Below are 72,089 nucleotides of genomic sequence, written 5' to 3' on the forward strand. Positions count from 1 at the left end.
AAAATCTTTACCACATGCACATCAGATAGAGCATTGATCTCCAGGATATATAAAGATCTCAAAAGACTTACCACCAAAAAAACAAACAACCCAATCAACAAATGGGCTAATGAACCGAACAGACACTTCACAGAAGAAGATATACGATCGATCAATAAATAGATGAAAAAGTGTTCAACTTCTCTAGTAATTAGAGAAGTGCAAATCAAAACTACACTAAGATTTCATCTCACTGCAATCAGAATGGCAATTATCAACAATATAAGCAATAGTAAGTGTTAGATAGATGTGGGGAAAAGGTACACTCATACATTGCTGGTGGGACTTCAAATGGGTGCAACCACTTTGGAAAGCTGTATGGAGATTCCTCAGAAAACTCGGAATGGAACCACCATTTGACCCAGCTATCCCACTCCTTGGTCTATACCCAAAGGACTTAAAATCAGCATACTACAGTGACATAGCCAAATCAATGTTTATAGCAGTACAATTCACAATAGCTAAACTGTGGAACCAACCTAGATGCCCATCAATAGATGAATGGATAAAGAAACTGTAGTATATATACACAGTTGACTATTTTTTTTAAAGAGAGAGTGAGAGAGGAGAGAGAGAGAGAGAGAATTTTTAAATATTTATTTATTTTTTTTAGTTCTCGGCGGACACAACATCTTTGTTGGTACGTGGTGTTGAGGATCGAACCCGGGCCGCACGCATGCCAGGCGAGCGCGCTACCACTTGAGCCACATCCCCAGCCCTACACAGTTGACGATTACTGAGCATCCAAAGAGAATAAAATTATGGCATTTGCAGGTAAATGGATGGAGTTGGAGAATATTATAATCCCAAATAACCAAAGACTGAATGTTCTCTCTGATAAATGGGTGCTGACCCAAAATGGGGGGAGATGTGGAAAAATTGGAGGAACTTTGATTGGGTAAAGGGGAGGGAAAGAAGAGGAGGTACATGGAGGGTAGGAAAGATGGTGGAATGAGATGAACATCATTACCCTAGGTACATGCTTGACTGCACATGCTATGTGACTCTACATTGTATACAATCAGAGAAATTAAAAGTTGTGCTCTGTTTGTGTACAATGAATCAAAATGCATTCTGCTATCATGTATAACTAAATTAGGACAAATAAAAAAATAATAAAAACCCAACTACTTTGTAAAGCTGTAATGTAATAAAAAATTACCATTCGGGCCTGGGGATGTGACTCAAGCGGTAGCGCGCTCGCCTGGCATGCGTGTGGCCCGGGTTTGATCCTCAGCACCACATACAAACAAAGATGTTGTGTCCGCCGAGAACTAAAAAATAAATATTAAAAACTCTCTCTCTATCTCTCTCTCTCTTTAAAAAAAAAAACCATTCGAGGAAGATGTGTCAGAATCATCACTTTGTTTCTGAACTTTCCTATAGACTTATATGATTTGAAGGGCTTGTTTTCATTTTTGGTGATTTCTGGCTTTTGGGGCAAGAAATGGGGAGAAAAGGAAAGGGGTTGAGAAGGAGATGAACTATCTAATTTTCTAACTATCTCTCCCTGATTTATTAGGAATTGTGTTTTTCTCTTTGGGAGCAATATTTGAATTCGCTCATGACTTTTATTTGCCTATTTTCATGCTTCATTGGGCATTAAGAATAGTCCTTTGCTGGACAGGGGTATATAGAGCACTTGCCTCCTGCTTAAGGTGCTGGGTTCCATCCCCAGCACTGCAAAATACAAAACAAAACAGAACACCCTTACTTTCTGTTGTGTGTGAACTATGCTATGGTTTGGATCTGGACTATCCCTCAAAGACCCATGTTGTAAAGCATTGGTCCCCCACATGGCCATATTGGGAGATGGTGGAATTTAAGAGGAGGGGCCTAATGGGAAGTTTTAGGTCACTGGCCTATGACTCTGAAAGGGATGTGGGATGCTTTTCTCTTCCTCACTCTCTGCTTCTAGGTTATGAGGTGAAGCAGCTTTGCCCTGCCACATACTCCCACCATGATGCGGTACTTTTCCACAGGTCCAAAGCAATAGGGTCAATGGATAATGAACGGGGACTTCCAAAACTGTGATCCAAAATAAATCTTTTCTCTTTATAAGTTTATTTATCTCAGGTATTTGTTTACGGTAACAGAAAGCTCACTAACACAGACCAACTCTTGGAAGGCCATATACAGAGATCACATAATTGATTGCAGAGACATTATTTTATTGCAGCTTTTGTCCAGTTTAATAAACTCTTCTCTAGACACAATGGACTTTATGCAATAGAAGATGGCTCATCTCATGCTTGCTGTCATGTTCAAGTTGTTCTTGTTGTTTGAGCCTTTCACATAGAGCATATTTTATTTTATGACTTTAATTATGTAATACAAGACCCTCTTTGTTAAGTATATTTGCCGGTTTGATAACCTTCTTCTTGCTCACTTTCAAAATCCTCATTGTTGGGCTGAGGCTGTAGCTCAGTGGCACAACGCCAGCCTAGCACGGGTGAGGCACTGGATTTGATTCTCAGCACCACATTAAAAAAAAATAATAAATAAAGATAGTGTGTCCATCTACAACTAAAAAAAAAAAAATGTTAAGAGAAAAAATCCTCATTGTCTAATTCAGGGGTAAAAAGAAAAAAAAAAAAAACACTGGAAGCACTTTCAGTTACCTCCTGGATTCCCTGATGGAAACTCTGAAGTCAGGATCAGGAGTTTCGTCTTTGGAGACCTAGTGCCAGATGGTGCTGGGCACATGGAGAGGTGCTTGCCCACACGGCGGCTCAGCCCCACCTTCTGCTGCAAGATGTTTCCCGGGGATGCAGATGATGAGATAAAGATGTCCACGCAGGAAGTTTATCGGGAATGCTCTTGGGATGATCACCTGTGAGGACAAGGGCCACATGAGACATGGGGTTGAGCTTTAATGCCCTTGTACTGATGACATTGTTCTAGGCCGCCCCAGGGATGGGGCACGAGGCTCCATGGGCAGGAAAAGGTGACTCATCTCAACTTACATTTCTTCCAGGTAGGATGAGACCACCTGTCGCCAGGATGGATAGCCAGTGGACTCCCCTTGACAAGGTCCCTGATGGATCATCTCAGAGATGGTGTGTGTCAGGGCTCAGTGTTAGTCATTGTCTGGTGATCACTTGGTGGCCGTCGTTAGAAGGCTGGCGTTCGTAGGCAGAAGCCCACACTGCCAGGCCGGTCACAGGCTGCTCACTGGACACAGTCTGCACTCCCTTTGTGCATAGGTTGTATGTATGTGCCAGCACCAAGGTGGCTGCAGCCAGAGCCAGGGAGAGTCAAGTGGCTGAGGGCTTTGTTCCATGTGGATGTTCGATATCTCTTCCGTGGTTTGTATGCTCTTGTTTGATTCTGTGACCCAGTGATGGTCTCACTTTGTGGCACTCAAGTTCTACCCCTTGCCTCTTCCTTAGACCTCCTCGTCCCAGTCCCCTCACCGTTTCTCTCCAGCAGCCTGCTGAGCCTTTGGCCACTTCCTCAAGACCATGTGTATTCTAACCCCAGGCCTTCTCTTTTTTTACAGGCTGGACGGCAGGTTTGATGCCCTTATCTCTACTGGAGGACATCCCTGAACTGCTCTTGGGGCCACTCTAAGTGGAGCTGTGCTATAGTCACAGTCTATTTTTTTAAAAAATATTCTCACACTGATTTACCAGTCCCTGACACATGGGCCATGCTTGGCCTTGTTCTTCCTTCTGAACTGGTCTCAGGGACTCTCCGCCCCACAACGTGGCCACAGGACTAAGTGGAGCAAGTGGCCCTGATGTAAGGATGGAGAGGTATGATGTTCACGTGATGTGCCTGGGAGCCCCCCTGTTCCCTCTGACACGCCCAGGTCCCTAGGTGCCTCTGTTTTTACAGTGGATTTCTGATGGCTTCCACCTTGACCTGTGGCTTGGTGGGTCCTACAGATCCCACCCATCGTGGTCACATTGGCAGTTCTGTATTGTCACCCGGTTGGATGTCATGACACCATCTCTCTCTACTGGCGCCAGTCTCACAACACCATTGTTACAGAGGGCAGACCCTGCTTCAGAACCTGTCCATCAACTCCTCAACGTCTCGTCACCACAGATACTGCAAATATCCTAGGGTTTCTTGAGTGGTGTGGCTCCAGTGGCAGGGCCTCTGCACCAGAGCACAGGGAAGGGCTGAACTGTGAGGCAGTCACAGCAAAAGCCGTGATCAGTCTACAGAGTTCTGGGGCTGGAGAAGCCCTCAAAAATGTTGTGAACCCCGGTGAGGGGCATCAGCCTGTGGACTCTGGCATCCACAAGTCAGTGCATGGAGATTTCCAGTGGATGCATGTCTCTGTCCTCTAGGATTCTGTTTGGTTGACCCCAGGCAAACAGTCAGTCCTTCTTTTTCTTCTCCAAGTAGTCTTTCTATTTCTCTGACACGACACGGTGTTGGTGTTCTTCCTGCTCTCTGGCTTTTCCTGCCTGGTGAGTGTGGCCCTTTTCTCTGTCTCCTGCCCTCTATACTCTTCTCTGGTTTTCTGTAGACTACTGGAAATAATGTCTGCATCTGGTTCTGGTGTTAGGGTGATGCTGGCTTCACAGAATTACTTAGAAAAGTGTCTCCTATGTTCTGGATGAGATTGTAGATAATTTGTACCATTTTTTCTTAAATGTTCAGCAAAAATTCACCAGTAGACCTATCTGGGCCTGGTGATTTTTTTTGGAAGGTTATTGATTATTGATTTGATTTCTTTCATAACTATTGGCCTAGTCATATTACCTCTTCTCCTTTTATGAATTTTAATTCATTGTCTTCCAAAGAATTGTTTCCACATCATTTAAGTTATCAAATTTTTGGGCACCATAGTTGTTCATAGTATTCCTTTCTTGTTCTTCAGGTATGCATATTGGTAATGATGATCCTGCTCTCATTTCTAATGTACTTAATTTGTGTCTCATTTCTCTCTCTCTCTCTCTCTCTCTCTCTCTCTCTCTCTCTCTCTCTCTCTCTCTTTTTCTTGGTTAGTCTCGTTTATCAATTTTATTTCTCTTTTGAAAAAACCAGTCCCCCCCCCCCCCAGGTTCAGTGGCACGTTCCTGTAATCCCAGCAACTCATGAGGCTGAGGCAGGAGGACTGCAAGTTCTAGACCAGCCTCAGCTATTTAGCTAGACCTTAAGCAACTTAGTAAGATTCTGTCACAAAATAAAAAATAAGAAGGGCTGGGGATGTGGCTCAGTGGTAAAATGCTCCTGGGTTCAATTCCTAGTACAAACAAACAAACAAACAAAAATAAACAACAAGAAAACAACAATAAAAACAACCAAAAAACAGAGTTTGGATTTGTGGACTGTTTCTGTTAATTTCCTGTCCTCAAGTTTATTGATATCTGCCTAATTTTTGTTTTTTCCTTCTGCTTGCATAAGGTTCATGTTGCTCATCTGTCTCTACTCTTGGTCTTACATTTAATGTTTTTAAAAGTTCACCCTCAATCAGAAAGTAAAGCAGAAAGTATATTAAGCTCCATACATGAGTATGGTTTACAACATACATTTTCTAGTGATATCATATTTCTTTGGTCATTCTGCCCATTTAAATTTCGTTTTTTTAAAAATATTTATTTTCTAGTTCTCGGCGGACACAACATCTTTGTTTGTATGTGGTGCTGAGGATCGAACCCGGACCGCACACATGCCAGGCGAGCGCGCTACCGCTTGGGCCACATCCCCAGCCCCATTTAAATTTCTTAAAAGGGGTCCAAAATGTGAAACATGGGTGTTTAACATTTGTTATTTGTTGCGGTTATTTAAGCCCTTAACCTTGTAGAAATAAAGTTTTCCAAAACAGTCACATAAGACCAAATTTTAGTGATATTTGAATGACACTGAGGGGAAAGAGAAGAGAACACAATTCTGAAGACTGAATTAAGGGAGAAGAGTTTAATTGCTCTTCAAGATACACATGATAGTGTGACTCAGTGTCACCTGGTGTCTCTTGACACCTTGAGTTCTGCATAAAAGTCAATGTGTCAACAAAGTTGACAAACTTTGCTGGGTGCACTGGTACGTGTCCAGCATCCCAGCTACTCAGAAGACAGGGGGGAGAATTGCAAGTTCCAGCCCAGCCTCAGCAATTTAGCAAGATCCTGTCTCAAAACATAAAAAGGGCTGGGATGCTGCAGAGTAGCCCTGCAGAGTAACCCCCAGCACCCCACCCCCACAAAAAAAATTTTTGGTTGCTAGACTGACCAAGTTAAAAAAAAAGTGGACTCAAGTTATTAGAATTAGGGACATACTGACCTTAGAGAAGAAAAAGAGATTGTAAAGGAATTTTATGACAATACCTTAGCTAATCTAGACAAATTTCTAGAAAGACACAACCTAATGAACTAACAAAATAGACTCAAAAAGTTTACAGAAAATCTGAATAGACCTGTGATAAGTAACAACTACAACCACAATAACCACCACAAAGTGACCACAAAGTAAACCCAGGCACAGATGGCTTCACTCCTGAATGCCACCAAATATCTAAAGTAGAATTCACTCCAATTCCTCACAAACTACTAAAAAAAAAAAAAAGAGTACAGGAAAGAACACTTCTCAACTCATTTTATGAGCCCATCATCAACTTGACGCTAAAACCACAGACAAAAGACATTCCAAGAAAAGAAGACCATAGACCAATATCTCTTATAAATATGGATGCAAAAATCTCAACAAAACACTAGCAAGCAAAATCCATCCAACTATAAAAAGGATTATATAGCATAGTTTAAATGAAATTTATTTCCTATATGCAAGAGTGTTCAATATACGAGTCAAACGTAATAAACCAAAGTGATGGAATAGAGGACAAAGTCCGCAGATCATCTCAGTGGAAACAGAAAAAAACATTTGACAAAATCCAACATCCTTTCATTAAAACACTCCACGAATTAGGAATAGAACCTGATATGTCATCCATGAAAACCTCATAGGTAGCACCGTGCTTAGACATTTGGTAGTATTCAGGAGTGAAGTCATCTGGCCTGGGTTTACTTTGTGGTTAGTTTGTTTTTGTTGTTACTTATCACAGGTGAAAGATTGAAAGAAAGCTTTACTCCAAAGAACTGGAAAAAGGAAGTGTGTTTGCTCTTACCACTTCTACTTATCATAGTCCTGGAGGCGCTAACCAGAGTAATTAGGCAAGAAAAAGAAATGAGACATTAACATTGGAAAGAAAGAATTACAACTAGCTTCACAGAAGCCATGATCAGGTATATAGAAAGCTGAAGCAATCTGCACACATACCTCCAAAACTATTAGAGCCAATAAATGAGTTGAGCAAAAATTCATTGTGCATAGATGGTTGATTGGTGTTTCTAGTGGAGGAGGAGCAAAGTGAGTGAAGGGATTTGGAAGAGGAGGTGGTAGGAAGGACACAGGGGCACATTGGGCCATTGTAAGATCTTGGGCCTATCCTGTTGCAGATTCTTTGGTACATTTGTTGGACAATCAGTGTAGGCATAAGGTAGAAGATATAGGCATACGCCAGGATTCTAGGTGGAGGTATCAGGCGGAACCAAGGTCAGCTGAACACCATGTTCTGAAATGTGACTCAGGTGCACCATTTTGTTTTCCATGCTGGCTGCCACCAAGTGTAGATGTAAAACCAGTTCATAAGGGACCAGGAGTGACCTGGGGATTGTTTCAATACTTGTCTGACCTCAAAGTCTTGAAACGCTTCCCCAGCCGTCTTTACCCAGACTGCTTGCTGAGAAGTTCCATTTCTTCCAAATAGGGACAAAACACTAAGTGAAGCAAATAATTTTGGGTGTGGGAATAAGGAGAATACAGATAATTGAATGCAGAACAGGGATTGCTACAACTGTTAAATTCTATGGCTGACGGGCATTTAAAACAAATAAAAAGATCTTTTTTTTTTAGTACTATTTTTTTTCCCAAGGAAAAAAAAAATCCATAGTAATTTAATCATGGTCCGAAATCCCAATTTTCACCCAGACTCTCATCAGACAGTAGGCTCATTTACAGAAAATCCATTTATCAAGTATTTGTTAATGGTTTCTAAATATCACTTTATACTTAAAACCAAAACCAAAACTTGCTCTTAGGGACTTGGAGAGGCCCATTCTTGTTATGTTTATGTACATATGAAACAACATATAAATGGATTTGCTCTAAGTGTGACGTCTGTGCCTTTCAGCCCTGCACACATCCAGGTCAATGTTTACTTGCCAACCTCACGAACAGTACTGCAGAGTGTGCTGTGTGAACACGTATGCACGGTCATTTCTGTGACGGAGACCATGTGTGTGAACACTCACACCTCACTGAGACGCAATCTGTACTTCACTGATGACTCATGGTTCTGAGTTAATTTTTCTGTGCTTCTCATCCATTTAAGTCCCTTTAAGGAATTTCCATGTACGTGTGTGTGTGTGTGTGTGTGTGTGTGTGAGAGATCTTCTTTTCCTTACTGCTTTTGTAGGAAATATTAATTTGGATATGAATCCACTGGTTTTATGCTCTCTGAAAGCCATTTCTCTCAGCCTGTCACTTTGTTAAAACATTTTGGTTATATTCTATTCCACCCTTAAGAAGATACTAGTCATCCGCCCACAGGTAAGGGTTTCTCTCTCTTCTTCATGCTCTTACCTTCCCTGGTCTAAGACCACGTAGCTCTGATAGAAATGATGGTGGTGGTGGACGTCTTGTGTTGTTCCCACTCCATCAAGGGAACACTATTAGCTGGTCATGTCGGATGGAGTTGGCCGCCTCCATCAGGCCAGCTCCTGCTGAACGAACTTTATTATTAGCTCTCTAGTAATTTTGATGAGGAACAGGTGGGGCTTTGTGACACTTTGTGACTTGTGCCTGAACCGAATGACCGGTATTTGGTGTGTCCCGTGTTTCACAAGCCACTGAAACATGAATCAGGTGCTGAGGAACTGGTTGGCTTAGTCACCACGTCCTCAGATTTGTGTGGCATCTTCCCAGGGGGGTTCTCTTGTTCTCCCCACACCCTGCTCGCTGTCCTCAGCGTGGAAGAAACTCTAGGTTGGATCTCATCTGCCTGGAGACCCAGATTGTTTTCTCCTAGTCATTTCCATAGCATCCTGGGATGAATGCTTGTTCAGCCTTGGGCTCCATTCCAATCCAGGAGCTGAATTTTTATTAAGTATTTCTTAACGGGCAGGCCCCCTCATGTATTTATGCTGGGGGGTGGGATTGCCATGCTCAGACTACATGGACTGAGGACCAGAGGGTGTCTTTCCAGGGAAACGGCTATGCTGGGCAAGCAAACCAAAGGGGTAAATGACAATGACTTTCATATTAACCATTCAACAGACCACGCGCACGGGGCACGCCCGCTTCCCATCCTTTCCTGCAAAGCACTCTCTTTGTTGGTATTTATACAGGTCCCCAAAAGGGAAGCTTACATGTGTTCACAAACATGTCCATCATTCCCATCCCCACTGCTCCTTAGAGAATGTTCTAGTATTTGCCTAGAGTGCCTGCCCAAGTTCTCTCATAGCTGCTGTTGTCCAGCGGCATTGGATCTGTCCAGCAGTGTGCACAATGGTCTCTCCCTGCTCTGTGAGACGCTCTGAAGCATGGACCTGCCGTCTGCCTTGAGAGCAGGTAGCATCACCTGGCCATGTGACTCACCTCTCTGGATATTAGAAGGCAAGACAGATCTTGAAGACTTTGCTGCCATAGTTTTTGTTCCTTAATACAAGTCATGGGACTACGTGGGCTGTGCGTTCTGTAATCTATATGGTTGGCGGACATAACGGGACAAGTGGAGGGACGTCGTCACTGACGTTGCCCTGGAGTGTACAGATGCCAATACTGACAATTGACGATAGCTTTCCCAGTCTCCAACACTTTGTTTGACAACTGTGTTTTCTTGTTTTTATTAATAAGGGGGAAGGAAAAGGAGGTAATTTGAAGTATTTACAAAAAACAGCATTTTGTATTGTAATAGTCCAGGTTCTTCAGAGAAACAGAACCAAAAGAAAATGTAAACATTTACTAAAAGGATTAAGAAGGCTGAAAAATCCATAGATCTGCGGTTGGCAGGGTGGCAGGACAGCTGATGGTGTAGTTCCTATCTGAGTCTAAGTCTGAAGGCATAAGAGCAATGCCCAGGCTTAAAGATAGGCAGAGAGAAAGGATTCTTAGTCGTTGTTTTATTTTACTGAGACCCTCAGTGGTTTGGATAAGGTCACCTACATTGGGGAGGGTAATCAGCTTTACTTCATTTATAGATTCAAATATTAATCTCATCCAGAAACCACCTCACAGATACATCCAGAAATATGTTTAAGAATCTGGGCACATCCTGCCCAGTCAAATTGACACATGCATGGATTACCCACCTCAGGCATGATTTACATTGTTGTGTGAAAGGCGAGAGGGCCTCCTTCAGCCTTTGTCTCAGGACATGTACTACCTTTTCTTAGTCCTGTATCTCTCTTGATAGCCTCCTCCTCCTTCAGCCTTTAGAGCCACGGACAACCCTCTGGATATCATAACAACTATTCTAGAGCACCAATATATCTAGAGATGAAGGAAACAAACTTGTGCAAGAAACATCCAGAAAAAAAAGGATACAAATTCATTGAAAGATGTAAATGAATAGAGAGAAAGATGTGCACAATTGGGAAGACTTGCTATAAAAAACACCCTTTCTCCCTGATTTATTATAACAGTGCCAATCAAAATATCAATAGGCTTTTGTTAAAGCTTGAGATGCTGATCCTAAAATCCTTACAGAAAATCTGATAGCTGATAGCCATAGAAAACAAATCTAGAGGGCTGGAGATGTGGCTCAAGCGGTAGCATGCTCGCCTGGCATGCGTGCGGCCTGGGTTCGATCCTCAGCACCACATACAAACAAAGACGTTGTGTCCGCCGAAAACTAAAAAACGAATATTAAAAAAAAATCTAGAGAGGAAGTATAAAGAGGGAATTATTTCTACCAGATAGCAAAAAATTTTTTAAATTAACTTAAGTAATCAAGAAACAGGAATAAGTAGGTGACTTAAACAGAGGTAACAAAGCTGAGAAACAGTCATGTGTGTGTGTAAACTTGATAGGAGGCAGGGGTATCTTGGGAAACCAGTGCAGGAGGTTGGATTATTTCCTACAAGATGTTATACAACAGGAGATGAATGGTTTTCTGGAACTAAAGACCCGGTTCCAGATAAATGCAGGCCTATGTGTAAAAGGCGAAACTCTAAAATTTTGACCACCACCAGCACTACCAACACACCACAACATACCACAACACAAAACACAAAAGAGTCTTTGGTTTTATTTTTGTCCTCTTAAAAGAAAATGTTGGAATGTTGGAAGTCCTAAACCTCAACCTCAGATTGTGACTTTTTTTTTTTGAAATAAGGTTTTTACAGAGATAGCAAAGTTAAGATGAAGGCAGTAAGGTGTGTCCCAACCCAATGATTACTGGTGTCCTTACAAAAGGGGGACGTTTGGATACAGATGTATACAAAAGGAAGGCAATGAAAAGACACAGGGAGAAGGTGGCTATGTGAGTCAGGAAATGCCAGGGACTGCAGGGAAACAGCAGAAGCCAGAGGAGGCAGGAAGGATTCTCCTCTAGGGCCATGAGAGGAGTGCAGACTTGCTGACACCATGACTTCAGATTTCTAGACTCTGGAGTATAAGAGATTAAACGTGTTGTTTAAGCCACTATGTTAGTCAGCTTTCTGTTACTGTGATTAAAAACCTGAGGTAAGCAACTTACAAAGAGGAAAGGTTTATTTTGGTTCATGGTTTAATAGATTTTCAGTTCATGGTCTGTTGGTTGCATTGCTTTTGGAACTGTGGCAGCCCAGTATACAATGGTGGGAGCACATGCTGGTGTGAAGCTGCTCTCCTCATGGCAGCCAGAAAGTGAAAGAGAGAGAGGAAGGGGCTAGAATTCCAGTATCCCCTTCAAGGGCATGCTCCCAATGACCTAACTTCTTCCCACTACACTCAACCTCTTAAAGGTTTCCACTTCTGCCAATAGTGTCTAGCTGAGGACCAAGTGTGTTCTACACGGGCCTTTGGGACATTGCAGATCAAACTATAACAGCAACCCAATTGTGGTACTCTGTTTTGGCAGCTCCAGGAAACTCATACGGCAACTATTTTTATGATCTTGGGATACATTAAGATGTCTTAATGTGCAAAAACTCCAAGTTGTAAAGGAAGAGACTGAATGGCAGAAAACCATTCATCTCCTGTTGTATAACATCTCCTCCTGGCATCTTGCAGGAAAGTAAAAAATTTCTTTACACCAAAAATCACCATAAATAAGAGAGAAGCCCAGAAGTTCTGGGATAGAAACACTAACCCATGTTTGATGCTGCTGATGTTTCTGATCCTACAAGATGGGACAAAATAATGGCAAATGGGAGGCAGGCTTCAGTGAGACAGTGGTATAACTCAACCCAAAAGCTGGAAGAAAAATTACAACTCACATAATAGATGCAGGAGATGTACTCAGAGTGTGAAAAATCACAAAACTTGTGAGATAGTCACCCCATGGAATGTAAGAAAGAAGTAAAAATAAATGAGAGGTATATACATCATCATGGGTACATTTAAAAAAATTTAATTGATTTTTAAAAAAATAAATGACAGCATTCTTTTTACATGTACATACCACAGTTTTTCATGTCTGTTTATATATAAAGTATGTTGACACCCAATTTGTGTCTTCATACATGTACTTTGGATAATGATGTCCAAAACATTCCACCATCCTTGCTAATCCCCTGACCCTCCCTGTCCCTCCCACCCCTCTTCCCTATCTAAAATTCATCTATTCCTCCCATGCTCTCCCTCCCTACCCCACTATGAGTCAGCCTCCTTATATCAGAGAAAACATTTGGCATTTCTTTTTTTGGATTGGCTAACTTCACTTAGCATTATCTTCTCTAGCTCCATCCATTTACCTGCAAATGCCATGATTTTATTCTCTTTTATTGCTGAGTAATATTCCATTGTGTATATATGCCACATTTTCTTTATCCATTCATCCACTGAAGGGCATCTAGGTTGGTTCCACAGTTTAACTATTGTGAATTGAGCTGCTATAAACATTGATGTGGCTGTGTCCCTGTAGTATGCTGTTTTTAAGTCCTGTGGGTATAGACCAAGGAGAGGGACAATTGGGTCAAATGGTGGTTCCATTCCCAGTTTTCTAAGGAATCCCCATCCTTCTTTCATCATGGATAAAATTTAAACACAAGATGAAAAATCTAGCTTATAGAAAATGCATAATTGGATATTTGTTTAAAGTTTCAAAAGAAGCAAAGTAGCATAACATTTAGTGTGAGCCCTTATATGCATGTAATAATAACATAAAAGTATGTTTGGAGGACAGAATGAAACTTGGAGGTTTCTTTTGGAGAGGAAGAGGGGCCATCTAGTGTCACCTTGATCTGTAATCTTGTAATAATTAAAATTAAACAAATATGACCAAAGGATGTTTATCTTTCTGGGTTCTTCTTTAGGCTTGAAGTAATTTAATGAACAAGAGGCTGCACTGTTCTGAATGTGCCCTAAGCATGGATGCCATTCGATAACCTGCTGTGCAAGGAAGGAGAATGGTCTGGGACACACTAGGGCCCTGCCCTTGGGACAGCCACTTCAGCCAGGGAGAGGCAGCAGCTGGTAAAGGCAGGGAAGCACTAAACTGCAGATCAGATAGGCAGAAATGGAGCAGGAGTGAGGGGCTGGGTGGGCTCCACTTTAAAGAGGAGGCCTGATAGGCATTGGTGAAGGTGAGGGAGCCGCTGGGCAGACATCTGGGAGAAGGCCCAGAGCCTGTGCAGAGGAGGGCCAGGGAGCGGCAGGTCAAGGTGGTGGAGCAGAGGTCAGAGGTGGTGGCTGCAGGCCTCTGAGGGGCCCATCCTCAGTGGAGCTGTGGCAGGTTCTGAGCTGAGAAGGACCTATGTGGACATACATCTTAACACTGGCCTCTGGCTGCAGCGTTGATGAAAGACTAAGGACAGAAGAACAGGAGACCTGCAGCCCCTGTAGGGCAAAGGGGAGGAGGAATGCTCAGGGGAGTATGGAGACCTCTTCTCCCAGCCCCCCCTAGTGTGGTAGGACTTGCAACCATGACAGACACCTCTTCCTGAGTGTAAAACAGACGCTCCACTTGTGCTTGGTACCTTTCCCTGTTTGCTGTTTTGTTTTGAAGACTAGGGTAGGGTCTCTAGGATGGTCTAAGCTGCATAGGGCTCAGGAACGCCACAAAGAGTTCTGGAAACTTACAGGTGGATTTTTTTTTTTTTCTCATAGACGTGGCAAGATGATTCTTTTCAACATTTTGTGTTAAGAAAAATGTGTACCATACTTGGGTTTGACTTTGGGCTGTGTGTTGTGTCCTTGTCAATGTCCCAGGCTGAAGGGTGAACATGTGATGTGGCCAGGGAGGTCTCCCATAGAGGCTGGCCTCCCTCCCGCACCACCTCTCTTGGGCTGGCTTGGTTATGCATTTGACAGGGCTCAGGCACGGTGTGAATGTTACCTTGAGTGGTCCTCAGATGCTGCGTATTTTAAGGAAAATGCTGGTGTATTCATTTTGGTCTCTTTATTTTTCAACGGAATCACAATTCTAGCGAAAAGTGGAGTGAAACAAGGCTAAATTTGACAAGGAAATTGCAGTGTCTCCTGGACCCCCCCTAATACCTTCTATAAGATTCGATATTGAAAGTAAATGCACATCAAGATTTGCTCAAGTTGTTATCCATAAGTGCTGTCCATGCACAAGCATTTTGAAATATCTATCATCTGCCAAACAAAAAACAGAACAAACCTCTCTCTTGGGAGCTTTTTATGAACTGAAGACCCAGGACAGGACAACATGTACTATATAGTACTGAGAATTTGCAAGCAAGAAGTGAAGTGGTGTGTGGTCTCTAGGGAGGAGAAACTGCATGGAAATTTATTTGGAGACTGGTGGAGACCCCTTCTTCACACTGTGGGTGGTTACACATTTAATGAGCGCAACTTTGCAAAACCACATCTTTTCTTTTCCCCAGTTCAGTCACTAGGAGGAGCATGTGCCTAGCAAGTCCATGTTGTTTTCTAAATCCTCTTGAATTTCTGGAATTATTCTTTTAAGATTTCAGCTGGGTAAGTTCTTAGCTCTGATTCCTATCCTCGGATGACTGTTTCATTTAGCATGCATTTTCATTTGCTGTAGGAATGAAATGGGATTATAATGAAGAAGGTGCTGAAATAAAGAATGGCAGGCAGTATGATTTTGTCTTTTTTTTGGTTCTGAGGTCAGCCTTACTTTACTGATGGAATTAACAGAAAATCAATTAAAATTTGGGTGATATTTACAGATACCTTCAGTGTATCTGTTCCCCACATGGAGATATTTCTGCATCTACTCTTGGGCATGTTTGGAACCGATGGAGAAATGCAGGTGTGTTAGGGAAAGGTTTCAAAATATGATGTGGGTGAAGCATGCCTTATTTTCAGAAATCACTTTCTTAAGTTCTACAATTGTAAATATTTTGGGGGATTATTATTATTTAGATTTTTTTAGTTGTAGATGGACACAATATCTTTGTTTATTAATTTATTTTTATGTGTTGTTGAGGATCAAACCTAGTGCCTCACACATGTGAGGCAAGTGCTCTATGATTGGTTGATCTATAGCCCTAGCCCTGGGGGATTATTTTTTAAGTGAGTTTCATCAAATCTGGACCAGATTTTTCTGTGTGAATGTTACTTTAGTTTATCAAGTTCTTAGAGTTGAAATGTCCTGAGAATGTAGAAGGTAAAAGTGATTTGTTAGGGTGTTGGGATGGTAAACATATTAAAAATTATTTTTATTACTGTTGTATTGTGTATTAGGGCAGTATTAAGAATACTGATGACTTGAGAAATTTTGCTTTTCTTCAATTTTAAAATCAAGTGCTTTTTTTTTTTGGCTGTATCAGGTAATGATGTAAATCATTTCCCTGCGATCTCCCATTCTCCACATCATCGGTAACATTTTTACTTAATACCTAGCAAAAACGTATTTCAGGAATGTCAGTTTCTTTGCATTAGTAACTTGAGACTTTTATAGTAGACACGTTTCTATTACAGCATAATAATTTGTTTTTCATATGAAGTTGTGTCATATTGCAGTTATAATTGATACAGGAGATATAATTTTTGAACAAAGTATTTAAACTTGTTTTTTTTCAAGTTTTACATAACAATGCATTAACTCACAGATATTTATTTATTTGGTACAGGGGATTGAACCCAGGGACTAGCACACGCTAGGGAAGAGCTATACCATTGAGCTACATTCCCAGCACCCCCCCTTTTTTTTTTTCATTTTATTTGAGACAGGGTCTTACTAAGTTGTGCAGGCTGGCCTTGAACTTGAGAGTCTGCTTCAGCCTCACACAGATTTATTGCTTTTTTTTATTGGTTCTTTTTAGTTATACATAGTAGTAGAATCCATTTTAATATAATTATGCAAGCATGGAACATATCTTATACTAACTAGGACTCCATTCTTGTGGATATACTCAGTGGAGGGATCCACCGTGGTGCATTCATTGTATGTGCCTAGGAAAAGGATGTCAGACTCATTCCACTGTTTTTCCTTTTTCTATCCCTCCTCCCTTCTTCCCTTCATTCCCCTTTGTCTAATCTACTGAATTTCTATTCTTCCTCTTCCCACTCAGATTTATTCTTGATACTCATGATATGCTTTTAAAGTACTTTAGCTGTGATTTTTTTTAAAAAATCAAACTATTGTTTTTCAAATTATCATGAATATCATGAATATAGTAGCAGTGTCAGATTCAATAGGACTCCATCAGTGATAGCCTTTTTGGTTTTTTTGGTACTGGGGATTGAACCTGGTGTGCTTTGCCACTGAGTTAGATTCCAAGTCCTTTTTATTTTTTTTATTTTGAGACATTGTCTTGTTACGTTGCTGAGGCTGGTCTCAGACGTGCAGTCCTCTTGCCTCAGTTTCCCAAGTTGCTAGGATCACAGGTGTGTGCCACTATGCCCAGCATCAGTAAGCTTTCTGATTTCAGGAACTTCTTTTATCTGCTGGATGGGAGTGTTTTTTTTTTTTGTTGTTGTTGTTGAATGAATGTTCCTTTGAAGTATTTTATTGTATTTGACAAACTTAGACATTTTAGTTATCCATCTTTTGCAAATATCCAGATTTCCTCAAAGGGTCGTACTGAAGTGTTTCCATTCCTAGTGGGCTCAATATATGTGGAAAGGGCGAGCGTGGAGAATCTTTTGTGTCAGAGGAAGGACTTTTAAAAATATTTTATTCATGAAAGTAATAGCTTTTCTCTATGACGATGGACTCTGAAAGCACAATATGATACTTAATATCATGGAGCAGGGGAGTCCCTGGTGCCCAGCTGGACTAGAGAAGGAAATAGGAAACGTAAAGCGTCCTTTCATGGTGAACTAGAGTGGAGGGGCTTTCTTTCACCCGGGAGGAAAAGAACACGACAACCTAATAGACTCTGTAGAACAACTTCCCCATTCTAACCTGGGTATAAGCAGGGAAGAGGATCATATTTGCAGAGTGCGTCTGGCTGTGCTTTATGTATGAAGAACTCACAGCTTTGTACTGAGCCCTTCTCCTGCCATGCTCTTGACAGAGACAGCAGCTGTCTTGGCTGCGTCATAAGCAGAATGGAATAAAAATGAACCCTAATCTGTCTGAAGATTCTGAAATTGAATGTTAAGTTCTTTAGCGGAAATCATCCATATGTCTGACATGAAAGCACCAATAATATATGTTACGGTTTCTATCTGGAATATTCCTCCCCCAAATTCATGTGTTGAAGATTTAGTCTCCAAAGCAACAATATCTAGAGGTGGGGCTTTGGGGAAATGATTGGGTCATGGATACTCTGACCTCATCAGTGGACTAAGGCATTGATAATTGAGTGGACGACTGGTAGGAGGTAGAAACTTTAGGCAGTGAGGAATGGTTGGAGGAAGCAGGTGCCTGGGGTATACCCTGGGGGTTTATCTTGTCCCTAGCCCCTCTCTCACTTTCTGCTTCAAAATTGCCATGAACTGAACAGCTTTTCTCCTCCATGTCCTTCTGTGAATGATGTTTCTGCCTTTCCTCAGGCCCAAAGCAATGGAGCTGGATGACCACGGACTGCAATCTTTGAAACTGTGAGCCAAAATAAATCTTTCTTCTACTAAGTTGTGTCAGGTATTTTCTTTTCTTCCCATTTTTTTCTTGGTGCATTATAGTTGTACATAAGGATGGGATTTGTTGTTACATGTTTGTACATGCACACAATATAAGACTATAATTTGGCCAATATCACTCCCCAGGAAGTCCCTGCTCCCTCACTGGTCCCTCCCTCCTCCCATCCCCTGGTCCCTTTCCTCTACTAATTTCCCTTTAATTTACATGAGATCCACCCCACCTTTCTTTTCCTTTTTTCCCTCTGTTGCTTCTGCATAGGAGAGAAAAACACAGGACCCTTGACCTTCCGAGTTTCACGTATTTCACTTAACACGATGGTCTCTATTTCCGTCCGTTTTCCTGTAAATGACATAATTTCATTTTTCTTTATGGCTGTGTCAGGTGGTTTCATCACAGCGACAGAAAATGGACTAACAGTAACCACAGAATGAAAAAAGCTGGCAGGCAGTAGTGACAGAACGTGGAGTTTTGATGCTGTTTATTTGTCACCAGGTCATTTTGATTTGACCAGGGGCATTTTAGAGATCACCAACAAGACTCCACATGTCTTGGATGAAATAAAGGGCCTTTTTGTGATTGGCAGGTTAAATGTTTTAAATCACTCATTCCCTTTTAGCGAAATGTCATCTTGAACACAAAGGTCATGTTTTCCTTAAGGAGTCTCTTTTGCCATGAGATAAAACTATGTGCCCCTGGTCCTGACCTCTGCTCTCAAGGCGTCCTTGGCTGCCTCTTTGCTCATCAGAGGATTTGCTCCATAAATATTCCTTCCATCCTGTTATCTCTCATTTCTATGACTTGTGCATTCCATATTCTGATTTTCCTCTCTTGGTCCACTATGATCACCCTGCATATTCACCGTGCATACCAGGAATCCAGAAAAGAGACAACTGTGTTAGAAGAATAAAATATTAAAACGCTGAATTCTCAAAAAGAACTGAAGTTCTCCAAGAGAACTACACTCAGTTCTAGACACTGAGTGTCCCATGAGAGCTCCTAGTCTGAGTTTAGACCACGTGACTGACTGCGGGCACCCCGGGAAGCGCCTACAGAACCCTGGGAGTCTCATTTTACTCTGGTTCTCTGTACCAGACTGAGACTGTGAAGCAATCAGTCATCATAGTAGAGGCTTGTGATTCCGGTATAAATCCCCGATTTTTGTCCCCAGGAAGTGGGATCTTGGCATCTGGGTTCTTGCTAAAGCAAGTCCAAGCCAAACCAAATGGTTTTTAAAGATGCCTTAGGTGTTTACCTAAACCTTGAGGTGCCTGTTTTTGTTGACATATTCTCCTGTGTATGACAAATAGATCCCTTTGGCCCAGGGCTTCCTGGCAGGAAGGTAGCATGCTGTGGCTTCTGCTGATTGACATGGTAGCTGGGAGCTGCAACAATATCCAGCTCCTACGGGATGGAATTATAGAGACATGAAGCCCCTTCTTTTTAAAAGTATTTTTATTAGTGCACTATAATTTGCACATATTAGTGGGATTTGTTGTTATATGTTTATTGCATATACACAATACAGTTTGGTCAATTGTATCCCCTAGCACCTCCCCTTTCCCTCCCTTCCTCTCTCCTCTTAGTCTCCTTCCTCTACTGGTCTTCTTTTGATTTTTATGGCCTTCAATCCCCTGCTGCTTTTTAATTTTTTTTTAACTCTAGCTTCCAAATATGAAGAAAACATATAACCCTTGACATTCTGAACCTGGCTTATTTCACTTATTTCACATAAATGCTCTCAAGTTCCATGCATTTTTCTAAAAATGACATAATTTCATTCTTCTCATTCTTATTTATGCTGAATAAAACTCTTTTGGGTATACATCCCATGTTTTCTTTATTGATTGTCTGTTGATGAGCACCTAGACTGGTTCTGTAATTGGCTACTGTGAATCGTGTTGCTATACACATGGTACACACTTATCATTATAGTACGATGATTTTAATTCTTTAGTATAAATACCAAGGAATGGGATAACTGAGTCATATGGTACTTCCATTCCTAGTCTTTTGAGGAATCTCCATAGGCTGAGGCTCCTGGTAATGCCCTGCAGTTTACAAGCAGTGACCCTGGCAGGAGAGAGGGAGACTTAGGCTAAACCAAACCAACTCCAAAGATCTTTTGCCTGAATGACTTGGGGATCTATTGAGCTCTGGTAATCTGCTCTGAATTGGAGACTTGGAGACACACTCAGACCTGCCCTTTTGGGAGTAGTGGCAATGTGCCCTTCCCAGCTGACCACACCGTGCAAGTTCAGAGTTGCAAAGGGTCTGAAATTTCCAAGCAGAAGGTACCTTAGAAGTACAGGGCACAAGTACAGGACATTTTGCTGTTTTACTGCCTCAGAGACAAAACCTGGCTGAATTAGTGCAATCAAGACAGATCCAGCTGTTCCAGTCACTCTAAGTATCCTCCTATTGTAACTGACCAGTCTTTCATGTTTTTGTGGCCTCCATGAAACATTCTTACATTAAATAAATGCATGTGAAAAGCTCTTGTGTGGTGCTTCTTAAGAGAAATGTATTTCAGTTTTGTTTTATTGGGTTTAATGTTACTGGAGAAATTTGTTGCTCTGCCTGTGAGGGAGCACCTTCAGTTCTCTTAAAGGATGGGTTACAACAAAACCAGATACTTAAAAGTAGATCGAGGATTTTTGTGCAAAAGGCTAATTTTAGTGTTCAGATTTACTCATTTCCAACTTTGTTTTTAGAAAGTTTCAAGGTGGTTTCTGAGAAGGGAGATGTCAGAAAATGCCGTAACTCTAATAAAATCAAAACTTGCTTTAGTGTTCTGTTACAAAAGTCAACGTATAGAGTTTGTGATGCTGTTTTCATTCGACGGTGCTGTTGGGTTTAAACTTGGCTCATGTTCCTAACAGCTCTTGACTCAGGTGTCCCAGGTTCTGTCCATCACCTGGCAGCTGTGCGGACAGGAAGGGCTGGTACGCTTTGCCCATTGTTAGTATCCCTGGTGCCTGACCCAGGGCCAAGGGGAGGACAGCACATGTCTCTCTGTTAGATGAGTCCCACGGGAACTTCATTCTTTCTGTGTGCAGCTGACCTATCAATTTCAGTCATCAGATACCACCTTATTCTTCCATTATTGCCTTTGAGATTCTGCATCTTCTGCTCCTACTGGGACCTGCTGGATTATGACTGAGGCAGCCATGCAGGGGGACACTTGTGTCTCCACTGAGGCCTGCAATAGTGAGGGTTTGGATTCCTTATGAGTAGTGAGGGTCTCTGCCTCATCTGTGTTCTCTGAAATCTGTTGGAACCAAGGGCCTATGGCAGAGAGGCTGGGCATCCAGAGAACAAGGCTTTAATCTGCTAAGGGGTGTGTGCCTGCCTTGAGGGAGTAGTATGTGGGCTGGGCTCAGTTAACGAGCTGTGAGATGTCAGGGTTAGATGTCACCTGAAGACCAGAGAGAGAAGACGCATCCTCCTGGTCAGTCTCCATCTTGAGAGCAGGAATTGACAGAAAGAGAGACTCCTGTCATTTTATCAAATACCTTTTCTCCTCCTGTTTTTGAGTAATGTACAGTAGGCAGTAACCATTCAATGAGTGAAGGAACCTGTCCTCCAAGAATACAGGTATGTCTGGACAGAGATGGGGGTGCTTAACTCTTTCTCATTTGCCTCAGAAAAAAATCCTCTAGTGAAGAACCTATGTATACAAGTATGTTTTGTGGACTTCTCCTTTGATTACCCATTTAATATCTGTTAATAAGATGTTGCTATTTTTCTCAAACATGAATAAAGTACAGAGGAAGCATATTAATATGTTTCTGAAGGTAGCCTTGAAGTAAAACAGGCAGATTTTGAGAAACTCTTGTTTCTGGTAAGTGAAGAATTTTATCTACTTGGACTGGGATCAGAACTATGCTAGTCAGTTTATCATGACTGTCATGGTTTGAATCGGGGAATGTTCCCTGAAAAAAGCTCATGTGTTAGGCAACCGGTAATGTTCAAAAGTGAAATGATTGGATTCTGAGAGCTATAACCTCATCAGTGGATCAATCCATTTGATGATCAATGTTTACAGCAGCACAGTTCACGGTAGTGAAGTTATGGAACCAGTGTGTGTACCCATCAACAGATGATTGGATAAAGAAAATGTGGTATAGGTACATGATAGAGTTTTACTCAGCCATAAGGAAGAATAAAATTATATCATTTGCTGGTAAATGAATGGAACTGGAGAACATCATACTAAGTGAAATAAGCCAGACTCACAGAGTCAAGGGCCAAATGTTTTCTCTTGTATGGAGAAGCTAGAGAGATACAAGGAATTAAAAAAAAAATCTCATGGGAATAGAAGAGAGAACAGTGAAGTTGGAGAAGAAGTTAAGGGAGAGGGAGGAGGGATGGAAAAGGGGAAAAGGAGAAATGAAATTTATCACAATAAATCCGACTTTTATGTTAATCTACAGCATACTGATTAATGAAACAATAAACAAACAGAAGACCAAGAAAGTAGAAGGGGTGGAGGCGGGAGGAAGTGAAAAACCAGCCTCTACCTCAGAGCAAAGCCTGTCCAAGGAAGGGGGCCTGACCTTTGTCCTTGGAAAGACCCACAGAGCACTCCTAGGCATATACCCACCCTGCTGAGTTATCTACAAATAACAGGAGAGATCTGCTGTGCCAGGTGTCCCTGACTCAGTCAGGCTAGGTGGGGACCCATAGCAACCCCCTAGCAACCACCAACCAGCATGAGACAGGGAAAATACCTGGGATGCTAGATGACCCTCCCAGTAGTTTATGGTGGTTGATAACATGTTGGGAAACCATGTAGTTCAGCACGTAATCCCCTCGAGGCTTAAACCAATCAGTTCAAACGAATCCCCCTCTTGTACTAGCCAATCACACTTACTCAACTTGTTCCCACCAGTGAATGTGCTAATCATGTTTTAGAGTTGTTATTTGATTTTCCCTAGGTGTGTGATGATTTGCTAAGAGATGCTATGATGTACGTGAAGTCCCTGTCTTCCCCAAAGAGTGTATAAAACTGCTGCAAACCCTGGGCTCAGGGCCTCTCAGCATCACTAGTTGCCATGTGCGTGCAGAGGACTGAGCTAGCTTGTAATAAACACCTCTTTGCTGCTTACATCGATTTTAGTCTCTGGTGGTCTTCTGGGGGTCCTGAATTCGAGCATAACAGAAGGCAGTGAAAGGGGAAGTACTGGGGATTGAAATGCAACCAATTATGCTATATTCACTGATGGATATTTAAAAATGAACCCCATTACTGTGTAAAACTATAATGTGTCGATAAAAACATCAAAAGTAATTTGAATAGACTACAGGGGTAACTGTAGGAAAGAGGGCATGGCTGAGGAGGTAGATCCCTGGACCATGAGGTGAGCAGCATTGCTCTACCCTGCCTTTCCACCATGATGTTCTATCTCACCTTGGGTCCAGAGCAGTGAAATTGTCTGGTCATGGACTGAGACCTTTGAAATTATGAGTCAAAAATAAACTTTTCCTTTCTTAAAGTTGTTCTTGTTAGGTATTTTGCTTGCAGGGGTGAAAGCTGACTAACACAATTAGTATATCGTAATACCTGAGATAGTTAACTTATAAAGAAAAAATATCTATATTATTGTCTTATACTTTTAGAGGTTCCATTCCTGTGATAAGTTAGACCCATTGCCTTAAGGACTTAGGTGGGTGTGTCAGATGGCAATGGCACAAAGCATGTGGTGGAGCAAACTAGTCCTCATGGTCCAATCACTTCCTAAATGTCCCATCTCTGAAAATTGTGGCACTGGAGACCAAACCATCAACACATGAATCTTTGAGGGTGACATTCCGATCCAAGCTATAACAGAAGGCATTTATGTCTTTTTATCAGAAGCTGAAACACATCAAAGCCTTTTATTACCATTTTATAAACTATGAGTATTTCCCACTGTCATCTCCTGCAAATACTTTTCCAGCCCTCTCTTGTATTAATTTAATCTCCACCTGCCTGAGCTACTTATTGTACTTAGGCATAACAGTAATTCACATTGAAGTTTTTGTGTGCTGGTATTTCTCTTGGAATGTCTAAAATGCTTTGCAGCCCAGGTGACCCAGCTGCAGGTGGCCCCCGCCCCCCGTTGGTGGCCCCAAATCCCCACCCCTCCAGCTCTGCCTTTTACCTTTGCGTGTGTGAACCACCCATACATTTTGTCCAGTCACTTATCTGTGTGAACATTTGGTCCGCTCCCACCTTTTGGCTATTGTGAATAATGCTGCTGTGAACATGTGTGTACATGTATTTCTCTGAATTTCTGTTTTCAGATCTCTCGAATACATCAGAACTGCAATTTTAAAGTAAATTCCTTAAAGGTGGGAATGGTGAATTATGCCCATTTGGATCCCCCATGGATTTAAATTCCAATGCAATATAAGCTCTCAAGAACTTGCTTGGTGCATACTGTTTTTGGACCCCTTTATCTATATTTTCCTCAATCTTATTACTTCACCAGCTCCTTTTTGGAAGGATCCTTTAGTATATCTGGTCACCAGAATTTTCTGTCTTACTGATGTGATACTCTTTATTGATATGCTTTTCTTAAATGCCATACATTTAAAAAAAATCTCTTTTGGGATTGTTTAATCACAGTTAATTTCATTTAAGTTTCCCTGAATGACATTGCTCTGGCCTGAGTGTTGGAAACACACATAGATCCCAATCCTGTTCCAGTTTCAACATCCATGTTCTCCTTTGAAACTAGAATTAGACAGGCAGTCAGCATAGATAGGTAAATGAGTCAGGTCAGATGAAGGAGGCCAATTTTGAGTGAGTCCAGCAAGTTGGAGACTGTCCCCTGAAAGATTGAAATGATAATTCCTTCAGAGCCCCTCCTCCACCCTTATCAAGAACCTGCCCCTGCTCTAACCTGTAGCTAAGGTAACCTGTCCCAGAAATTGCCCCTCCCTGCAGGGAGCTGTAAGGTGGTTAAAGTGTCCTGAGATGCACCATCCTGCCCTTCCCCCTTCAGCCCACTGGTTTCCCACCTTTTGACCATCCCAATGAGCATTCCTGAGCCTAGTTATGTAGGCAGGAAGGAGAGAGATAAGGGGAAGAGGGCAGAAGAACAAAGAAAGCCTAAGACATATAAAAAGGGCAGAGGGGATGTGGCTCAAGTGGTAGCGCGCTCGCCTGGCATGCCTGCGGCCCAGGTTCGATCCTCAGCACCACATACAAACAAAGATGTTGTGTCTGCCGAAAAGTCTGTTACCTGCTTTTAAATAAACCCTGCTTTATATGCTTGCCTCTGTGTGCTTTTCTAATGTTCAAATCAACATTTGAGGAAGCAGGTAACTTTTTTTTTTCTGGTTACTTGACTTATTGATTTTCTAAATAATGTAAAGAAGTGACTCAAAAACCTAATGAACATTTGAACACTGTAGACTTATGCTTCTAGGTCTTAGGGGCTTCTTTGGTGTCCTGTGTGGTTTGCTTTGAGGGTACAGGGCAGGAGTAGAAGCAACTCTTGTAAGCATTTCTTTTTATGTATTTATGGATGAATATTTTAGAAGAAAGCACTAAACTTCTCTGATGGATTAAAATAAACTGGATTTATCTTGTCTCATTTTCTTTTCGCCAGCACCATTATTTTCTCTTAACCAAGAGGTGGAGGAAGGAATGGAAAATTGGTGTGGGCATCTGGCATCTGGATGCTCTTGCACCCCCCCAACCCCTCATTTGAGACTCCAGTTCATGATTGCAAATGAACAGCAATGTCCTGGCCCCAAAGGCACAGAACACTCATTGGCAGAGTTAGCTGGACTCTATCAAGCCCAGAGCTTCAACGGGGGAGCTTTGAAGATTCGAACAGGACATAAAGAGTATTTTACAGCCTGTCTTTCAGAAGCGCTGTGCTGTAATTTTCCACTAGACGAGAAAGAAGGCCAGCAGTTATTTTTCCCAAAGGTCAAAGGGCAAATGGGCCGTTTCGTTTGATTCATCTGGAAAATGCTGCATGACAAGGTACCATGATTCTTGTGCCCACACACAGAAGATAAGGAGAGGTCTGGCAAGGCTTGCCTCTTCAGGTGGGTTCCCTTATGATAACAGGAATTCTCCTGTTGTAGATTCCTGGCACCAGGGACATTAACAGTGTCTAGGGGCCTAGGACCCGAAGTCACAGGTGATTCCAACTGACCTTAGTGTCTAAAGATCCTGGTGTAGGGAGGGGTGTCTGGAGGGTATCAGGAGACTGAGTTTGTAACGAACAGCTGAGGATAGGATCCTCAGCACAGTCTCTGTGCTGGGGAGTGTTGAATGGAGGGTGTCAGTCTCTGTGCTGGGATGTAGCTTGAAAGGGAACATTTTGGGAGGAGAGGAAGAGGACCCATGGAATTGAAGTTTGGGAACCCTCCTTTCCATCCTTTTGGCTTATAAACGATCACTTTCCCACAGAGGAGGAACTAGATGGCTAACTGACAAGAGAGCTCTGGTTCTGGGTGATACCTTTGTTCTCAGCAGTGCAGAAAGGGGCCAAAGTGAGGGGGCCTTGCAGCTGCAGGCCAAGGTGGAAGATGGCAGCCAGAGCGTCCATCTCCACTCCTCCCTCCTGATCCTAACCTGCTTGCCTCTCCTAGTGATGAGCAGCTGTGCTTTGTTAATCTAGTGCTCCCTCCAATTTAGGAGAGGATGGATGCTGTGTGTGGGGTTTGTGGGGGGGGTGGGATGTGCATAAGGGGTCAGTCTTGGAGCATTCCTGGGGAACCATCTTCCATTTTCTTCCGCCTGCTCTAGGGTGGATAAAGTGGTTGCTGTGGACCCTCTCATTTTCCTTTTTAGAAACTGTCGGAGTCCAGCTCCGGGCAGGGGGTCTCGGGAGGAATTGTCGAAAGAGGGTGGAGAAACAACACAGACACCAAAGTGAAGGTGCTGAATCCCAATCTTTACTTGTGAAGTTAATCATATATACTTTTCATTTTGGCAGGCTCACAGTATTTTGTGGTTACAAAACAGGAATCATTATTCAAAGAATAATATTTTTATTACGTAGCTACAATTAGATATGAAGAATGTATCTTGGCTTATAAGCATAAGCAAGCATTTTTACTTTCAGTTCATGTTTTGCTTTTTTTTTTTTTAAAGAGAGAGTGAGAGAGGAGAGAGAGAGAGAGAGAGAGAATTTTTAATATTTATTTTTTAGTTCTCGGCGGACACAACATCTTTGTTGGTATGTGGTGCTGAGGATCGAACCCAGGCCGCACGCATGCCAGGCGAGCGCGCTACCGCTTGAGCCACATCCCCAGCCCTCATGTTTTGCTTTGAGCTGTTTCTGCTTAGTTAGCTTTTAATAATAGTTAGAAATGTCCCAGACTATTGGCCTATACCTTGACTATTGTTTCTTGCCGCGGTTATGGCAAGTGGTTACTTGAAAAGAGAGGCTACTAATTTTAATCAAACAAGAGTAAGAGCACCAAACCATTGTGCACAGGAACAAGAACAAGTTGCCCAGTACCAAGCACTAATCTGTCTTCTTAATATTAATTTTTCTTCTCTAGATTTTAATTTAATTTCTCAAAAACTTCCTTGAGAGCTGGGATTGTGGCTCAGCAGTAGGGTGTTCGTCTAGCTCATGTGAGGCCCTGGGTTGGATCCTCAGCACCACATAAAATTAAATAAATAAAGGTATAAAAAATTAAAACAAAACAAAACAAAAAAACTTCCTTGACTATTTTCCTACAGGGGGTTTCTCATTAAACATTAACAATTTATGTTCCACAGCTGAATCATTGCATTTAGAGCAAACAGATTTATTTTTTAGAAGTAGTTGCATTAATTGGGAAAGTCATGTTTTTTCCTCCTTACTTAATGGTCACATGGGAAGTTGCAACTATACTTATTAAAGGAATACAAAAACCAACCAGCCCATTCCCAGAGACATACTGCGCTCCTCCAGAGGATGGACGCCTTGCAACATCCACCTCAGTAGGGCCTTGCCATTGCCTGAGTCAGGGGAAGGGCACAGCAAGAAACTTTTGTTATTTTGTAAATATGCATCGTATACACACAATTATGCCTGGAACACCAATAAATACGCCCAGGTTAAGCAAATGACTACGTTCCTCTTTGATGACTCTGGGTTTCCTTCTAAGCCATCCCCTCTCCTGTCCCTTCCAAGCAATTAATACCTAAATTTTGTGTTTATCTTTCCCTGGAGTTTCTTTATAGTTTTATCACATACGTATGTTATCATAAATAATACTTAGTTTTTTTTCACTTTGAACTCAGAATATATGAAATCGTATTTTATATATTATTCTGTGATTTCTGGGTTTTATTGATTTTGTGTGTCGCCGAGGTTTATCCATGTTGTTTTATATAATTATATAATATTATATAATTATATAATTCATTCATTTTCACTGCCACTTGGATTTCAATTGAAGGGATATATCATTCTTTTGTTGCTGGACATTTAATTTGTGTCTAGTTTTCTGCTAGTACAAAAGAAGCCACAGTAGCATTCTTTTCTTTTCTTCTTTTTTTTTTTTGTGTGTGTTCACTTAGACAATTAATTTTAATTTTTGTCAGTGAGTAGTGTGATCAATGAGTATTAGGGATTTTAAAGAAATTGGTTATCATTAATTCATGTCTTGCTCCTATCTGCTTAAGTAATGATCGTCGTGATGAACTGAGCCTATCTAAGGCATCTCACTGTGGACATGCATGGTGGCTGTAGCTGAGCATCTAAGTCTCTGAGGGCCCCCTTGGGTACTCAAAGCAGATGATCAAAGATGTATGAGGTGTTTCTCTTCCTCACCAAGCAGACCCTGGAAGCCGGCCTGTTAGTGAGGTGAATTCCTGGGTACCTGCAAACTCCTATGGTAGTTCTTTTAAAAATTTTAAAAAAATTCATTAACTGACTTTTTAAATTAGAAAACTACAGTTATACATAGTAGTTGGGTTCATCCCAATAAACCCATACATGCATGAAATTTCTTTCAGTTTATGATCCCCCTCTTTTCTCTCCCTCATCCCTCCTTTCCCTGGCTCTCTTTCCTCTGTTCTGCTAGACTTCCTTTCACTCATCTATTTATTTTTGATTGGTTCTTTTTACTGATACATAAAGGTGAAATTACCTGTGGTATGTTTATATATGTTCATGATAAGATTTTTAAAGAATTCACTCTGAATTGCCTCCCTTTCTCATCCCTCTGCTGTATTCTTGGTTTCCTTCTTCTACACTACTGATCCTTCCTGTATCCTTTTTTTTTTAATTTCTTTTTTTAGTTGTAGGTGAACACAATACCTTTATTTTATTTTTATGTGCCCTGAGGAGCCTCACACGTGCTAGGTGAGTGCTCTACCCCTGAGCACTTAGCCCCTTACCTTAGCCCCCTTCTTGTATCTTTATGATATTCTATCCTTCACTCCTCTTTTCCTTTATTTGACTCTAACTTCCACTTATAAGAGAAAACATTTGACCTTTGAATTTCTGAGTCTGGCTTATTTCACTTAGTATGATATTCTCCATTTTCATCCATTTACCAAGAAATGCCATAATTTTATTTATTTATTTTTTTATGGCTAAGTAGATCTCCATTGTGTAGGCATATCACAAATTCTTTAAAAATTTTTTTTAGTTATAGATGGACACAACACCTTTATTTTACTTACTTATTATTATTTTTTTTAATGTGGTGCTGAGGATTGAACCCGGTGCCTCGTGTGGGCTAGGCAAACTCTCTACACTGAGCCACAAACCCCAGCCCAATACTATAATTACTTAATCCATTCATCTATTTTTTAAAAAATATTTTTAGTTATAGAGTGACATAATACCCCTATTTATTTATTTTTATGTGGTGCTGAGACTCAAACCCAGTGCCTCAGATGTGCTAGGCAAGCACTCTCCATTAAGCCACAACCCCAGCCCCTCCTTACATCTATTGACAGGCATCTGGGTTGATTCTATAATTCAGCTATTGTGAATTGTGCTGCTATAAACATTGATATGACTATATCATTATAGCTTGCTCATTTTAGTTCTTTTGAAAAAATACCAAGGAGAGATACAGTTGGGTCATGTGGTGGTTCCATCCCTAATTTTTTAGAAGATTCTCCATACTGCTTTCCGGAGTGGTTGGGCTAGTCTACAGGCTAACAATGTGCACGTGTACCTTTTCCCCCCACATCCTCATTGGGATTTATTATGGTTTATATTCTCGGTAATTGCCATTCTGACTGAACTGAGATGAAATTTAGTGTAGTTTTGATTTTTATTTCCCTGATTGCTAGAGATGTTGAACATTTTTCATATATTTGTTGTTCATTTGTTTCTTCTTTTGAGAAATTTCTGTTTAGTTCTTTTGCCCAGTTACTGATTGGGTTGTTTGTTTTTTTGGCATTGGGTTTTTGAGTTCTCTATACGTTCTGGATATTAAACCCTTTCAGAGGAGTCGTTGGCTGAGACGGTCTCCCATTCTTTAGGCTCTCTCTTCATGCTTTTAATCAGTTCCTTTCCTGTGCAGAAGCTTTTCAGTTTGATGGCATCCCACCTATTGATTCTTGGTTTTGTTTCTTGTGCTTTGGGGGTGTTGCTGAGGAAGTCAATGGCTGCATCTATATGATGAAGTGTTTTTTCCTATGTTTTCTTCTAACAGTTGGTAATTTTCTGGTTTAATTCCTAAGTCTTTGATCCATTTTGATTTGAATTTTATGCAGGGTGAGAGATAGGGATCTAGTTTCATTTTTCTATATATAACTATCCAGTTTTCCTAGCACCATTTGTTAAAAAGGCTGTCTTTTCTCTAAAATATATTTTTGGTACCTTTGTCAAGTATCAGATGGCTATAAGTATGTGGATTTGTCTCTGTGTCTTCTATTCTATTTTATTGGTTTTCATGTTGATTTTGATGCCAATACCATGTTGTTTTGTTACCATAGCTCTATAGCATAACTTCAGATCAAGTATTGTGATGCCTCCTGCATCATTTTTCTTGCTTAGTATTGCTTTGGCTATTCTGGTTCTCTTATTCTTCCAAATGAATTTAAGATTTTTTCCCCCTAATTTCATGACTGCCATTGATATTTTGATGGGAATTACATTGACTCTGTATATTGCTTTTGGTAGGATGGCCATTTTTGACCACCTTAATTTTTAGGCAACAGTTTTTAAAGGTACTTATTTAGCTAGGAGTTGAGTTGCTGAGTCACAGCATACAAGTTCAGTTTCTAGATTCTGTCAAATCAACTTGCTGGTATTGATTAACTCTCCACTAGGAGCATATATGACTACCAGATATTCCTTATCCTTCCCAAGAGTTGATATTGTCAGATATTAAAATCTTTGCCATTCTAGTGGGTTTGGTGAAAATGTTTCTCATTGTTGTTGCTAATGAGCTCCACTATGTTTTCACATGTTTCACATGTTCATGTGCCCTATTTTATTTCTCTCCATGAAGTATTTTGTAATCTTTTCCCCAGTTTCTTGTTGGAATTGTTTGTATCTTTTTATTTACTTATATAGTTCTTTTTTTTGATTTTATGCAAAATTTTATTTTGAACAATTTAACAATATATTTTAAAACATCTAAACCAATAATGTTTGGAGAAATCCTTCAAATATGAATCTTTGATAGACTCATATTTTGTCTTTTAAATCTTAAAGTTTTGCCTTTGTTTTTCTTTAATACTTATATGCAGGATGTGTGCTAAAAATCCAATTTCATTTTTTCCATATCCTGGCACCATTTACTGAAGAACCCATTTTTCCCTTGCTAATCTGCAATGCTGACTCAGATGTCCAGGAGGATTCCATTCGTGTGCTGGTCTGGGCCAAACTTGTTCTGTTCTAAGCAATTTGTCTGTTTCTGCACCAATACCACATTGTTCTAATTTCTGTAGCTTTACAATAATTCTTGGTATTTGTGAGGTAATTGCTGACATCTTATGCTTCACAAGTGTCTTGGCTGTTCTTTGCTTTTTTGCTCTTCATATAAATTTTACAATCAGTTTATCAAATATCACAAAAATCTTGTTGGGCCTCAACTGAAATTGCATCTATAAATCCACTGGGAGGGAAACAATGTCTTTGTTGTATTTAGATTATGGTCTATTTCTCTTCTTGTTTAGGTTCTTTTAAAAGTGTTTAAATATAGTTTTATAATTTTTCTCATTAAATGTTATTTATCTTTGGTTAGTAATTCAGTCCTAGTTTTTAAATATTTTTTGAGTCTCTTTTTTTATTTTATTTTAATTTTATTTTTTTTTAAAGAGTGAGGAGAGAGAGAGAGAGAGAGAGAGAGAGAGAGAGAGAGAGAGAGAGAATTTTCAATATTTATTTTCTAGTTCTCAGCGGACACAACATCCTTGTTGGTATGTGGTGCTGAGGGTCGAACCCGGGCCGCACGCATGCCAGGCGAGCGCGCTACCGCTTGAGCCACATCCCCAGCCCCGAGTCTCTTTTTTTAAAGGGTCCATTTTCAAACTGTTTGTTGCTGGTATATAAAGATGCCAAAAATTAAAAATGCAAAAAAAATTATTCTGAAATAATTGTAAGTTCACAGGAAGTTGGGAAGATAGTACAGAGGGCCTGTGTGCCTTTCACTGACTCTCCCATAATGGTTCCATCCTATGTAAATGTCCTATGATATCAAAGTCAGGAAACCAACACTGGTATGTGTATGTATAGTTCTGTTGTATCACTTGGGTGGATCTGGATAAGCAGCACTGCTATCAAAAGGTAGAATTGTTCTATCCCAACAAGACTCTACCTGGAGCTAACCCCTGTTTTGTTCTGTCCACCAGTTGCTTCCTTCCCCATGATCATGAACCTCTGGCCACTAATCTTTTGCCCATTTCTACAACTTTATCATTTTAAGAATTAAATATAATGGAACCATTCAGCATGTGACAGATATTGACTTTCTTCACTCGGCATAAAGCTCTTGAGATTCAGTCAAGTTGTTGTATCAATAGTTTGTTCCTTTCTCCTGCTCAATAGTATTCAGTGTGTCAGAGTTTGTTTAAATATCTACCTATTACAGGACATTTGGATTGTTTTCAATTTTTGGCTTATTATAAATCGGGTTGCTATGAATAACTGCACAAGTTTTTGTGTGGATTTAAGTTTTCACTTCTCTGGGATAAATGCTCAAGAGTACATTGTTGGGTAGTACTGACACTGCTGGTTACCAGTGAGGAGTTCTGCTCCCTCACAAGTTGAAGTTTGAACATTAGAGAAGCAGCCAAGGCAAACATATAAAGCAGGGCTTATTTAAAAAGGGGTAACATAGACTTCTCCCAGGACAGAAAAGGGAGCCATAGCTGGTATCCTGGTATCCTAAGAAGCCAGAGGTTCTGCCTTTTTTATATGTCCTAGGCTTCCTTTGTTCTCCTGCCCTCTTCCCCTAATCTCTCTCTTTCTTGAATACATGACTAGGCCTAGGAAATGCTCCAGGGACGGCCAAGAGGTGGGAAACCAGTGGGCTGAAGGGGGAAGGGCAGGATGGTGCAGCCAAGGACACAACTTTATAGCTCCCTGTAGGGAGGTTACCTTGACATCAGGTTGGAGCAGGGGCAGGTTCTTGATATGTGGAGGAGGGGCTCTGAAGGAATTAACATTTCAGTCCTTCTGGAGACAGTCTCTAACTTCCTGCACTCATTCAAATTGGCCTCCTTGATTTACCTATCTATGCTGATTGCCTGTCTAATTCTGGCTTCAGCATATCTCAGATTTTTTAAGAAATAGCTAAATGTTTATGTATTCTTGCCAGGGTTTGATATTGTCACTATACTTAATTTTAGCTGCTGTAATAGGTGTGTAGTAGATAGCTCATGTTTTCTTAGTTTTCATTTCTCTAATGGCTAATGATATTGAACATCTTGCCATATGCTTATTTGCCCTCCTTTGGTCCCCTTATCAAGTGTCTTTAGCCCATTTTCTATTCAAATTGTTTGATTTTTTTTTTTTTTTACTGTTAAGCCTTGAGAGTTTGTCTCCCAGTTTGAGCTTATCTTCTCATTTTCTTAACAGAATCTTTTGCAGAGCAAAAGTTTTTACTTTTGATAAATTTCAACTTACTGATTTTTCTTTTATGGATCATGCTTTTGGTGTCAGATCTAAGAGCTCTTCCTAATTCCTAAAGATTTTCTCTTGCATTTTTCCTAAAAGCTTTGTAGCATTAAATTTAATGTTTAAATATAAGATCCATTTTGAGTTAATTTTTATATGAAGTGTGAAATTTAGGTTGTGTTAATTTTTCTTATAACATAGATCTCCAATTTTTTTTTGAAATAACTATTCTTTCTTCATTAAATTACTTTTGCGCTTTTGTAAAAATCCTTTAGCTCTATTTGCCTGGGTTTATTTCTAGATTCTCTATTCTGTTCCATTGATCTATATGCTTATCATTCCATGCCACAGTCTGGCTGGGCACAAAATCACGAGCCACTCACAGCTTTGTAGATTCAAACAGCAATTCTTTATTCCCGAACTCACACCGGCCCTCTACAAACACGTTCTGGGGAAATCCATGTTCTGCCAAAAAATTCACGTACTCCACTAGGCTTTTAATCCCAAATACTTTCTGAATCCCACCAGAACCCAATGGGAACTCAAGCATTGGGCGTGCCTGAGGCAGCAGGATACGCCCTATTCCACCCCCACCCAGGGTACACCTTAAACCTGGAACCGCCCTAAACCCAAGGAGCGGGATCGGGATACTCCCTAAAACCTGATCCGCCCTAAACCCGGATCTGCCCTGCTTCTTGAGCAAGGTCACCTTACTCAAGCATACATGCAAAGTCACAGCGAATGTCCAAGGCAAGTCCATTTCCACGAGTCCTTCCTCTAAGCAACATGGGGTACACTGGCAAGGAAATTTCGATGCGTCATTCCTACTTGGCAATGGCTCTCAGCAATTCCACCAATACTTCAAGATCTGAATCAATGTAGATAATTAATGATTTTAATATTTCATTGAGTGATTCTTCCTACTTTCTTCTTCTTTTTAAAAATTGTTTTAGCTTATCCTACTTCCTTTGCCTTTCCATATAAATTTTAGAATAATCTTATCTCTGCAAAGACATCTTACTGCAATATTGAGGGGATTTGGGTTGAATCCTTGTCAATTTGGAGAGAATTAATATTTTTATGAAGTTGAATGTGTTATCTATGAATGTTTCTCCATTTATTTAAATCTTGGATTTCTCTTAAAGCTTTCTGCATAAAAATCCTGGACATATTTTGTTAGATTTTTCCCTATTTAATTTTTTTGAGTGACTATACATAGTGTTATATTTAAAATCTCAGTGCATTGATAGTATATATAATTAATTGTATATACAATTGAATTTTTGTTTCTCTTATATCCTAAAACTTTGATGAACTTACTTTTCAGTTCTACAGTTAAAAAATAAGTTGTTTGGATTTTCTCTGTATACCATCATGTTATGTACAATAGGGAGAGTTTTTCTTTCTTTTTGATTTGTATGTGGTTCATTTCTTTTCTTGGATGGGTCCAGTCTAATCATGGAAATAATTGGAAGATGAAGAAGTGTGGGTCAGAGAGACAAGATAATGGAAGAAGAAGTTGGAGAAATTTGGAGGAGAGCTAAGATGCACAGGAGCTGGTTTTGAATATGTAGAAATGAGGACATGAGCCAAGTCATATGGTAACATCCAGGGGAGAGTGGCTCTAAGCTGACCTCCTAGAAGGGAATGGGGACCTCAGTCCTGTAACCTCAAAAAATGGAATTCTTTCAACTACCTAAATGATCAAGGACATGTATTATCTCCTAGAGCCTGCAGAGGGAAGTTCAGCTCTGATGACACATTGATCTCAGAGTGTGCAACTGTGTCAGACCTCTGACCTACAGAACTGTAATGTAACAAATGTGTGTAGGTCAAGCCACTGAGTTTGTGGTCACCTGTGACAGCAGAGGTAGAAAACTAATGCATGCGCAGTGTTCCTTACTATCTTTTTGGTGTCTTTAGGACCTGTAGTTATACCCACTGATGGTAATGATAATTTATTCCTTTTTATTTGATTTTCTTTTTTGTCTTGCTAGAGGTTTGTCACTTTCTGCTATTATTATTATTATTATTATTAATATTATTATTTAATCTTCTCCTGCTCACTTTCAGTTTATTTTGCTCTTTTTTCCTCTGGGTTTTGAGGGGGAAACACAGATTGTTGATTTGAACTTCTACCTTATTTCTTATCTATCACGCACATTTAGTAATATAAAATTCCCTCTCAGTGCCCTTCTTTAGCTGCTCCCCACCCATTTTGATATATTATGCTTGAATGCTCATTCAATTCAGTGTGCTTTTTAGTTTCCCTTGAGCGTTTTCCTTTGTTCTATGCATTGTTTAGAACTGTGTTGTTTAGTTCCAAGGGTTTGGAGATTTTTGTGTTATCTTTTTGCTATTAATTTCTACTTTGATTCAATTGTACTTGGAAAACAAATTCTTTGTGATTTCCTTTTTCTAAAATTTGTTGAGGTTTGTTTCAGGACCTGGGTCATTGTCCATGGTAGTGTTATCTTCTGCAAGTGCTTCTTTATATACAGAGTTATGAAAAACCGTGCTGTGAATGGATAATCATGAATGAAATGCATTCCACTATTGTCATTTGTCATATATGTAAGAAATAAAAAAAAGAGTATTCTGCTGCTCTTGGACAGTTCTATAAAGGTCAATTCTTTTGCTTGATGGTGTTGTTAAGTTCTTTTGTATCTTTTCTGATTTTCTGTCTAGTTGTGCTGGATGTTGAATTTTCCAGCTATTATTATGGAATTATGTATTGCTCCTTTCAGTTCTACCAGTTTTTGCCTCACATGTTTTGCAACTCTGTTGTTTGGTGCATGCTCATTAAAGACTGCTGCATCTCCTGGATGGAGCTGACCTTTCTATCATAATGTAATGTTCCTCTTTACCTCGGTAATATTCTGTGTCCTAAAGTACACTTTTTCGGATATTAATATAAACACCACTGCTTTATTTTAATTAGTGTTTGCCTGGTATATATTTTATTTCCTTTTACTTTTAACCTATGCTGTAATATTTTAAATGGGTTTCTTATTGATAGTGTATAAGTGGGTTGTGTTTTTAAAATCCATCAGTCAGCCTCTTTTAATTGGCATATTTAGACCACTTACATATAATATGATTAATGGAATGTTAGGGCTTAAGTATGCCACTTACTTGTTTATTCCCACTACTTATGAATTTTTGCTTTTCAGCACCCCTCTGCAGATTATGTATATATCTTTTAGAATTCTATTTTTTATTTACCTATAGTGTTTTTAGATATCTATCTATCTATCTTTCTTTCTTTCTTTCTTGTTTTTAGATATACATGACAGTAGGGTGTATTTTGACATATTATATATACATGGAGAGCAACCCTATCCATTTAGGACCCTGTTCTTGTAGTGGTACATGATATAGAGTGACATTGGTTGTGTATTCATATATGAACACAGGAAAGTTATGTCTGATTCATTCTCCTGTCTTTCATATTCCCACCCCCCTACCCTTCCCTTCATTAGCCTTTGGCTAATCCAGTGAACTTCTATACTTCCCCTGCCTACTATCCCTTATTATGGGTTAGCATCCACATATCAGAGAGAACATTTGACCTTTGTTTTTTTTTTTTGAGACTGGCTTATTTCACTTAGCATGATATTCTCCAGTTCCACCCATTTACCAGCAAATGACATAAATTCATTCTTCTTTATGGCTGAGTAATATTCTTGATCCATTCATCTGTTGAAGGTCACCTAGGTTAGTTCCATAGCTTGGCTATTGTCAGTTGAGCTGCTATAAACATTGACATGGCCACATTACTGTAGTATGCTGATTTTAAGTCCTTTGGGTATAAAACGAGGAGTGGGATAGTTGCGTCAAATTTTGGTTCCATTCCCAGTTTTCTGAGGAATCTCCATACTGCTTTCTAGAGTGGTCACACCAATTTGCAGTCCCACCAGCAATGTATGAGTGTACCTTTCCCCCACATCCTCACCAACATTTATTGTTCCTTGTATTGTTGGTAATTGCCATTCTGACTGGAGTGAGATGGAATCTAGGTGTAGTTCTAATTTGCATTTCTCTAATTGCTAGAGATGTTGAATACTTTTTCATATATTTTGTGACCATCGTGTTTTTTCTTCTATGAAGTACCTGTTCAGTTCTTTGCCCATTTATCATTTATTGATAGAGTTTTTTTTGGGAGGGTGGTATTAAGTTTTTTGAGTTCTTTGTATATTATGGAGATTAATACTCTATTGTGGTGCAGATGGCAGATTTTCTCCCATTCTGTAGGCTCTCTCTTCACATTATTGATCGTTTCCATTGCTGTGAAGAAGCTTTTTAGTTTGATGCCATTCCATTTATTGGTTCTCGATTTTACCTCTTGCACTTTAAGAGTCTTATTGAGGAAGTCTGTTCTTGAGCTGACATGATGGAGAGTTGGGCCTACTTTTTCTTCTTTGGTCTTTGGTCTAATTCCTAGGTCCTTGATCCACTTTGAGTTGAGTTTTGTGCAGTGTGGAGATAGGGGTTTAATTTCAAGCTACTACATGTGGATTTTTTTTTCTTTCTTTTTTTAAATTTTTTTTATTGGTTGTTCAAAACATTACAAAGCTCTTGACATATCATATTTCACACTTTGATTCAAGTGGGTTATGAACTCCCATTTTTACCCCGTTTAAGAGGCTATCTTATTTCCAATGTGTATTTTTGGCATCTTTGTTTAGGTACTTATGTGGGTACGTCTCTGTGTCTTCTATTCCATTCCATTGGTCTTCATGTCTATTTTGGTGCCTATACTATGCTCTTTTTGTTACAATATCTCTGTAGTATAGTTTAAGGTCTGGTAATGTGACATTGTCTCCTGTATTATTTTTTTGTCCAGAAGGATTGTGTTGGCTATTCTGGGCTTATTATTTTTCAAAACAAATTTCATGACTTCTTTTTCTATTTCTATGAAGAAAGAAATTGGAATTTGAATGGAAATGGCATTAAATCTATGTAGCTCTTTTGGTAGTATGGCCATTTTGACAATATTAGTCCTACCTATCCAAGAACTTGGGAGATCTTTCCATTTTCTAATGTCATCCTCAGTTTCTTTCTTTAGTGTTAGATACATCGTTTTTAAAACCATTTTCAGTGATTGTGCTAGTATTACATCACCATTTATGGGTATTAGTATTTTATCAGTTTTAGTGTAGAAGTTTCACCTCCCTTTAATCCTTTACCTTCCTTCATTTATAGAATCTTAAATATTTTGTGTACATTGAGAGTACACTAATCCTATGTTATAATTTTGCTTTAACTGGAAACATAATTTAGAAAACTCAGGAAGAGAAGAAAAGTCTGTTGTCTTTATCCATATTATCCTGTTTCTGTTGCTCTTTCTTTCTTTCTTTCTTTCTTTCTTTCTTTCTTTCTTTCTTTCTTTCTTTCTTTCTGGTGTTTCAAGATTTCTTTTTTTATCATTTCTGTTTAGATACCTTCCTTAACGTTTACTTCCTCTTCCTGTTCCTCTTTCTTCTTCTTCCTCCTCCTCCTCCTCTTCCTGCTTCTCCATCTTCTTTTTTTTTTTAAAGAGAGAGTGAGAGAGGAGAGAGAGAGAGTGAGAGAGAGAGAGAGAGAGAGAATTTTTAATATTTATTTTTTAGTTATCGGTGGACACAACATCTTTGTTGGTATGTGGTGCTGAGGATCGAACCCGGGCCACACGCATGCCAGGCGAGCGCGCTACCGCTTGAGCCACATCCCCAGCCCTTCTCCATCTTCTTGATAGTCTGGTTGTAACAAATTCTCTTAATTTTCCTTTCTTTGTGAGAATTTTCTTATGTTGTTCATTACAGAAGAATTTTCCTGGATATAGAATTCTGAGTTGACAGCTCTTTTCTTTTCTAAAAATGTTTTTATTAGTGCGTTGTACTTATATATAATAGTGGAGTTCATCTTGACATAATCAAACATGCATGGAATATAATTTGCTCCATTTAAGATTTCAGTACTTCCTCTTTCCCTCCCCCCTTCCCTTCTGTTTCCGTTCTACTAATCTTCCTTCTATTTATTTATTGTTTTTTAAAATTGATGCTTTATAGATATATGTGAAGGTGGAATTCACTGAGTCATTAATTCATTTAAATACATAGCACAATTTGGTGTTTAAACATTTGAAGTGTTATGCCACTTTGTATTGGCTCTCATGATTTTTGATGAGCAATATGCAATTTGAATAATTTTTCCCTTATAGGGAAGTTGCTGTTATCATTAGTTGCTTTCAAGATGTTTTTCTTTTCTTTTTTTCAGAACCTCAACTTGGCATGGATTCTTTGCATTTACCCTGTGTGGAGTTTGCTCAGGCCCTTGAATCTATAGGTCTATGTCTTCTGCTAAAATTGGGAAGTTTTCAGTTATTATTTTTACAGATTCATCTCTTTCTTTTCTCCTTCTGGGACTCCGACAACATAAATGCTGGATCTTTTGTGATAGTTCCACAGGTCCTTGGGGCTTTTTTTTTTTAATCTATATTTATCTCTGTTCAAATTGGGTAATTTATACTCTTCTGTGTTCTACTTTAATGATTCTTTCCTTTTGTTTTGATTATTTTGCTTATAATCTTATAAATTGATTTTTATTACTTTAAAAATAAACTTTTAATTTAAAAATAGGTCTAGGTTTACAGAAAAGTTATAGTGGTAATACAGAGAGTCCCTAGTACAGACCTATACTAACATCTTACATTAGTATGTGTGTTTGTCACCATTAAATAACCAATATTAATACATTATTATTATTTAGATTTTTAAGAAAATTCAGTGCTAAGGATCAGGGCCTCATGCAATGCTATGCAAATGCTTTACCACTAAGCTACACCCCTATCCCTGATACATTATTATCAAAGTACATATTTTATACAGATTTCCTTACTTTTTACTTGATGTCTTTTTTTGTTATTGTTCCATGAGACCAAATTAAATTTGTCAAGTTTCTTTGGGTTGTGGCGTTTTCTCTGATTTTCCTTGTTTTTGATGATTTTGATGGTCTTATATATTACATAATGTCCTTTAATTGATATTTTCTTATTACTAGACTGTGGTTATGGGCTTTTTTGGAGAAAGATCACCAAGGTAAAATGTGTGTAATGTTATATGATGTGTCATATAAAGGGTACACAATGTTAATATACTATCATTGTAATGATCATTGTTGGTATTAGTCTTCATCACTTGAATGAGGTAGTATTTGCCACATGTCTCTATTATAAAGTTACTCATTTACCTCTTTTTAAATACTGTTTTTTTTTTTTTGGAAGAAAGTCATTATGTGCAACCCATACTTAAAAAAATGGCTAGTTAAATAAAATGTTTGTAATTCTTCATGAAAGAGTTGTCATTCCTCTCTTTCTTTCTGTCTGTCTTAGTATGGGCTCATGGATATTTATTATATAAATCCAAGAATATGTTATTTCTTGTGTTGTTCAAATTGTTTCAGCTTTGGCCTCTGGGAATTCTTTCAATTGGCTCCATATCCCTTTGATACACCCACACTAGTATGGGTATTTAAAAAAAAACACTTACTTTGTTTTGCTACAATAGACTCCTTTCTTATCCTGCATATTTTTGCTTCAGTTCTAGAGTCAACCTTGTTATCATGGAATCCTGATTTTGTTCATCAGAGAAGGGTATTAAAAACCAAGGTGTGGCCCAAATCTTCATCTCATCAGATTAGGCCATGACTTCCTTAACAAGACTCCTAAAGCACAAGAAATAAAATCAAGAATTAATAAATGGTTTGGACTCAAACTAAAAAGCTTCTTCTCAGCAAAAGAACATCAATGAGGTAAACAGAGAAATCTTGGGAGCAAATTTTTGCCACATACATGTCAGATAGAACACTAATCTACAGGATATAAAAAGAATTCAAAATACTTAACATCAAAAAAACAACCCAATCAATAAATGGGCTAAGGAGCACAGACACTTCTCAGAAGAAGATACATATTCGATCAACAAATATATCAAAAAATGTTCAACATCTTTAGTAATTAGAGAAATGTAAATCAAAACTGCTCTAAGATTTTATCTTATGCCAGTCAGAATGGCATTTGTCAAGAATACAGACAATAGTAAATGTTGGCAAGGATGTGTGTGTGTGGGGAGGCACAATCATACATTGCTCGTGGGACTGCAAATTGGTGCAACCAATCTGGAAAGCAGTATGGAGATTCCTTAGAAAATTTGGAATGGAACCACCATTTGACCCAGCTGTCCTACTCCTAGTTCTATACCCAAAAGACTTAAAATCAGCATACTATAGTAACACAGCCACATCAATGTTTATAGCAGGTCAATTCACAATAGCTAAACTGTGGAAGCAACCTCGATGCCCATCAATAGATGTGGTATATATATATATATATATATATATATATATATATATATATATATACATACACAATGGAATATTACTCAGAATTAAAAGAGAATAAAATTATGACATTTGCAGGTAAATGTATAAAGTTGGAGAATACCATGCCAAACGAAGTAAATCAATCCCCAAAGCCAAAGGCCAAATGTTATCTCTGATAAGAGGATGCTGATCCATAATGGGGGAGCATGGAAAAAATGGAGGAACTTTGATGGGAAAAAGGGAAGGGAGGAGTGAGGAGGGAGCTTGGGGGCAGGAAAGATGGTGGAGTGAGATGGACATCATTACCCTAGGTACATGTATGACTGCTCATGTGGTGTGATGCTACATTGTGTACAACAGAGAAATGGAAAGTTGTGCTGCAATTGTGTATAATGAATAAAAATGGATTCTGCTGTCATGTATACTTAGTTAAAATAAATTAATTAATAACAAAAACAAGTTGTGCTCAATACTGTTGGGGTGCCATGTCTTCTAAGTGCCTCTTAACTGACAGAGAAGGCATATCTATGTGTGTATTAATTTGTGTGTATACACATACCATAACTTTTATGTATATCCCATATATTAAGCTGAGTTTATACTGATGACTCAATGTTTAATCCGTCACCATGTGGAAAATTCTAGCCTTGCTTGACCGAAGACGCAAACTATAGCACATCCTGAACCCTGTCTGGTAATCTCTCATTCCAACAGTGAGACACTTGGCTTCCCTCTGTCTGTCATCCATTTATTTAATAGTTCAATTGTTTATCCATGGGGCCCTTTAAATAAACTCTTATTTTATACCCCATGGAGAATAGCTTTATCAACTAGAATGCAGTGTTTATGTGCAATTCATTTAACTTTTAGTCTCACAGATTTAGTTCATTTACAAAGGAACTTAGGTCAGTTTCTTCTCTACCCCACCTTCTACTCAATGTAGTTGGATTATTTTATACATGTGAAGTACAGTTGGATTTCCCGGGATGGGGGAAGAGAGAGACCTTGAGGTATTTTTCTCCTGGTGTTTCATTTGTCAGGCTGTGGTTTAGAGATGGTTGTGTTCCTCTACCTGTAAAGACCTCAGAAATCTGGTGATTACCCCTTTTCCTTGTCCTTCAGGCCCAGAGGTAATGCCATTAGGTATTAAAAATGTTATCATTTTTCTTCATGTTACCATTTTATTAAACTCCTTGGTAGTGTTGATGTTTTTTGAGTTGCTGCTGCTTCTGCGTCTGAGGGAACCGTAGACGGAAGGATGGTGTGCGAAAAATGTGAAAAGAAACTTGGTACTGTTATCACTCCAGATACATGGAAAGATGGTGCAAGGAATACCACAGAAAGTGGTGGAAGAAAGGTGAATGAAAATAAAGCTTTGGCTTCAAAAAAATCAAGATTTAATCCATATGGAAAGAATGAATTCTCCACTTGCAGAATTTGTAAAAGTTCTGCGCACCAACCGGATTCTCATTACTGCCAGGGCTGTGCCTAAAAAGATATCATCTGTGCAATGTGTGGAAAAAAGGTTTTGGATACCAAAAACTACAAGCAGATATCTGTGTAGATGTATTGATGAAGTTACTGGCTTTTTGTGATTTTTCTTTCTGCTTTGAATTTTCAAGGCATAAATAGGTGTTCAACTTAAAAAATAACCTATTTCAGGACAAATGATTAAGTTTTAGCCAGGAAAATTGATCAGTATTTATTCTTTTGCTCTCAAAAAGTTCTAAACAGCAACAATGTAACTAATATTTTCCTTTAAGTGGTTATTTTTCTTATGAGCATTTTTTGAGCTAAAGTGGCAAATTAAATGAAAAGGTATTTCTGAGTTCTGTATGCACTTTTTAACTTAACATTGTTTTATCTTATCCCCTCCATCTATTTTTATTTATAGATATTGCAAAAAGTGAGGAGATTATTGATACTTTGCCTTGAACTTGGCATCCAGAATGAGAATTTCTTACCTCATTCCCTTACTGGTGGCATAGTTCTTAAGAGTAAGCAGTCCCTTAATGAATTGAAGTTTCAGAGGATATTTAAATGTTTGAGGTCATTATTGCTGAATGGTTTCTTAGTAATTAATTCAGACCCAAATCAAAGACAAGTTGGATTTGTGATTTTTTTAAAAAAAATTGTTTTTGAATTGTTTTTGCCAGTTCCTTTCATATGTGAACAAAAATATAAGGAGTACCTGTGTGTCCATATGAATACACTGGTTTTCAGAAAAACATATTACACATATTAATTGCTTGAATTCAAATTGATGTGAAAGCTGTGAGAATGGTGTTCATGCATGTTGATGTGTATTGAAAATGAATCCCCCCCTCCTTCGGAAAAGCTCTTTGAAGCAGATAACAAACTTTTTTTTTTTTAACCTCCTTCCCACCCCTCAAAGAAATAAATAGAACAAAGCAAAAAACAAACAAACAACTCTTTAAGTACCCTTCCTGTTAGTTAGCTTTCCCTTATTGTAACAAAATACATAAGATAATTCAACTTAGAAAGAGGAAAAGGTTATTTCGGCTCACGGTTTTAAAGATTTCAGTTTATAGTTGCTTGGCCCTGTTGCCTTGGGCCTTGGTGGCGTAGTACATCATGTCAGGAGCAAGTGGCAGAGGAGAGCTGTTCAACTCATGGCACTTGCAAAGAAAGAGACGGAAGGAGAGAGAGGGAAAGAAGAGGAAAGAGAGAGAAAGGGGTCAGCATTCCCATATCGTCTTCAAGAGCCTGCCCCCAGTGACCTGACTTCCTCCCTCCAGACCTCTTAAAGGTCCTGCTACCTCCCAAGAGCACCACAAACTGGGGACCATGCCTTCGACATGGGCCTTTGAAGGACATTGAGGATGCCAACTACAGCACATCCTGAACCCTGTCTGGTCCCTGGGCCATAGTTACAGGGTGGATGAAGTAAGTGAGAAGGAGAAGATCAAGCTCTTACCACCCCCAAGAAGGGCATCGGGGCACAGTCTCCTCACAATGAGAAGGGCCAGGGGCATGGTCTATTGTACCTGTTGAGGACATTTGCTGTAGCAACCACATATTTGCAAACAAATGTTTGAATTTGCAATCATTATCATGATGTGTTGAGTCCCGAAAAAGGGCTGCTATCCCAAATTCTCAGGAAGAGGAACTGCCAATTTGGAAACTTAATGACACCCTACGGGCCACCTACAGTGAAGCATGCATTCAGTGTTTACAGCTGTGGTAAGCAGAATTTCTGAAATGGCCCCCAAAGATGTCCCTCTCTATTTCCTAGAACCTGTGAGTATGAGGAAAGATTCTCTCTTGCTTGTCTCATGTTCTGAGGCACAGCTGTTTTTTTTTTTTTTTCCTATAAGGAGATCTTCCTGGATTGTGTGGGCAGGTGTTCCCAGGACTCTTAAAAGCAGCAAGCTTTCTGTGGCAGCTGGAAGAAGAGATCAGAGAGATTTCAAACACAAGGGTTCTTCCTTGCACCATTGCTGGATACAGTAAGCTGAGAAATTTGTCATTTCATTGCATCTATTTGACAGATCTGGTGACCAGCAAATCTATACAAAGAGGTTTAGGGTAAATTGGGGTATGGAAGCTATTCCTTTTACTGGAAGCTGCTTGAAGGAAACAATGGCTGCTGTCTTTTTTGGATTAGGGACTCTCTTCTGTGAAAGGCATGACACCATGTGTTACCTGTGGCCACCATGGTCCGTATTGGAGCTATGCCATGGTACCATGCCACTTGGCAGCAGTGCTGTAGTTACTCTTTGTAGGACTTGTCCTTATCTCAGGACTTCTTGTTTTTATTTAAAATGATTCCATCGGTGTTTGCCAGAGCAGCCCACAGACCACTGGCTGAAAGGTCCAAGGGCTTGACCATTGCCAAGTCTGTGAAATAGAAGATGTAGGTTAAGCCTAGATCCACATTTTCATAAACTCTCATTAGTGAAAGTTATGTACCATGAGTTATGAAAGCAACTTGCCTAGAAATATTCCACTGAGGAAGTCTTAAGGAGTATTCTGTGTTGGTACAATCTGTAGCACCACACCTTTGTTCACTAGCGGAACTGAGTGGAAGTCACACTGTTAGAAATGGTAGCTTTTCTTGAATTCTGAATTGGATAGACACTAGTCTCCCTATGAGTTCTGGTGTCAGATGAACTCTGAGCTACTTTAACCAGCTAATTAAAGTTCCTTTACCTCATGTAGGATGAGCCAGTTCATCTCCATATTGGAAGAGTCTAAACTAAACCTCAGTCAATTGTCTTATACTGGTGACAATGGAGAATGAGGGATTCGTGTCAGTGTACAAAATAACTCAGAAGTGCATGGTCTATAGACAGAGGGTGGGTGGTTAGGTTAGAATCTGGAACTTAGAATTTTTAACTTCTTTGGCTCAATAGCAATTTGTGCATGTGGCCTTATTTTGACAATCTGTGCTTGAAATGCGTTTGCTTCTTTTGAATCACTTATCCAAATTCCTGTGCATTGGTTGATGGATGGAAGGTCTTTTAAAGACAATATAATTTAAAAAATGGCCTACACACACACATGGAGACCTCAGACTGCATGGACCATGCATTTGAGGAATTGAAAAATCACAATACAAAATAAACAGAAGTATAACTTTATTGACTATATGAATGAGGACTGAAGTAAAGTTATATGCATACTCATTGAAAGAACATTTGATCTATTCACTGTGAGAAGGAATCTTTGCCAAGTGGCAGCCATGCATCAAGGACAATTACAAAACAGAAATGAGCCACAGCATGGTTTGAGCTACTCAAAGCAATTTGTAGTAATAAAGTGTTTTCTTTCCTTTAAAAAAAAAAGTGATGAAAGCTATTTCACCTCTGGAATACTAATCTCTCCCAATTTTCTTAACTACTAATTGAAAGAAAAGCTTTTTCTTTTGAAAATTTTCCTTTTTTTTTAATTTTAAGAATTGAACAACTTGCAAATGTCAGTGAAAGAATAAAAAGATTTTTGCAGATACGCTGCTTTGGAAGAAAAATTGATGGAGATGCAGTCATTTCCCAGGGGCTTTTCTGGGGGCCCTGTCCATGCCAGAGGTTACTCACTTGTCCAGAGTGAAAGGCAATCTGGTTGGGTTATCTCCCTCAGCGGCCTTTCATAGTGGAGAAGACAGAGACTTGAGCTGCAGGGAAGTTGACAGAGACTAGAAACCAGTGTTGGACTCTCAGTAAGGTTTGGAAGTATATTTGCATTTCCTTAACTTTTCTATTGACCAATTTTGTGATGTGGCTCAAAGGCTACTTGTTATTTGGATACAGGGAGAAGGGTTCCTGGGAATATGTGGAATTGAGGAGGAGAGTATGTCCTTAGTAATAGGGAAAAGATGAACTATCCAATAATACATGCCTTTGGGAAAATTGGCTCCCCATTCAGGGAAAAGTTAGAGTGCTGCCATTGCCCAAACACAAAAGTAAATTCTTGATGAAATACATGCCTAAAATAGAAAGCCAAAAAACTTGATAAAGTACTAAAAGAAAATATAGGGGAATTCTTTTCTTGAGTTGAGGGTGATGAGAAATTTACTAAGCACAAATTTAAAAACCAGAGAGGAAATGATCAACAGATTGACCACCAAACAGAAACCACATAAAAACCCAAATCACTTGTGATTAGCAAATGAGACCATAAACAAAGTTCAAACACAAACCGTAGACCAGGAGGCCCTTCTATATATGAAAGGAAAAATCGTAGTCATAATAGTTAAAGAGTCCACACAAACTAGTGAGAAAAGAAGACAAACAGCCGTAGGAGGATCAGAGTCAAGTCTGGGACAGAGTAGAAGGACAAGAAAAACAATGAAGACTGGTAAATACTGAAAACCCGCTAAACTCAACTCACTAAAACCTAAAGAAACGTAAACTCAACATCAGTGAGATGCCCCATAATATTTGTTTGAGGGGCCAAAGCTCAGAAGACAGAGATTGTATCTGGGGTGGGTGGGGCACAGAGAAAGGAGCACTCAAGCCCCATTGGCACCGTTAGTGCAGCTACTTTGGTGACACTTGGGCAACGACTGTCAAAATCTGACAAGATCTGGAAAAATTAGAGATAAACATTTTTAACCCACTGATTCCATTTTTGGAGCTTAGCTTACATGAATATTTGCATATGGATACAAGATGAATAAACAATATCATGTACCTTGCACAGTGAAAATTGGAAATGACCTTAATACCGTTCAACAACTTTTGGTCCATACATATGTCTTGTGAAATATTGTGGGGCATGACAAAACATGTTAGATACAGTCATCCTCACTTATGTTTAGGGGTTGTTCCAAGAACCCTAGTGGATGCCTGAGACCTTGGATATAACTGACCCCTGTAGTTACTGTGTTTTCCCATATGTACTGCAGTGCTACAGAGTTTCTACATGGTACTGAATTAACCTGCCCTTCTTTTTCTTCTCTTTCCCCGCCCCCTGCATTGCAGCCTCAATTAAATTACCACTTTTATAATTTTGGACTGTTATTGAATAAAATAAAGGTTACTTGAACACAAGCACATTTATACCTTGACAGTCAATCTGATAACAAGGATGGCTACTAGGTAACTAACAGAGGGGTAGTGTAAATGGTGTGGATACACTGGATAAAGGGATGATTCTCAGGAAGGATGAAGGGGAATGATGAGATATTTCATCATGCTACTCAGAATGGCATGCAATTTAAAGCTTATGAATTATTTCTGGAATTTTCCATTTAATATTTTCAGGCAACAGTTGACTGTGGGTTACTGAAACCATGGAGAGTGAAACTGTAAATAAAATTGTCTGCTGTTTATGAATACACATAAAGAAATTTTCTAATCTATATTTGGTGAAATTCCTACTTATTTCAAAAAGAGCAAGAAAAACTATATACACAAAGGACATCTGTTGAACTAAATACATGAAAATGCATAGAAAAAGTTCTGGAAAGGCATGCAACCAAGTGTCCCCAGCAGTTTCCTGTGGGAAGGGGAAGGCATTGGAGTGATGGGGAATAGGGACTTATCCATCACGTGGAATGCAGTGATATATTACTTACATTTTTTATTTTATAATTGTTTAAAAGAAGTTCTGTCCTCCCAAGAGTAAGTGACTTTATAACTATCTATATACTAACGATGGAAATAGTAAGTTGTACTTCTGATGACTTTTTAGTTCATGGTACCAGTGATTTCTTTCTTTCTTTCTTTTTTGTTGACCATTTTTCTAATTTGTTATACTTAGTTATACATGACAGCAGAATGCATGTCAATTCATTGTACATAAATGGAGCACAACATTTAAATTCTCTGGTTGTACACCATGTAGAGTTGCACCATTCGTGCAATCATATATGTACCTATGGTAAAGATGTCCATCTCATTTCACCATCTTTCCTGTCCTGTGCCTCCTCCTCTGTGCACCCTCCCCTTTGCCCACTCCAAAGTTCCTCTGTTCTTCCCATTCTCCCGTCTCCCCATTATGGATCAGCATCCACTTATCAGAGAAAACACTTGGCTTTTTGTTTTTTGGGATTGGCTTACTTTGCCTACCATAATATTCTTCAAATCCATCCATTTACCTGCAAATGCCATAATTTTATTCTCTTTTAATGCTGAGTAATATTCTATTGTGTATAAATAGCACAGTTTCTTTATCCTTTCATCTATTGATGGCATCTAGGTTGGGTTCACAGTTTTTCTATTGTGAATTCAGCTGCTATTAACATTGATGTGGCTATGTCACTATAGTATGCTGATTTGAAGTCCTTTGGGTGTATAAACTGAGGAGTGGGATAGCTGGGTCAAATGGTGGTTCCATTCCAAGCCTTTCATCTATTGATGGCATCTAGGTTGGGTTCACAGTTTTTCTATTGTGAATTCAGCTGCTATTAACATTGATGTGGCTATGTCACTATAGTATGCTGATTTGAAGTCCTTTGGGTGTATAAACTGAGGAGTGGGATAGCTGGGTCAAATGGTGGTTCCATTCCAAGTTTTCTGAGGAATCTCCACCCTGCTTTCCAAAGTGGTTGCACCAGTTTGCAATCCCATCAGCAATGTATGAACGTACCTTCCCCCCCATATCCTCACTAACACTTATTATTGCTTGTATTCTTTTTTTTTTAGAGTGAAAGAGGAGAGAGAGAGAGAGAGAGAGAGAGAGAGAGAGAGAGAGAGAGAATTTTTTAATATTTATTATTATTATTATTTTTTAGTTCTCGGCAGACACAACATCTTTGTTGGTATGTGGTGCTGAGGATCGAACCCGGGCCGCATGCATGCCAGGCGAGCGCGCTACCGCTTGAGCCACATCCCCAGCCCATTGCTTGTATTCTTGATAACTGCCATTCTGACTGGAGTTAGGGGAAATCTTAGAGTAGTTTTGATTTACATCTATCTAATTACTAGAGATGTTGAACATTTTTTCATATATTTGTCGATCAATTGAATATCTTCTTTTGAGAAATGTCTGCCCAGTTCCTTAGCCCAGTTATGGATTGGATTGTTTGTTTCTTTTCGTGGTAAGTTTTCTGACTTTTTATATATCCTGGAGATTAGTGCTGTATCTAATTGTGCACGTGGTAAAGATCTCCTCCCTCTCTGTAGGCTCTCTCTTCACCTCACTGATTGTTTCTTTTGCTGAGAAGAAGCTTTTTAGTTTGAATCCACCCACTTATTGATTCTTGATTTTAATTTTCGTGCTATCGGAGTCTTATTAAGGAAGTTGGGGCCTAATCTGACATGATGGAGATCTGGGCCTACTTTTTCTTCTAATATGCTCGGTGTCTCTGGTTTAATTCCCAGGTCCTTGATCCACTTTGTGTTGAGTTTTGTGCATGGTGAGGGATAGGGGTATAATTTCATTTTGTGGCATATGGACTTCCAGTTTTCCCAGCACCATTTGTTGAATAAGATATCTTTTCTCTAATGTATGTTTTTGGTGCCTTTGTCTAGTAGGAGATAACTGTATTTATGTGGGTTAGTCTCTGTGTCTTTTATTTTGGTATCAGTGATTTCTAAGCACACATAATCTCCCACACAGGAGTTTGGGAAAAAACCATCAATGATGGAAGGACTGAAGATGCTGCTCCAGCTGAATGTGTAAGGAAGGATCTTGTCTTCATTAGCCATTTCTTGTTTCCTCCTCAGTCCATGCGATCTGGCTTTTGCTCCCACCATCCTTGAAATGGTTTTGCTAAGATTTCCCGAATATACTTCCTGAATATTGAATCAAGTGAGCACTTTTTAGCTCTCAGGCACTTGACCTCTGAAGCATGGGCATTCTGTCACTCTTTCCTTTTTGAAGTTTCCTTAACATTTATGAAATAACACACTTCCTGCTTTTTTTTCTCTTCTCTGCTACTTTTTTGGTTGCTTTTCAGTTACTATTCTCTTTCGTCTCCTTAGATGTCCCTTTTCTTTTGGGTCTGTTTTAAAATTTCTTATTTTCTGTGCTTTCTTGAGTCCTCCTACATAACTTCACGTACTCTGATGGTTTAAACCCAATCTGTCCACTTTACTTCTAGATCAAACTCCTTCTGTGTGCTCCAAACCTACGTCTTCAACGGTAACTGGTCATTTCCATCTGGCAGTTGTCATCAGCATCTCAGATTTAGCACATTGAGAGTCAGAGTCATCTTCTCTAAGCCCAGATCAGCCCTCTCTCTTCTGGCACCATTCTGCGTGATTGGCACCACTCTCTGTTCAGAAACTTGGGACTTGTACTTGATTCTTCCTTTTTATTTGCAGTCATGCTCAGTGGGAGATGCCAGTGGGGTTGAGTGTGATGAAGGGAGGTGTAACCTTATGATGCTTTTGGGTACATGTGAAAGAAATCACAACGCAGATTGACTTCAACCCTGAGGAAACTGATGATGTATTTTAGGCAGTCTAGAACTGCTCCATCATCAAGGACCAGCGACATCTGTCTTTTGGCTTGGCTCTTCTGTCTTTGGTGATTATTTTATGATGAGATCAGAATTGAGATGAACGCCATGGCTCTCAAAGGTCCAATCCAACCATGACAGATATCCAGAGGTGAAAGGAAGAACTTTGGTTCTCAGGGTCCTCTCCTGGGGAAAGCCTTTCCTGGGTTCCAGCAGACTTTCCCTCAAGTTTTGCTTGCTGTATCAGGCTGTGTCACCTCCTGACAACAGCACAAGTCAGTCATCTGGATGGGCTGGAACGTGCAGTTGTCAACCACAGTGCTCACGGTCCGTTGGTGTGGAGATAAGGCATGCTGGTGTGGAGGGTGAATGTTTGGATAATTACAACAGGAATCGTTTGGAGCTTTGAACAGATGGTTCAATGCTGTCATGACGTAGTTATAGTTGTAGTTCTGTCCTCCACTGTGCGGGTGACAGAGGCATGAGGACCCACTGGGTAAGGTGCTAGGAGGATGATGCAGGGTTCTAGAGAGGAAATAAGGGTGGGTTAGGATGGAAGCAAAGCTATAGGCATGTTCAGTTTAAGATAATCTCAAGGCAAATTATAGGACTTTCCAATGCAGGGTTAGCAGGATGAGGAAAGAGACGATTCAAACAAACAAACCAACAAACAAAATCCCAGAGTTTTGTCCTGAACAGTCAAGTGGTGATGTTCATGAGATGTGGGAACTTAGAGGAAACTGGTTTTGAGGGTAGTTCAGTCTTTACCGGATTGATTTTAATTACTTATTAAACACCAGCCAGTAGATACCAGAGAATAGTTCCAGAGTTGAGTACGGAATTCAGGGGAGGGATGGGGACAGGAGATACTGGGTGGATACAGCTTAAGTGATGGTCCCTACAGCCTTGTCCAGGTTAGCTGGAGAAAGCATGAGAAAAGAAGAGAACTACGCTCTGGGACACTACAAAATTTGAAGGCAAAGAAGAGGAAGAGACAGCAAACTACATTCAATGCCTGGGGGGGAATTAGAAAAAAATATACAGTCCTTCAAGAAGAGGACAGTCATCAATGGTGTCAAATGCTACTGAGAGAGCAAGTTTGAAAACAAATAGAGCAACGAGTTGGGAATTTTTAGGCTACGGGTGACATTTAAACATTTCTTTCAGGGAGGGATGGAGATAATATTCTGACTGGATTGCGTTGGGGAGAGGTGGGAGATGAGGGGTAATAAACGGTTTGTCAGGATTCCCCTGTTGGGTAAAAAGATTCATGGTAGGGAGCACCAGGCACAATTTGAGCAGAATTTTGAGAAGTAAAGATCTGGAGAGTGATGGTTGGAAGATGAAAGGAGTCATTAACGAGGGCCTTTGGGGAGCCGTGGAAAGCTCTGGAACACTGCTGGCTCTGTGTTTGGCTGTGGTGGGTGGGCAGGGGAGATGTTCCATCCATCGAGATTTCCACCTCCCTAAGCCCTTCACTGTTTTCCAATCATCCTTTCAAATTCTACTAGGGTAACACTTCCCCAGACCCCTTTCTGGAACCTTCCAGTGCTTCTTTGTGGCTGAGGTGACTGGTTTTATGTGTTCTTGTGGTACCCTGTGCTTATCTCTGTCACTGGAACAGCTCCTGGCGATTTAGTAGATGTCCCCCAAATGTTGATAGCATTGAATTGAACCCTGTTTCTCCTGAGATCATGAACTCCTCGAGGGCACTGGCTATGCTTACTCCATGAATATTTGCTGGCTGAATACATGGATGGATAGATATATGAGGGAAAGAGTAAGGTCAGCACTCTGAATAATGTCCTGAGAGTTACCAGTCTTCCGTGGTATCTGTTTATTACCCATTGCTTCTTTTACTTGGTCTAAAATGACCCCTTTAAAAAAAAATAAAATAAAAATAAAATGACTCCTTGATGGTCATGTTTTCCCTCTTTCTGGAAATTCTGGGACTCAGTGTACACATAAATGCTTGGCTTCTGTAGACCCTTTGTGTTTTAGTCAGTTTTATGTTGCCACAACAAAATAACCAAGACTGATGACTTACAAAGTTAAGGAGGCTTTTTTTGGTTCACAATTCTGATGGCTGGAGGGTCTCTGCAGTACGGCACCAGCATCCTGGTAAAGGTTGACTGGCTGCATCAGAGAAAGGTGGAGATCTGGAAAGAAAATAGCCACATAGTAGAAGGAGCCTAGGCATGGAACGGCCTCATTTTATAACAACAAATTCTTGAAAGAGCCAATCAAATCATAGAAGACCCGACCCACTCCTGTGAACGCCATGAATCCATTCATGGTTTTATGTGTTCTTGTGGTACCCTGTGCTTATAGTGGAGCCCCCATAACCGAATTATCTTCCACTAGACTCCATGTCTTAAAGCTTCCATCATCGAAACACCATCACATGGAGAACCAAGCTTTCAGCATGTGAGTCTTTGGGGCAGATAGACTACATCCACACCATAGCACTTTGTGATATTGTGTTTTTGGGCATTTGTGTTCTGTCATTATCTTTCCAAATTATTCTCATGTGAAAGTCCCTTCCAACAATCTAATTTACCTTTTGGGACATACCTTTCTTCGTATGCAGTACTATTAAATGTTGTGGCATTAGAGCTGCAAATGAATACGATATCCAAGATATCGTACATTGGAGATTTGAGCTTTCAGTAAATAGCGGAGAGACTAAGCAAAGGAGTAGCTTGCAAATTATCATGTTCAGTGTACCCCACCTAAATAAGGCAAATAAACACAGAGCCCAAAGCCCCTCTACCCTGCAGGGAGAAGAGGTGTATCCTTGGAGTTAATAGGTAACAGTTCTGTTTATCGGCGATGTCCTGGAGGTTGCTCTTTGGCCCTGTAGTTTCTTGGTGTCATTGAGGAAACAAAGGCCCCTTCTGTGATCCCGAGGTGCCAGCTGGGCCAGGCAAAGACAAAGGGGATATTTAAATAAAGTCTCTAGACATTTACTGAGACTCAAAATTACTTCTCCAAATTTGCACATTGTGCAACATTGCAGATCTTCAAATGTCTTTCTGTAACTGGGAACTGGCTTCAATATGCCTTATGTTGTAACTTTTCTTTTTGTCATGGGGAGGGAGAAGGGAAGGGATTAGTTGTCTTCTTTTCCCCTTCCAGAGAACTGCCAAAATAATTCTGACTCTCCCAGATGAAGTCAGTTTTAAAATTGTGGTTCTCCTGAGGTTCATTTGGAAGAAGACAGAGCGATTCTGAGAAACCAGCAGCGGGGCCTGCCAAGCTCGGCTTGGCGATGGCTTCTGTTTCCTTGCTTTGGGGTCAGCTTGGGAACAGAACTGCAGTCTCAGGGATTGGAAGAGCCTAGTTCAAACACTTGTCCTTGCTTACCTGAGCGCTCAGGACTGTTGGTTTCCCCCTGATTTTTGTGTTTTCCCAGAGCATGTTGCCTTTCTTCTGCTGGGAGACACGTGCTATTTTTGGAGGTGTGCAAGAATTGGAGATTACCACACCTTTGTGCTGCCTCTCTCTGTCCTGGGGTTTGGAGAAAGGAAGTGGGTGTGGCAAAGCGCTGGTAAGGAGTACTCAGAACGTCAAGGTGCTACTTGCTAGTTAATTGTGGAGTGGAAGGGGCAGAAGAAGTGGAGCCAGACTGAACTGGAGGGTACTGGGAAAGCCAACCAAGTGTGTATCAACCCCACATACCTGCCTCATGGGCCTCTTCATGTTGGTAAGGCAATGATTTTGAAATGGAATTTTAGTAATCAGAAAAGAAGGGTAAGGTGCAACACCTTTCCTAAGCACTGTTTTGCCACTACCAGAGGGTGTGAAGAGTTTCAGCTTCTGACTTTCAGTTCCGTCATTTGAGAAATGGGGTTACTATGGAAAATAATGAGATCATATATGGAGCAAAGCCTAGCAAGTGGCAGGTGGCTATAATAAGTGCACGGATTATCATCATAAAACAGTCTTTTTTTATTTGAAGCTAAACACACCAGAGCCCAGAATAGCGAGTGATTTGCCCAACAACATGCAGTGTTTAATGGCAGAACCTCAGGAATACATCATCTCTCCAGACCTTTACCCACTTTATCTGCTGCAATTCAAACCTTTTGGTGAAGGCCCCGCGAAAGGGTTAAATGAGTTGTTCTAATCAAAAGTTTTGAATGATTGTCTTTTCAACATCAAAATAATATTAATGTGAAAAATGAGAGATTTCATAGGTAAGTTTTTTTAAGACATCTTATTTTTTTTAATTTTTAGCACTTTCCACTTTTGGTGCATTATTATTGTACACACGGTTGGTATTCATTATGACGTATTTGTAGATGCACAAACTATAACAATGTAATTTGGCCAATATCATTCCCCAGTATTTCCTTGTAGGTAAGTTTCTGCAGGCTGGAGGCAATGGTATGGGTTGTCTGCCCAAGTTTGATATTGTCCTGATGCTTTCCCTGTGTAAGCCATTTTTAAATATTTCTTTGTACAATTTCCTTAAGCTTGGTACTGGGAAAAGGTTGACAGTCACCATCCTTGTCTCCAAGATGTTCATAATCTCTGGAGAAGGCAGGTTAGGGAGTAAATAATTTCCATATCACTGGGTAAACCAACACAGATCTTGTTATGGTCCTGACTAAGGCTGATAATTAATAAATGGCAGTCATTATTGGAGTGACTTGCACAGTGTCACACAGCTATTGGTGCAAGACAGGCTGGTCAGGCATCTGATGTCTGCTCTGTACAATAAGATCTTCCTGGCATGCTGAAGCTCTGGGGAAATGGAGTTCAGAAATGATAATGAACAATAGCTGCAAATGTTCAGAGATTGCCAAGAACTGTCTTACTGAGCAGAGAGGTTAAGATCACAGACTCCAGAATCACATTTTCTGAGTTTATAGCCTGACCCTCTGCTTCCTGGTTATGTGGTCTTGGGAAAATTATTGAGCCTTTTGAGGCTCAATTAGATGATTTATACAGTGAAGATAATAATAGCATTTGCTTCAAGGGATACGATGAGATAATACTTGGGAAGTTCCTCGAGCTATCACAGAATAAGGAAATCATTAATGCTAGCTATTGTGATTCATTATTTCTTTTGATTCTTACCCTGTCCAGTGAGATATGCAGAGTAGGTAATATTGCTCTCATTTTGGTCACATAACTTTCTACAGGTCATAAAGCCAAAAAAGGAAGAGCACAGTCTTATGAGTCCTATTTTAGTACCTCAAATATTTTTCTGTTTTGGATCTCTAGAGACAGGAAATAGTTAGTGTGTAATCTCACTAAGGTGAAATTAATCCCAAAGTGTGAGTGTTGCATGTCCTCCTCTTCCAGGAACATTGGACCATGCCATTCTTGGATCAGGAATCCTGCAGCAAGTTCCAGTTTCTCCCAGGCTACATGTACTTTCTGCTCATCGGTTGGTCTGTTCCCATCAGACTGCATTATGAAACGAGCACTACAAGTTATTCTGTGAATAAAGGGTATTAAGATCAAATAAAATTGGGAAACAGAGCTACAAGATTTCTGTTTAGAAATCTACAATCCACATTTGCATACTGTAGGTTAAAAAGTCACGCAGAACTTTTTTGAGCCCAGGGCTTCTCTGAGTTATTTGTTGGTAAGACTATTCCACATTGCATCTGTTATTATCCCACTAAACTAGTGCTGTACGGAGTACATGTTAGGAAAACACTGTAAGCCTGACTTATGTGCTGAAATTTGGACACATGTGCTCATCCTCTTGTATATTTGTTCTGTAATAGTAATAAACAGCTACCATGTGCCTGGTTCTGTACTAGGCACTGGGAATACTGTTGAGTGAAGCAGGCATAGTTCCTGATAATGTGCACATACCCATGGGCTCTGCAGGCATTGATCAAGTGGTCAGATAAAATCAGTGTGTAATGGAAATACAGCTGGGAATGGTGAAGAAAACTGTTATATAGTAACATTCAACAAAGGACATCCATGTCCAGGACATGGATGTGTACAAGGAGTCAGGAGTAGTCGTTGTAGGGAGAGACCCTTCTGGGGTGAGGAAACAACGTGTGCAGAAACTGTGGCTCAGAGTGGGATGAAACAGAAGGGATGAGTGAAGGTCAAAGTGATAGGGTATAAGGCACAAAGACAGTGGCATCTGAGATGAGGCTGTAGAGACAGGCGGGACCAAGGCTAGCATCCAAATCAATGGAAACAAATGTCAAAATGAAAAGGCAGTGGATCGGAGGGAAGGAAGAGGGAAGGGAAAGGGAAGGTAATGGGGAATAAAATTGATCAAATTACGTTATGTGCATGTTTGAATATGGCACAATGAATTCCATTATTATGTATAACTATAATTCACCAATGAAAAAATGAATTGGCAACCTACAGATTGGGAAATACATACTTTCAAGCCATATATTAGATAGGGGATTAATACCCAAGGTTTATAAAAAAATCATATAACTCAATAGCAGAAAAATAAAAATCTTGATGAGAAAATCTGCAAAGGACTTGAATAAGCATTTCTCTAATGCTACAGAAATGGCCAATGGATATGTGAAAAGTTGCTCAACATCAGTATTCATCAGGGAGATGCAAATCAAGATCACTATGAGATATCATCTCACACCTGTCAGGATGGCTATTGTCAGAAAGACAAGAGATAACAAGTGTTAGTGAGGAAAAGGTAAACCTGTTGGTGAGAATGTAGATTGATGCAGCTATTATGGAAAACATTATGGAGGTTTACTAAAGAAATTAAAAATAAAACTACCATACGATCCAGCAATCCATTTTCTGGTATATATCTAAAGGAAATAAAATTACTGCCTAATAAAAGATATCTGCCAAGATATGAAAACAACCTAAATGCCCATCAATGGATGACTCTATAAAGAAAATATAGTGTATATATACAAACACAATAGAATATTATTTAGCCTTAAAAAGGAAGAGATCCTACCATTTGCCACATGTGGATGGACTTGAAAAACATTACGTTAAGTCAAGAAGCCAGATACAAGAAGAAAAATATTATATGATCTCACTTATATGTGAAATCTAAAAATAAAAGTCAGATATGTAGAGAGAGAGAATAAATGAGTGGTTTTCAGTGTAGGTATTAAGGTTTAGATATGAGGTGTCCCCTCAAAGCTCATATGTGACACAATGCAATAATTTGCAAGATGAAATAACTCTACTATGAGAGATATTACTTAATCAGTGGATTGATCCAGATATGGATTAACTGGGCAGTAACTGTAGGAATGCAGGTAGGGTGTGATGGGAGGAAGAAGGTCACCAGTAGTGTGTACCTTTGTCATTTATATTTCTGTCTGTATGAGGGGAGCTCTCTTTTACTTCTTCCCGGTTGGCATATTCTGAGCTTCTTCTGTTGCTATGCCCTTCTACGTGATGTTCTGCCTTACCTTGGGACCAGAACTATGGAGCCAGCTGACTATGGCCTGAACCTCTGAGACTGTAAGCTAAAACAAACTTTCCCTCCTTTAAGTTGTTCTTGTCAGATCTTTTGGTCACAGTGATGAAAAAGATGACTAAAACAGAAATTGGTAACAAGATGTGGGGTTGTTGCTGTAGGACTCATCTGACCATATGGTTTGGAAATTTTGGAGCAGGTCTGCCGGGGGAGGAATTTTGAAAAATTTAGAGATGAAAGCTGGAAAAGGTTTAGTGTTGTGAGCAGAGCAATCCTGGTGGGAGATCAGAAGACCAGAATGCTGATAGCAATGTGGACAGTAAGACTGCGCTCATGAGTTTTCAGAGGAGGACTACTCTTGGAAATTGGACAGGAGGCTATTCATATTAAACATAATGAGTTGTTTAATAAAGTCTAAGCCAACGTCCTTAGACTTTCTGAATTTAAAGGTGATGTACCAGTTAATTTGGGGGGAGGAAACTTCAAGGCAGCACGGCATTCAGAGGGTGTGGCATGGATATTGTTGGTGGCTTTTAGCTAAGTTTACAGTGATAATTGGAAGCAGAAAGCAAAGCAGAAAGGCTTGAAAACTTGCAGTTTGGCCAGAAAAGTGCAAGTAAAACTGATGGTGTCAAAGAGGAGGAGCTACTAACGACACTAAGTACTTTCCACAGAGATGATAGGGCTCAAAGACATCTCAGGAATTGGTAAGACCACACCCATCTCAGGCTCAAGGATGTAAAAGGTAAAAATTCCTTTGAGAGGAGGCCATAGGGACACCTGCTTGCACAGAGGAGCCAGGCTTAGTCATCCATGCCTTCAGAACTGCAGCTCTGGTCCCAGGAGGTTTGGCTACTGCTTGAGATTGCAGCAGATCTTGGTGTTACCCATGTGGTGCTGGTTCTACAGGATTGCAAGATGCTGGAGTTCTGGGGTCATGGAGGCTTCCATTGGGACTTCAAAGGAAGGTCTGGGAGACCAGGCAAGTGCAGTGGGGTCAGAGTCCCTGCAAGCTTCCCTGAAGAGGGTGACGTGTGAAGAAGTGAGAAGGAGGCAGAAGCTTTAGTGGAGACTCCCAAGATTAAGAGATTCCAGTGAAATGAGGCCTCTGCTGAGGAAAGTTGCAGGAAGTGAGTAGAAACAAGAGAGAGGCCATGTAGGGAGCAACCAGCATACGACTAGAGCTACACGAGAGAACGTTGGAATGCATGAGTCCCAGATGCTGGATGTGGAGCTACAGGACTTGTTTACCTAGCTGGGTTTTGGTCTTGCTTTGGTTTCATCCCTTCTTTCTATGCCCCAATTTTCCCCTTTTTGGAATAAAAATGTATACTCTGTGCCATTATATATTGGATATATGTAAGTTGCTTTTGATTTTTATGGGAGAAAACATCCATGGGTTTGCCTTGAGTCTCAGATGAGACTTTGGGTTTAGACTCTTGGGTAATACAAGAACTGTATAAAGACTATGGGAACTTCTTGAAATGAACCAAATGTATTTTGCATTGTGAGATGGGCATGAGGTTTTGAGGGCTGGGGCAGAATGTCATAGTTTATATATGAGGTGCCCTCCCTGCCCCTGAATTTCATACATGAGGCAATGCAAGAATTTTCAGAGGTGAAAAGATTAGATTATGAGAGGTATAAATTAATCAGTGGATTAATCCACTGATACAAATTAACTAGGCACTAACTGTAAGCACTGTAAGCAGGTAGGGTGTGGTTGGAGAAAATAGGTCACTGGGAAGTGTACTTTTTTGTTGTTGTTGTTTTGGTGGTGCTGGGGATTGAACCCAGGGCTTTGTGCATGTGAGGCAAGCACTCTACCAACTGTGCTATATCCCCAGTCCCCCAGGAGTGTACCTTTTGAGTTTATATTTTTGTCCCTGATGAAAAGAACTCTATCTCTCTTGCAATGCTCGGATTGCCACATTGAGTTGCTTTCCTCTGTCATGCTCTTCTGCCCTTACCTCAGCCCCAGAGCTAAGGAATCAGCTCATCATGGACTGAACTTCTGAAACTGTGAGCCAAGATGAGTTTTTCATCTGTTAAGTTGTTTCTGTCAGGTCTTGTGAGCACAGTGATGAAAAAGCTAAAACAGATATAGAGAAACAAATATATAGAATGAAAATTCAAAAGATCTAATGTACATTAATTAACTATAGTTAATGATAGTGTTTTGTATTTAGGGGTTTTGCTAAATGAATAAACTATAGCTGTTCTTGCCATGGGGGTATGGGAATAAGTAACTATAAGGGATAACGTTTAGGTTAATATTTTCCATTATAGTAATCATGTTACTATAAATGTTTCTTATAACATGTGTATAGGAAATACATTTTTCTTTTTTCATCCAGTTCCAGTGTTGCTTAGCACATCACTGAACAAGGGAATGATGGACCAGACATGACTTTTGCAAACATTTGTCAGAATACACCGTGGGGAGAAGCTTGGTGGAAGGAAGAAACTCATCAAGATTGACCCTTGACTCCCTGGTGTCTCCATTTTATAACTAGGTGGAAGTCAATGCTGTCATATGGGGAAGGGAAGACATTCTCTGGAGAAGAAACAGTTGTGTTTTTTTGTGGGGGATGGGGAGGGAGAAGTTGAATATGTTGGGATCTGAGGTATTTCTTAGCCTATACTGTCTGATAATTTCAATTTCTCAAATAAGAATTATCAAATGTACAGTTATGTAAATGGGACTGGAGTTCAGTGGAAAATTATGGGTTAAAAGTATGAGCTTTGGAGTTATGAACTGGTCAATAGATGGTAACTTCAAGAGACGAGGTCATCTAAGGCAGATTCTCAATACTGGGTACCCCTTGGAATCACCTGGAAGGTTTATTAAAAATTCTAGATGCCCAGGAACCACTACAGACCAATTAAATCTGTATTTAGAGGTAGAGTCCAGGCATAGGTATTTTTTTTAAACTTTATAGAAACTTCTCTTTCCAGGGAGATGAAATAGATGTGTTTTTTCCCTATTCTTTCTGCTAACCATGTTTAAAAACCTTGGACATATATGCAATAAATGTATATTCAATAAATGTAAGAAGGCTCCAAAATGTGGAGAAAGGAAGACAAAATGGATTAGGAACCCAAGAAACAACACGATGGGAATTTCTCTGAATTTTCTTTCTGCCTCATGTATCCCAGACTTGAAACAGAAGAAGGCAGCAAACTGGAAATGGCAGTAGGTGCAGAAAAATAAAAAAGTCCCACAAAACCTGATTTTTTTCTAGCCAAAGGACCAGGGAAGAGGCAATCTAGCAAAGCAAGATACTTTTGAGACTTTACTTACCAACCATGGTAAAAAAAAAAAAAAAAAAAAAAAACAAACCAAAAAAAACTGCTCTGCTACAATAACTGTTGTACTTGATAGTCATTCCATACAAACTGTGGCCACATCCACAGCCCTGCCAGAGAAGGCTGTGCTGAGAGCCTAGACTTTTGCACTCATGCGTCTGCAATGAGGTACTCTAACACTCCTGCCAGAGTGATGTCTGAGAAGGATAAGTAGCTAGCTAAGGAATTCAGCTCCTCCTTAGGAAGGGAGAGAGTTGGATCATAAGTCCAATGTCTCAGCTTTTTTTTTGGGGGGGTGGGGCTAGCCAAGGGATTAGCTTCTTTTTTTTTTAAAGAGAGAGAGAATTTTTTAATATTTATTTTTCAGTTTTTTGGCGGACACAACATCTTTCTTTGTATGTGGTGCTGAAGATCAAACCCGGGCCACACGCATGCCAGGTGAGCGTGCTACCGCTTGAGCCACATCCCCAGCCCCGGATTAGCTTCTTTCTGGTCTTAAAATGCCAGTGAGAACAAAGATGGTATTGGATTAGCATGAAGGTTTGCGAGAGGTTACCAAAATCTCTAGATGGGATAGCTGATGAAGGTCTTCTTTTCTTTAAATGATATGGCCTTTACAACTATTGAAATTTTACTTTTATTGCTGCATTGTAGTTGTACACAACGGTGGGTTTTGTTGTTACAAATTTGTATATGCACACAGCAGAACAATATAATTTGGCCAATATCATTCTCCAGTATTTCCCCTTTCTCTCTTCTCCTCCCTCCTCTGGTCCTTTTCCTCTATCCTACTGATTTTCCTTTGATCTTTCCAAAATCCCCCCTCCCCATTTTTCTTCTCCTCTTTTCTCTCTAGTTTCCACATATGAGAGAAAACATGACAATATTGTGGTGATGGTCTGTACAAGACCAATCCAAAAAGTCTGGGAGAGAGGAATGCATAGATACCAACAGAAAGAGGAATATAGAAAGAAAGAGGAAACATATCCCAGACAAAGGAACAAGATAAATCTCCAGAAACTGACCTAATGACCTGACAGAGAATACAAAATAACCACCATAAAGAGGATCAATGTGGTCAGGAGAATGAGATATGAACACAGGAAGAATTTTAGCAGAGCAATGGAAAATATGAAAAAGCACCAAACAAAAATCTTGAAACTGACAATACAATAACTGAACTAAAAAATTTTTAGAGGGATTCAAAAGCAAACTAAATCAAGCTAAAGAAAAGATCAGCAAACTTGAAGAAAGGTAATGAAAAATTGTTAGAGGACCAAAAATAAAAAAGGAGTTAAATAAAATGAATGCTGCCAAAGAGAATTTTTGGGCATCATCAACAGCCAAATATATGTACTTTGAGAGTTACAGAAGGATAAGAGGGAGAGCAATGGGAAAATCTTATTCAAGGCAATGATGCCTTGAAACCTACTAAAGTTGGGGAAGGTAATAGACATCCAGATCCAGGAAGCCTAACAGATCCCAAATAAGATGAATCCAAAGAAATTCTTATTTTCAATTTCTCAAAGAAGAGTTATCAAGTAAGCACATCACAATCAAATTGTAAGAATAATTTGTCAGGTTCAAAAGCAGACTAAATAAACCAGAAAAAGGATCAGCAAACTTGAAGAAAGTTCATAGAAAACTGTTTAGTCAGAGGAGCAAAAGGAAAAAAAGAACCAAAAAAAAAAAAAAAGGGTGAAGAATGACAAAGAATTTTGAAAGCAGTAATGAAAGACTTGGCACCTAAGTGCAGGGGAATCTTTATAAGACTATTAGCAGATTTCTCAGCAGAAACCTTCCAGACTAGAAAGCAGCAAGATTATGCATTTGAATTGCTGAAAGAAAACAACAACAACAACAATAACGACAAAGTCTGCCAATCAAAAATAACATACTTGGCAAAAATTTACTTCAAAAATCAAAGGGAGATAAGTTTACCAGATAGACAAAAGCTGAGAAAGTACATCACACACACTAGGTTTATAAGAAATGCTCAATGAAGTTCTTTAAGTTAAATTGAGAGGATGTTAAATAGTAATTCAAAAGAAGATGAAGGTATAAAACTTTCTGGTTAGTGTTAATTTATAGACAAACAGAGAATACTGTGGTACTGTGATAGTGGTTGGCAGATAATTTTTTTTTTAAATAAAAAAGTGAGGATGAAAAAATTTGTTATGAGATTCCAACTTAAATTTGCATTCTGCAAACAAGTTTCTATTGTAATAGATAAGCAAATATATACATCGCCTGTCCCTAGAGTATTTTTATTTATGTAAGTCACTTTTAATTCTATTATTAAAGTTGAAAGATAAAATAATTAAAAATAAATTAAAATATGTTAGTGGATAAGCAAAATAAAAAAGATCTAATATGTGACATCAATAACAGTGTGTATATGTGGGGAAAAATTAAAGAGGAGAATGTGATCAAAATAAAATGTTATTATAGCCAAACCTTGCTAACCTGGAAACATTCAGTCTCTTTAGGGATTTCGGACATTCTTGTTTTCATCTGTTGTTTGCAATAATTTCGGTTGATTCTTTTATTATGTGATGCCTTTATTCCAAACTTTGTGAGGGCTGCCACGCTCTGATTTGGAATATACAAAAATTAAATACCCTGGAATCAAATATAACTTTTACCTCAATTTGAACAGTGTCTTCTCTTTCATGAAGGTATATTGGTTTCAAGATCTTCTGAATGTACCACAAAGTCTATTTTTCAGGTTGGAAATTGATAACTCCCCCACCTTTCTGGAGAAATCCAACAGTTAGCTTTTCATTTATAAGTTTATAGGAGCTTTGTTAAAGGGAAGACCATTGTGTGGTGAGGTGCATGGCCTTAGAAAGTGAACCAACTCTTTGTTTCTGTGTGCATCCTTCTGGGTCTCAGCTTCATTATAGGCAAATGCTAGAGCAAGTGACAACACAGGTGAAGAGAGTGGCTGTGCTTGTTTTCCAGCACTGCTTAATTTGAGCTTTATCCTGGCCACTAGAATCTCCTGTCACCACATGCACAATGATTCTCAACCTATTCTGCTTTAACGTTGGGGGTTTCTGGATTATAAACTAGGAAGACTGTTGTAAACCCCAACACAATGTTCATCATATTGCGGTAGTTTCAATAAACGTCTACTGAATAAAGGAGTGTGGGACAAGAGATGTGTGGAGCAAGATCTTGATTCACCAGGTGAGAGTCTATAGGAGTCAGGTGACCAGCTCAGCCAGGGACCCTTTTGGAGAAAGAAGTATTGAGCCGGGAGGGAAAGATGTATGGAGACATGATCAGGGATGTGAAGGGCCAAGGCAGGCAAGAGGAAAATGATGGGACCGGGGAATGAGGTAGGTGGTCTGGGGAGACCTGTGGAACTCCACCTCTGTACTTGGATGAGCTCTTGGAGCACAACCAACAGAAATCCAGGTGAGTAGTGCTGGCCAACACAGACTGCAGGACCTGGAGGCACTGTCCAGGGCCACTTGTGTGGGCCAGGGTTGACATGGATTGTTTCCAGGGACAAGACTGAGAGCAACCAGTGCCTCAGGAAGGCAATCAGCAAACCAGATTGACTAAGGCTCCCTTGGGCCCTGGAGCATGCTGTCACCTTTGTGACGGTGTGTGTACATCCCATTGCACATGTACTTGTGTGTGCACACACGTGTGCATCCTTTTTACCAAGCCACTGGCTCTTCCTGCTCCATTGTGCAGGTGGATGTCCCCAGGATGGTTTTTCTTAGGCCTAGCATGGATACTCATTAGTGAAAATGACCGTTAAAAAAGTCACTCGCATGTGCTTGGGAGTATATGGTGATCCATCTAAAACAACTCTCCTGAACCCAGAGACGGGCCCAAGTGGATCAGTGAGTATGCTTGTGTCACACTTGTATATTTAGCCTGTGTGTGCAGTGGAAGTCATTTATTTCTAATTTTAAAACAACAGATACACAATATGAGGAAACCCAGAAAGGTGTACTCTCCCATCCCATCAAAACGCTAGGGTGAATATATTGGCACACTTCTTTTTAGTTCTGTTTTCTTTAAGTGTTTAAGCAAATTTGAGATTATGCTTCCATACAGCTTTTGTATCTTATACTTTTACCTTTTCTGTGTGTATAGTACTGTGGATTGAATTGAGAAACTTGTTAACGTGAAGCAAGCACTCTACCACTGAGCTACATTCCTAACCCTGACCTTTTTTTAAAAAAATAATTTATTTATTTATTCTAATTTGTTACATATGAGAGCAGAATGCATTTCAATTCATAGTACACATATAGACTAGCAGAATTTTTCATGTCTCTGGTTGCATACAAAGTAGAGTCACACCATTCATGTCTTCATACATGTGCTTGGGGTAATGATATCCATCTCATTCCACTGCCTTTCCTACTCCTGTGCCCCCTCCCTTCCCTCCCCTTTGTCCTATCTAAAGTTCCTCCATTCCTCTCACCACTCCCATTCCCATTAAGGATCAGCATCCTCATATCAGAGAAAATATTCAGCCTTTTTTTTTGGGGGGGGGGGACTGTCTGCTTGACTTAGCATAATATTCTCCAACTCCATTCATTTATCTGCAAATGCCACAATTTTATTTTCTTTTATTGCTGAGTAATGTTCCATTGTGTATATTCACCACAGTTTCTTTATCCACTCATCTACTGAAGGGCATCTAGGTTGGTTCCACAGTTTAGCTATTGTGAATTGTGCTGCTATAGACATCAATGTGGCTGTGTCCTTGTAGTATGATGTTTTTAAATCCTTTAGGTATAGACCAAGGAGTGGGATAGCTGGGTCAAATGGTGGTTCCATTCCCAGATTTCCAAGGAACCTCCATACTGCTTTCCAGATTGGTTGCACCAATTTGCAGTCCCACCAGCAGTGTAGGAGTGTGCCTTTCCCCCCACATCCTCACCAACACTTACTGCTGTTTGTATTCTTGATATCTGCCATTCTGACTGGCATGAGATAAAATCTTAGAGTGGTTTTGATTTACATTTCTCTAATTGCTGGGGATGTTGAATCATATTTCATATATTTATTGGTTGATATCATCTTTTGAGAAGTGTCTGTTTAGTTCCTTGGCCCATTTATTGATTGGGCTATTTGTTATTTTGGTGTTAAGATTTTTGAGATCTTTATACATCCTTGATATTAGTGCTCTATGTGATGTGTGTCAGGTAAAAGTTTGCTTCCCAAATGTAGGTTCTCTGTTTACCTCACTGATTGTTTCTTTTGCTGAGAAGCTTTTTAGTTTGAATCCATCCCATTTATTCTTTTTTTTGATGATTCTTGATTTTAATTCTTTTTGAGAGAGAGAGAGAGAGAGAGAGAGAGAGAGAGAGAGAGAGAGAGAGAGAGAATTTTAATATTTATTTTTTAGTTTTTGGCGGACACAACATCTATGTTGGTATGTGGTGCTGAGGATCGTACCCCTGCCGCACGCATGCCAGGCGAGCGCGCTACCGCTTGAGCCACATCTCCAGACCTTAATTCTTTTTTAAAATGTATTTTTAGTTATAGATGGACACAATATTTTTATTTATTTTTTTATGTGGTGCTGAGAATTGAGCCCAGTGCCTCACAAATGCTAGGCAAGCAATCTACCACTGAATCACAACCCCAGCCCTTGATTTTAATTCTTGCACTATAGGAGTCTTATTAAGGAAGTTGGGTCCTAATCCGACATGATGGAGATTTGGGCCTACTTTTTTTTTTTCTATTAGACACAGGGTCTCTTGTTTAATTCCTAGGTCCTTGATTCACTTTGAGTTGAGTTTTGTGTATGGTGAGAGACAGGGATTTAATTTCATTTTGTTGCATCTGGATTTCCAGTTTTCCCAGCACCATTTGTTGAAGAGGCTATCTTTTCTCCAATGTACATTTTTGGCGCCTTTGTCTAAGATAACTGGATTCATGTGGGTTTGTCTCTGTGTCCTCTATTCTGTATCATTTGTCTACCAGTCTATTTTGGTGCCAATACCATGTTGTTTTTGTTACTATTGCTCTGTAGTACAGTTTAGGGTCTGGTACATTGATGCTTCACCTGCTTCACTCTTCTTGCTAAGAATTGCTTTAGCTATTCTGGGTCTCTTATTTTTCTAGATGAATTTCGTCACTTATTTTTCTATTTCTATGAGGAATGTCATTGGGATTTTAATTGGAATTGCATTAAATCTGTATAGTGCTTTTGGTAGTATGGTCATTTTGACAATATTAATTCTGCCTATCCAAGAGCAAGGGAGATCTTTCTATCTTCTAAGGTCTTCTTTAGCATTTTATAGTTTTTGTTGTAGAGGTTTTTCATCTCTTTTGTTAATTTGATTCCCAAGTATTTAATTTAATTTATTTTTTTGAGGCTATTGTAAATGGGGGTAGTTTTCCTTTCAAAGAATTTGTTACTGATGTACAAAAATGCCTTTGATTTATTGGTGTTAATTTTATATCCTGATACTTTGCCAAATTCATTTATTAGTTCTAGAAGAGTTCTGGTGGAATTTTTTGATCTTCTAGGTATAGAATCATATTGTTGGCAAATAGTGATAATTTGAGTTTTTCTTTTCTTATCCATATCCCTTTAATTTCTTTCATCTGTCTAATTGCTCTGGCTAGATTTTCAAGAATTGTGTTAAATAGAAGTGATGAAAGAGGGCATCCCTTGTCTTGTTACAGTTTTTAGTGGGAATGCTTTAAATTTTCTTTATTTAGAATGATGTTGGCTTGGGGCTTGGCATAAATAGCTTTTACAATGTTGAGATATGTTCCTGTTATCCCTAGTTTTTCTAATGTTTTGAACATAAAGGGGTGCTGTATTTTGTTGAATGCTTTTTCTGCATCTATTGAGATGACTGTGTAATTATTATCTTTAAGTCTATTGATATGATGAATTACGTTTATTGATTTCTGTATGTTGAACCAACCTTGCATCCCTGGATCGAACCTCACTCGATTGTGGTGCACTATGTTTGATATGTTTTTGTATTTGATTTGCCAGAATTTTATTGAGAATTTTTGCATCTATGTTCATTAGAGATATTGGTCTGAAGTTTTCTTTCTTTGATATGTCTTTGCCTGGTTTGGAATCAGGGTGATACTGGTCTCATAGAATGAATTTGGAAGTGCTCCCTCTTTTTCTATTTCATGAAATAATTTGAGGAGTATTGGTATTAGTTCTTTGTTAAAGGTCTTATAGAACTTAACTGTGTATCTACCTGGTCCTGGGCTTTTCTTGGTTGGTAGGCTTCTGATGGCATCTTCTATATCATCACTTGAAATTGATCTGTTAAATTGTGTATGTCATCCTGATTCAATTTGGGCAAATCATATGACTCTATAAATTTGTTGATGTCTTTGATATTTTCTATTTTATTGGAGTACGGGTTTTCAAAATAATTTCTAATTATCTTCTGTATTTCTGTAGTGTCTTGTGAAATTTCCTTTTTCATCACATATGTTAGTGATTTGAGTTTTCTTTCTCCTTCTCTTTGTTAGCATGGCTAAGGGTCTGTCAACTTTATTCATTTTTTCAAAGAACCAACTTTTTGTTTTGTCAATTTTTAAATTGTTTCTTTTGTTTCAATTTCATTATTTTCAGCTCTGACTTTAACTATTTTCTGTCTTCTACATGGTGTTGGTTTGTTTTTCTTTTTCTAGGGCTTTGAGATATAATGTTAAGTCATTTATTTGTTACTTTTTCTTCTTTATAAGAAATGAACTCCATGCAATGAACTTTCCTCTTAAAACTGCCTTCATAGCATCCCAGAGATTTCAATATGTTGTATTAGTGTTCTCATTTATCTTTAAGAATTTTTTAAAAATTTTTATTCCAATTTGTTATATATGACAGAAGAATGCGTTACAATTCATATTACACAAATAGAGCACAATTTTTCATATCTCTGGCTGTACACAAAGTAGAGTCACATCAATCGTGTCTTCATACATGTATTTAGGGTAATGACGGCCATCTTGTTTCATCTTCTTTCCTACTCCCAATTCCCCCTCCCTTCCCTCCCTCCCCTTTGCTCTATCTAGAGTTCATCTAATTCTCCCATGCCCCCTAACCCCATTATGAATCAGAATACATACATACACACACACACAAACACACACACACACACACACACACACACACACACACGGGATTGAACCCAGTGTTGCTTAACTACTGAGTCATATCCCCAACCTTTTAAAAATATTTTATTTAGAGACAGGGTCTCACTCATTTGCTAAGTGCCTCACTGAATTGCTGAGACTGACTTTGAACTTTCAATCCTCCTGCCTCAGCCTCCTCAGATGCTGGGATTACAGGCATGTGCTACCCTGCTGGGCTAAGAACCCATATTGATGTTATCAGTTTCTGGTGATTGACCATTTTAGTTTTATGGGATTCCTTTTTAAAAAAAAAAACAGAATATCTTTACTTTATTTATTTATTTATTTTTATGTGGTGCTGATGATTGAACCAAGTGCCTCACAGGTGTGAGGCAAGTGCTCTACTGCTGGGCTATAACCCCAGATCTTTGGGGATTCTCTATCATAGAGTAGCACTGGAAAGGTGCACAGTGGGGTGGAGACAGGGTGGTGCAGTGCCTAAGAGTGCATACTCTAAACTTAGGGGGCCTGGGTCACGTCCTGCTCAGAATTGTAAGTGTGGAGAACTTATTTAATTTGTTGGGCCTCATTTTCCTACAAAATGGAGATATTAGTTATGCTGTGATGATGAAACTAAATTAATGTTTTAGGGCACTTAGACTGATAAACAGTAAAATCTGTATGCATAAATAAAGGAACAACAAAGTCTTACCACATTTTAGATTATTTCTTTTCTTTTCCCTCTCTCTTTTTTTTCTTTATTGTTTGCATTGCTAGGGATAGAAACCAAGGATGCTCTACCAACTGAGC

At 39.5% G+C, this 72,089-nt stretch overlaps 1 long non-coding RNA gene and 1 pseudogene across 2 annotated transcripts; both read left to right on the forward strand.

The window, feature by feature from the left end:
* The first annotated feature begins 15,058 nt into the window (after window positions 1-15,058).
* Window positions 15,059-42,568, forward strand: LOC308633639. The gene is made up of 3 exons (XR_014018828.1): window positions 15,059-15,138; window positions 18,130-18,217; window positions 41,829-42,568. It is a non-coding gene; the product is annotated as an uncharacterized lncRNA (long non-coding RNA).
* Window positions 42,569-43,867: 1,299 nt separating this feature from the next.
* Window positions 43,868-44,173, forward strand: LOC308633613 (cysteine-rich PDZ-binding protein-like; annotated as a pseudogene). The gene has a single exon. The product of its transcript is annotated as a cysteine-rich PDZ-binding protein-like (transcript).
* The last annotated feature ends 27,916 nt before the right edge of the window (window positions 44,174-72,089 follow it).

The sequence above is a fragment of the Spermophilus citellus genome (assembly GCF_964194105.1).
Source record: "Spermophilus citellus genome assembly, chromosome: 14".
Classification (NCBI taxonomy): Eukaryota; Metazoa; Chordata; class Mammalia; order Rodentia; family Sciuridae; genus Spermophilus; species Spermophilus citellus.